Source organism: Kryptolebias marmoratus, linkage group LG16, assembly GCF_001649575.2.
Source record: "Kryptolebias marmoratus isolate JLee-2015 linkage group LG16, ASM164957v2, whole genome shotgun sequence".
Lineage (NCBI taxonomy): Eukaryota > Metazoa > Chordata > Actinopteri > Cyprinodontiformes > Rivulidae > Kryptolebias > Kryptolebias marmoratus.
Window position 1 is genome coordinate 1,635,765 of NC_051445.1, and position 71,092 is coordinate 1,706,856.

The window sequence follows — 71,092 nt, forward strand, 5'->3', positions numbered from 1 at the left end:
AAAATCTGAATAAAGAGTACAAACCTTCACCAAGGCCATAGAGTCATTACAAAACAGTCAGATCCAGATCACCACCAAAATTCAATCAATTGTTACGTGTGACAACTCCAAAAACTGTTGTCTTTATTAAATTGACTTTGTTTCTGTTGGTGAAAACATTTCTTTTTTATTTAGCAGACTAACTGTCTGTGTCGTCGTTTGTTCGCGGTTTGTCGAACTCGTTGACCAGGATTATAAAATATCTGCTGCTGGAGCTGCCTCAGAGCCCCAGCAGACACACATTTACAGTCTGAAGACTTCCTGTAACGCCACCATCAGGACAAACATACAGTTGTTGCTTCTCTTAAAATGCAAGTTTAATCTTGAGACAGATCAGTGCTTGACTTTGGCGAGGTTGTGACTTGCAGAAAATTGTTTTTTCTGGGTTCAAAATAAGTCGGCGACAGTTCCCCAGTGAGTGTTTGTGTTTCCCATGATCTCAGGTGTTCAGCACATTAAACGGCAGGATATTGCCTTGAAGTGGGAGCTTGGTGAAGGAGCGTTTGGCAAAGTCTACCTGGCAGAGTGTGCGAACCTCAGCCCCGACTATGACAAGATGCTGGTTGCCATCAAGGTGAGGAACGCTTTATGGTCCTCCTGCAGCTTATGGGAGTGTTACAGATGTAAACATGTGGAGCTGCAGGGGAGGTGTTCAGTCTAAGGTGTCTGGAAGAAATGCTGCTGGGTCAATGAGGGAGTTTGTTCATCTGGATTGCAGGGATTCTGAAAAAGGGTTTTTAATCTCTGTTAGCCCTAATCAAGCAGCTGAAAACTACACAAAACTTGACTGTTATGGTTGAATGAACACAGATGGCTCTTTGTGTTCTGACATGGTGGCTAAACCATCGCAACGTGGTGTATTATGACAACACTTTCTTTCTTTGAGTCAAAGCCGAAACATCTTATTACAGTTTAAGCAAACACTACCATCATCCCACGGTGAACATGCTGGCTCCTCAGGGTTTGTTTTAGTTTAATGTCTGTTTATTCTTATCTTCCTTTTAATTCAAAGCACACTGAGTGCTGGAAATCCAACAGTATTTTCCCTCTGAAACTAAAAAGGAGGTTTTATGTTGCTGTTCATCGTCTGCAAATTCTCACTTCATGGGAACTACTTCAAAGATTAAAACTGAATGGAGTTAAAAATCTGAACTTAATTCACAAAATGAACTCAGCTCATCAGCTCTAATGTTTTAATCTCAGTTCCAGACTCTGAGAGGTTAATGATCTGTTCTAAAAAAAACATTATTTCTTTAGGCAGAGCATCATCTAGCAAATCTCCTCATTTGCACAAAAATCTCATCACTGTTTTGCAGTTTGGGCTGTTTTTACACGCATGAGAGAAGCTTAAAAGTGGCAAAATGTTGTGAAGTTTTTTTCTCTTTGCCATGTTTTTTTTTAAACTTAACACCAAATCTGACCTCCAGGCTCAAATTGGCATCAGCCTTCTGTTACGTTTAAAGAGACGAGGAGAAGGCATGTCTTTTTATTAGGTCCCTTTCAAAATAACAGCCTAATAATTAAATCCTGCCTTCGTAGGGAATTATTGGTTGTTTTTTCAGTTTACGGCAGCTGTTCACTTTCACAACGACTTGTTTATTCTCCTCGAAGTGAGCTGGGCTCGAGGTTTGTTTGTACAAAACAACTTATCTCTGCACAAAGTAAAACTTTGTTTATTGGCAACATAAAGGCTGTCAGCATGAAAAATACTCATAACTCCAGTTCATAAGTCCACGTCCACCGTGAATCTTTAAATGCGCATTTATAATTGCAGACATGATTAAATCCTGACTATATTTTGAGTTGTCTGTTTTCTTTTTCTCACCAATGCTTCACATGCAGAGCAGAAATATGATATGATGCCACACTGTATGTCTTAAAGCTAAACAAAAATTATTGGCAACACAGAAGCAGCCACATAATTTGTAATTTAAAAAAATTAAAGCTGTGAACAGCAAATAAATAAAACTGTCAGGTCACAGAGTTGAAGTGCAAGACTCAAACTTGTCCATTAGTAAGTACAGCGTCGCCCACTCAGCTCTCCAATAGGTTTAAAAATACACAAGAAAAGTTTCCTTTAACATCTATAGTTTTTCCTGCACTCACACTTTAATCCACCGTCTCTGTGGTTTCAGAGAGCTGTCTTTGTTAAAGGGCTGTCAGCTGATTTAATACACAGCTCGTTACATCGGGTTAATGCAAACCACACAGAAGAAAAAAAAAACAAGATGAGGGAATATAGCCCTGCTTTCATTTATCATCCCATTAATCACACATACTGTATGCTTTTATAACACATCATCACTCATCTGAGCTGAGAACTTCTAAAACCTGTGGAAGGAGATTGGAAATGTTCCATCTGTTGTTTGATTATTTTTAAAATTTAATTTAAAAAATCTTTCAAATTAGACGGAAACTTGAGTCAAATGTTGAAGAGACAGTGTGAAAAAAACAAGCATTATGGTATGAAAACATGACGTTTTATTTTAACTAACTGCAACAAACCAAACTGCCTAAAACCCTGGGATGTTGGTGAGTGATGCATTAAATGGATTCAGCTCCACCTGAGATTTTTCAATCAGTTCCTGCATTTTTGTTAATGAAACAAGTATGGAAGAAGTCATTTTTCCGTTGCATCCCTTGCTTGATTGCAGACTCTAAAGGATGCAAACGAGTCGACCCGGCAGGACTTCCAGCGGGAGGCAGAGCTGCTGACGGTGCTCCAACACCAACACATTGTGCGCTTCTATGGCGTCTGCACAGACGGAGAGCCACTGGCCATGGTGTTCGAGTACATGAGACACGGAGACCTCAATCGTTTCCTTCGGTATGTAGAAGCCTCCAAATTCAATCCTCTCCGTGGTCAGTCTGATCTCCGCTGCACAAACTGTTGATTCTCACACTGCTTAATGTTAGACCTGAAAAGTAAAAGTATTGAATGAAAAGCTGCAGAGGCTGCAACAACACCTTCACAGCAAATGTGTCAGAGTAGGAAAAACACAGCAGGAATGGTTCCCAGCAGAGTGCCGGCTTTCACATCAGGACTCAGGAATACAGCCATCATCCCTCTCCTTATGTACACTGAAGCTGAAATGACTGGTCAAATAAAAATATAACTGACTGAGTGAAAAAAGTAATCAAACCCCCAGTTGTATGTTTTAGCAAAAAAACAGAGATTGAATGTTGCAGAATGTTGTAATGAATACTGAAGGTGAAAAAAACCACGGAAATTATGGGACGGACACCTGAGTCACTTGTTCAGCCAAACATGGGAGATTTCTATTAAACACAACTTGTCATCTTCAGTAATACCCCAAAAATCCCAAAGTGTCTTTGGGACCGGTACATTGATATGTGTTGCATACTTCTGACCAATTAGTGATTGGTCAAAAGTTTACATAACTGCTACATCATACTGAACATGACTGGGTCAGCTCGACTCAAAAAGACTCACTGTTTCCAGGAATTGTCTTAATATTATCAACAACCTCTTCTGACATGTCCTTCCTAAAAACTGTTCTGGAAAGTTCTTAACAAAAACAACGCCTTACACACAAACACAGCCCCTGTTAACCTTTCCTCCTCCACATTTGGTCAACTCTGCATTCTCTTCCACAACACTTTCATTCCTCTGACATCTGGCCAAAATATTCTTCACTTTATTGTCTAAACTTATTGTTTTTTTCCTGTTTTTAAGTAACATGTAAGAACACCATGTGGGTCTCAAAGTGACAAACAGAGGTCCAGATCCAAACCCAATAAGGTTCTATAATTTGATCAATTTCAGTAGAAATTTATATATATTATACGCTTTTTTGTATTTTTATGTTTTTTACTTGCCCACATTTGCAGGAAACCCATTTTAAGCAATGCAACTTTCTACAGTTTATGGTAAATAACTTTACTTTGCACAGTTTTCTACAGTTTGCTGTATTTAAATTCAGGCAGTGCAACATTTCTAGCATTCAGGGTAATTCTAGGTCCAGCCCGCAGTTCCTCCTCGCTTCTCTCTGTATAGACAAGCTGGCAGCCCAGAAAGAAGGAAAAAGTCTGAAAAGACAATATAGTGAGTGAATAAAACCAACATGGCTGATTAAACAAGAAAACCAGAACCAGTGCAGCATCTGATCTGTTTAACTCAACACCTGTTAAAAACTGAGCTTCAGCTTTGAGAAGTTTAAGCACCAAGAAGAACACAAAGTCATTGTTCTCATCATCTTGTTGTCTGTTTTCCTATCGATCGTCACATTATGAACGCTGGCCAACACACATATCCTGTAGAGCTGCATCCACAGCCGTTATTATCAACTAAATTCATTAAACACAGTTTGCAACTTCACTTATATGTATTGTTGTTTTTAAGAGGCCCTGTTAACAGCCAGCACTAATAGATGCTGCTTGAAACGGCTCATAAAGTTCTGGCTTGCAGCACCGCTCAGAGGTGCTGGTTCATGCTCTGCTTTCAGAAACAAAAACTGTTAATAAAACAGATTTTAGAATCTGGATAAAACTTACTAAGACAATAGTTTCACACCATCATATTTGGGTAGAATAAAGCAGTATATTTCCAGGGAATGTCTCAGCATTTTGCTGTTTACTTCAGTTTTTCTGAGGCCTGATTATGAAACGTGTTATTTTAAATAAAAACTTATTGATCAAATGGATGGATGGATGGATGGATGGATGAATGGATGGATGGATGGATGGATGGATGGATGTGCTGTTTCTGTGCTCTAAAGAAACTCAAATTGTGAGTGTTTCTTTTCTTTGTAAACAGGTTCATATTTTATTTGCATGAATTTTTCGAATTATTTTTGGCAAAGACTCCTGGTGGATTTTGAGTAGTTTTCTTGAATAAAGTATAATTACAGCAGCCTTAAAAGCCTGTTGTTCATAGCCTGTCAGTAAAGCTCAAATGTGTTTGTGTGTTGATTTTGACAAAACTCGTAAATAATTGTCAAATGCATCTCATATAAAATGTATTTTCTACGCTTTTGTTGCCCTTTTAAAAGTTAAAGTTTAAAACTTGTAGCTTTATACTTTCTATTATTTCCTTTGTCAACCTATCAGTGTGTCAAACATCAGCCCCATTAATATTTCAAAACCTTCACTTCAGAGTGCTAATGTATGTGTTTTGTGCATTGAGACTTTCCTGCAGCTAATGGCAGGCGCTGCATGGAAGCTGCATGCTGCTGTGGATCCACTTAGGTTTCCTGCAAACTGAACTCTCAGATGGAAGCTGCTTCACTTTAAGGCTAAAACACCTAAAAAAACAACCTTGGAAACCTCAGACCTCTGCATGAAGAAACTACAGCCAGTATCTCACTGAGCTGCGCATGTTGGAGACTAGTTGGTGATAAAAAAAATTGCAAAAATATAATATAAGTTTTTCAGCTGCAGTCACTGAATTCGGAGCGTTTGCAACCAAGTGATCATAGCCTTACACAGCCAATTTTTGAAATTCAAGTCCTATTTTTGTGTGCACAACATTTAAAATTCTGTTCTGGGCGTGCACATTATCTGGTTGCTCACCTCCAGCCACACTGTGTACCCAGCCAGCCACGCATTTAGGATTTAATATACTGGAGTACACTTCAGAAATGAAGATAGGCAGACTTGGACCAGTTTTTTTTATTATTTTTATTTATCATCAGTGTGTTTTTTTTGTCCTGCTTTAAAGGAGAGCTCCTGTGCAGATGTCAAAATATGTCTCTGGTGATCTAAAATTTATGGAAATTAAATTGAGAAGGGCTTGAGAAGCTCACACTATTATGAGACAAAATATCTCAAAACCTTTGTGAGGGTTCTCCAGCTCCTCAAGAGAGTCAATGGACCTTATTCTTATGAATTTTGAACAAATTTTCTTTCATCAGAACCACAGGGTCGTCACAGGTGCCTGCAATTCTTCTCAATTTACAACCAAGTCCCAACGTTTTTGGTATTTGAGTTGTAGTTTTTGTGATTCAGTAGCATTAGAGCTGTGTTTTTTGGCAAATTATATATAAATTTCCAACAAAGTATGGCCTAGATTTCATCAGGAGTTTGTTCAAACGTGTCAGTCGGTGTAAATTTCCATATTTTTGTTGCGATTCTGTCTCCAACCAGTCACCGACAGTTTTAAGTGAAATGCAGCTCTAAGTACTACACCTGTACTTGTCCCGCTGGGTCAAGTCAAAATATCTGCTGTAAAAAAAAGAAACAAAAAAGAGAGGATGGATTGAGGGAGATGGAAATGTATCCAAAACAGGAACAAAAAAAGAAAACATGTTCACGACGTGTCAAGGCAAAGGGCAGTTTCTTTCTTACTGAGATGTGTTCAGATGGATTTTCAAATGATGTTGAAGTTGATGAAAATAAATTTCCTCATTTGAGGTTGTTTGAACTGAAAGCTGAACTAATTTAGGATCTACAGAAGGGGGTCAAGTAGCAAACTATTTAATAAAAAGACTTGTTACTGTGCAACACGGAGGCAAAAAGGCTTTAAAATCAGTTTTTCGGTCAAACCTGCAGAGGGAGTTAAAGCAAACCGAGACTGTGTCGACCTATTGGAGCTCACTTGGCACCTTAGGAACAATCTGAGCGATCTATCAGAGCAGACCCAACTGATGCTGACTGCCAGGTGTCCTCCACGGGAGACAGATTGGGAATGAAAACACTCACTCACACACACACTCGCATGCATGCATGCTCACAGGCTTCTCCTGAAATATATGTTGGTGGAAATCACATTTCCAGAAGACAGAATGAGTGAAATGTCTGAAAGCCCCCACGATGCAGCTGCTTTCCCACCCTGCCACCTGCCTTTAAACTAATACTGATTGTATAAACAACTTCCTTTGTAAAGTGGAGAGAAGAGACATTAGGATGGATGCCACATGGAGACACATCAGCTGTGATTTGCTCATTTAGGCATTTGGATGTCGGAGTGGGTGTTCATGATCCACAGAAACAACAGGGAGTTAATGTGCTCTGCATCTCTGAATTACATTATTGCAAATCAATTGTAGGCGTATTACAAGCCTGTGTTTTCTATTAAGCATTAGTTTTAAATGGCTTTATTGTGGCGTGCTGACCGTGTCTGTATTGCTCTCAGGAGCTTCGTGCTCAGAAGTGTTCAATCTGCAGATTGCTTGCTGAGGTCATTGTCCTTCAGGTGACCCAAGGTTGGTGCCATAATACACTGAAAGGCCAATCTGAGTGTTTTAATAACCCCAGCAACCAATGGAAACTGAGTAATAACAGAGCAGAAGGCTCTCGAAACATGTGCGGTCAAACAACCTTCTACGGTTTCTAATGGCCACGAGATTTCAGCTTCAAGATGCAAACCCAAAGTGGATACATATAACTGAAACTCCACTAACAAGTAAAATATTTTATTAATCATCGGTGATGAGCAGAGAAAGAATTTCTGTTAAACAGTTAAAACCATCCTTCACACGGTTTACTGAGAGGATTAAAAAAAATCTTCATTTCCAGTTTTAGAAGGTAAAACTCTGAGCTCAAATACGATGGAAGTCAATGAGAGTTTTGGTGTTTGCACTCTGCAGTCTGGGTGAAAGAGGACAAAAATAAATGTATAGACTATAAAAAGCATAAAAAATATATAAATAGAGCGTTTGTAAAAGTTTAGACAACTGCACCAAAGCTGGCAAAGTAAAAATATAAGATGTATATTTTCATTTTATATATATATAATTAAAAAATCATTACAGTGCTATGTTTGGTTACTTGTGGAAGTTATATTTTACAATAATAAAAGAATATACCCTTGACTTTTACAATACACAAGTTTACTGAAATCCTTTGAATCCTTTCTGTGGTCTCTTATCTGCTTCGTTGGTGAAAAACAACCAAATACATTTTTTCTTTCCAGTTTATCCTTGGACTATCAGAAGCTTTAGGTTGTGAATGTGAGCTGTAATTACTTTTCAGTCTTTGATGTTACTCTGAAGCATTAATTTACATTACACACACAGCCTGCAGGATGAATGCACCGTACTGTACACCACTGTGACATTTTACTGAAATAAAAAGCATTCAGGTGATACTTCTTCATCCAAATTCTCAATGTTTTAATCTGAATAGTTCTAGTTCAGTTTAATACACTAAATAATGAATTTGAAAACATGATTTTCTCTTCAGTCAGACTAGTTATTGACACACTTTTATCACGTATAGCAGAAACTCATCTCGTACAACGAAAGTTTTTAGTTTCCATTCTATAAAATAACAGCTGCAACAACAAACCTGTTTTTATTCATTTATGATTACTGTTTTAAACAATCATTTTAAATTTTATTTTGACTTCTGAAAATCATGTCAAGACCTTGTATTTAATTTTCTACAGCCTACAATTTGGTTTTGACACCAAATTTAGGAACCAAACGAAAACCTTCGTATCGTCTGTGTGCAGAGCTCACGGACCGGATGCTCGGATTCTGGAGGAGTCAAAGATGCCCCCGATGGGTCAGCTGACTCTGCCTCAGATGCTGCACATCGCCGCCCAGATTGCCTCAGGTATGGTTTACCTGGCGTCGCTGCACTTTGTCCACCGTGACCTGGCGACCCGCAACTGCCTGGTGGGGGAAGGCCTGGTGGTGAAAATCGGAGACTTTGGTATGTCCCGAGACATCTACAGCACAGATTACTATCGGGTAAGTGTCTCTTCTAGAAGTCCTCATCAGATCGTGCTGAGCGCAGCCTGAAACAGAGGTCTTCATCTTCAGGTGGGTGGGCGGACGATGCTGCCGATCCGCTGGATGCCCCCAGAAAGCATCATGTACAGGAAGTTCACTACAGAAAGCGACATCTGGAGCTTCGGGGTGGTTCTCTGGGAAATCTTCACCTACGGCAAACAACCCTGGTACCAGCTGTCCAACAGCGAGGTAATTCTGGTTGCTCCTGCTGTTGATGGTGCAGGAAATAAATCAACACATGCACGTAAAAATGGTACAACCACCATTCTGAATAAGTTGGGACGTTGTGTGCAATGTAGTAAAAACAGAATGCAATAAGTTGTAAATCTCTCAAACCCATATTTGCTTCACAATGGAATATATCAAATGTTTAAACTGAAAAAATTTAACCCTTTATTTAAAAAAAAGTTTTTTTTTTTAATTTTATAGCAGCAACACATCTCCAAAAAAGTTGTTTTTCTTTGTGATTTATCTTTTAACAAGTTTATTGAAAAGTTTATTCCTCAGTCATTTGGGAAATATTTCCACAGAAAAGGGTTCATCCTTGAAATCTTCACAAATTAAATCAAACCTGTCTGAATAGCTGCATACCAATAGATGCATGGGAGAAATATGCTACATTTTAAAAACCAACATCTCTGTTGCAGACTTCTTCAAAACATCAGTCTCACCAAAACAAATTGGCATAAAAAAGGTAGCACTACAGCTTGGTGGAAAAAATTCCTAAACTGATTTTGTTGGTACATTTTGAAAGAAAAGTCTAGAAATTTAGGAAATATTAAAGGCTAGTTGTTGTTTTTTTTATAATTCTGAATAAGGGCAAAAGATTAATAGCACTCCCATGTTTTAGAGTAAAATGTGGTGATAGTTGGCGCAGCGGTTAACATCGCTCTAATTGTTAGCTAGAAGACCAGGCAGGGTGTGTACTTATTGCATTTTGACTTTTGCACAGTTTAAACAAAGAACATTTTGAAAAGCCTAAAAAGTGATGTTTGAATGGTTTAAATGCCACCAAAGAGAGCCGAGTTAAGTTTTATTCATGCTAGGATAACTGACAGATGGATTAAGAATTTACAAACTGAGAGAAGAACTGACTCTTGTTGGAAAAAATAAACACAATTTCTCTGTTTAAACAGATTTTAGACTAAATTTTTCACTTTTTATTAGGAATTTAGAACAAATTGAGGGAAAGTTGAGTTGATTTCAAATACAGGGGAGTTTAAGTGAACTGTTAAAATGTCTCATTTACAAAAACAGTTTTAATTTGGTTAAACTTGCTCTGCATGGGAATAAGAAGTTAAACAATTCTACCTCATTAGTTTGTTTCTTGAACAACATACAACATAGCATCTGTTTACTGATCACTTCCCAGTTTAACTGATTATATGGTTGAGATATCAGTTCTTCCTTTTACTCTAAATCAAAATGTTTTGCTGCCTAATTGTTGAGTCATTTGCATACTTCTTTTGATTTGAATTTAAGTTGCTTTAACTGAACTTTGCAGCACAATTGCTTCAGTCTGAAGTACTTTATTATTTTAGATCATTTTAACTTTCAGAACATGCAGTCTTACATACTCTGCACTCTTAAACTAATCAATAAGTTCATAGTAATTAAGGGCAGTCCAGTCTGGCCTTTTCAGCTTAAGCACCAAGAAGTGGGTCTCCACTGTGACCACAGTGGTGCTATTACAGGCCGTAAGCCTCTCTTCTTTCAAGAGAAGGGTGGATCACTTTTCCTTTGCACTCAATTCTAATCTCATTGGCTTCATTTTTGCCCTAGCCCAATAAGCTGTAACCTCGTTATCCTAATCTGTCTCGCCCAATAAGGGACAGGTGAAATTATCGTGTTGCCTAAATACTGCGTGTCGGAGATAAATCATTCCAAGCTCCTGACGTGGCAGCAGCGGTCGTTCGGCTCTGGGTCGTTCTGGTGTGAAGTGGCTTTGTTGACAGGCCTCTTCTGATCACTTAATCAGACAAAGGTTAACAGCAGTGAAGAGACTGAGTCAGTAAGCATTCAAATAAAGAGAGAAGCCCTCTCTTATCCTCAGCAGTGATTTATTCACTGAACGGTGTGAGGTTGTGAACTGCATCAGTCACTGCAGCCATTAGAGCTGGAGTGTGTTCACATTTTAGCTGCTTTCGTTTGGTCCAGAGGTGGCAGCTAATGGACACAGACAGAAGATCTGGGTATCGTGAAGCTGTTTAAAAGATGTCCAGTGTTGGAGCAAGTCTCATTATTTCTTTCTTCAGAACGTCCGTATGAAAATACTGTCTCACTTATGTTTAGTATTGCTTGTGAATGGAGATAATTTAGTTTTTTTACCCATTAAGCACCATAAAGTAACATATATTCTACTTTTTATATTTAGTGTACTGCTATTCAGTACAAATATTTTATGTACTAACCTATTCCATGAGCTTTGTTTTCAGATTTCTAAAATCCTTATTCATTATTAAAAAAAATCAATTAAAACAAACTAATAAACAAATAAAAACGAAAAGATTACCAATCCGGCTCTTTCTTGGTAAAATATATGATCTTTATCAGTAAACACATGAGGAAACAACCAATGTCTAAAGAAAAGTTAAAAGAAAAAACCTTCAGAAAGTCTGGAGAGTGTTTTAGACATTTTTGAAATGTATGATGAAAGTCTGGCTCTTGGTGGTGTTATAAAAGTCCAGAGGTTCGAGGACAGAAACAGATTTTCAGCCTGGTTGTTCACGTCTTTTCATGCTTTCAAACCCACTTCCAGAACAAAGAGTTTCACATGGATGTTAGGGATTAGGCCACCTCATGACTAATTAATAAAACCTTCACAGCAAAAAGTCTCAGCAATCTCTTACATGGTTGTGGAGGAATGTCGGCCCACTCTTCTTTCCAGCGTTGGTTTCTGCTCAGCTCTCTGAGGTTCTGGTTCTGGTTCTGGACCGTTCTGCTGTGTTTGGGATCATTGTCCTGTTTGTTGGACAGATGGCCTCACATCTGACTCCAGAATCAGCCCAGACCATCAGCCCTCCACCACCGTGCTGACAGCTGCAGTGCATTCTGGGTAAACATCTCCACTTTTGTGTTGTTTTGTTCCAGAAGTCTTGATGTTCCTTCAAATGAAACTTTACAAGCCTAAGTCATGCTGCCATGTTGATTTTAGAGAGAAGAGGCTTTCTCCTGCAATCCCTCCAAACAAGCCGTACTTTTTCATTTTTTTCTGATTGTCCTGACATGACCTTTAACCTTTAACCTGCTAACTGAAGCCTGCAGGGTCTGAGAAGGACCTCAACTTGCAGCTGTGCATAAAACACCACACACGGTTTTCTGCATGGCTTCAACTCCGAATGCAAATCATTTTAGAGACTGTTTCTGACATCTGTCACTCTGATCACTGTGAGCTTTGTGGTTTTACTTTCCTACCACAGATGGTGAGTAAACTAATAAATTCACTGAATCCATACGGAAGAACTGAGCGGATTTCTTTCTGCAGGACTTATGAGGAAATGTCAGCATTCACTCAGACCAGTGAAGAAACAGAAAGCTTCAGGAACTCTTACAAGTGTCTTTTTAATTTCCGATTCTCAGATGGCACAATGGTTTAACAGCAAAAAAGATCTGTGTTCTCTTTTTAAAATCTTAGCTGACTCTTCCCCAAAATGAAAATCAATTTTTGTCGTTCTCTGCCCAACAGGCCATTGAATGCATCACACAGGGACGGGAACTGGAGAGGCCACGCACCTGCCCCAAGGAGGTGTACCTGCTGATGCAGGGCTGCTGGCAGAGGGAGCCCCAGCAGAGGATGGTCATCAAGGACATCCACAACCGACTGCTAGAGCTGGTCAAAAACCCGCCCGTTTATCTGGATATCCTGGGCTAACAGGGAGCACAGATCAGAGGCTCCAGAGGTCGAGTCATCCTAATCAGCTCATAAACAAGTTGCCTTTTTCATTTAAAAGTCTGTTTTTTGTAGGCAAGGTGGGATACATTTGTGATCCAGTGTGCTAATTTTTCAGTTTTTGCTGTTTGGTGAACCGAACAACCAGTTTGAAGTGACCTTTCTGCCCTAATTTTGTCCCATTCCAGCTCGACTCAGAAACGTGTTTACTGCCCCGTGATTCTCTGGAACAAATGTCAAATGTTTACCAAAGTGTTTAAAGTTTATCTGAGGTGGGATCAGCCTGGAGGGACGTGCATGGATGTGTTGAAGTAACAGTAAACGGCTTAACGCAGCTGAGAACCCAGTTTCAGATGATGGCTCGTGTCCACTTCGCAGCTGAGAGTTGTGTCAAAACACGATTAATAATTAATTGTCGGACATCGTTTTACAGACGGAGCTGTGGCAGATTTAGGTTAGTTTTCATATCGAAGGTTTTTAGTCAATGTAAATAAGATAATCACAATAAAAGCTTGTTTTCCATGAGTCAAAGCCAGTGTATCATATGATTATTTTTAAAAACAGAAAAAAATTAACAACTTGTCAAATATTTGCAGAAAACGTGTTTCCAGGAACAACCCCGATTTCCAAAAAAGGTTGGATGTTGTATGAAATGTAAATACAAACAGAATGCAATGATTTCCAAATCTCAAAGTCATATTTGATTTACAAGGAAACATAGTAAACATTTCAAATGCTGAATCCAAGAAACTGTACCATTCACCAAAAAAAGGAATTTTGAATTTTATGATTTTATGATTTTATGACAGCAACACATCTCAAAAAATGACCAGGCACAACAAAAAGCTGTAAAAGTTAGTGGTACGAATAAGAAACAGCTGGAGGAGCATTTTGTAACTAATGAGGTTATTCGGCAACAGGTCAGTGAGAGGAAGAATCTGTCAGAAGTAAAGATGGGCAGAGGTTCACCAGGCTGCAAAAAATTAACTAAAAATATCAGAATAATGTTCCTCAGTGCAAAATTGAAAACCCTTTGAATATCCCATCATCTACAGTTCATATCATCAAAAGATTTCAAAAATCTGTATAAACCTCTGAGGTCAAAGGTCAAGGCTGGTTCTGGTTCTGGTTCTGCTCAGGAACACTGTCTGTAAACACAGCTCACCGTGCCGTCCACAAATGCTGCTTAAAGCTCTATCAGGCAAAGAAGAAGCCAGATGTGAACAGATGTGTCTCCTCTGGACCAAAGAGGAGAACTGTTCTGAGGTCAGCCTGCCTCTCTGATGGTATGGGGGTGCATTAGTCCAGGTTTTAGAGCAACATCTGCTCCCATCCTGGACTGTTGAACAGACAGAATGGGACAACCTCAGGTCCAGATGTTTACAGGCTGATGGAGATGCTGCACAGAGGGAAACATGGACCTGACCAAACTTTTTAAGGATGTTTTGCTGCCAACAAATTCAAAATAACCCTTTTTTATATAAAAAGGTACAATTTCTTAGGGTCAACATTTATTATGTTTACTACGCTCCATTATAAATAAAATATGGGTATACAACACCCCAACTTTTTCAAAATTGGGTTGTATATAAACTTCAGTGTTTACATTTAAGATTGTCAGAGAAAGCAGTGGTTTGACCTGTGGTTTATTCCAGATTAGCCATGTGATTGTAAAAAACTGAAAGCACTGCAGTGAAATCTGGTACGGGAGCAGGCTGGTGGGGAGGTGAAACCCTGAGATGGCTGGAGAGGCAACAGATGGGTTAAAGTGAGACTCCAGGAGGGGGGACAGATGGCACTGAAAGTGAAACTGAAGAAAAAAACAAAAACTCCACCAAATGAGGCATTTTGAGGGTGAAAGATCAGGTGTACAAATCACTGCGACGCCTTGTGTAAATACTGAATGTACATACTCTGTATTAATGTCTAAAATATATACCTTCATGTATTGTTACTCCAGCACTTTGTATACTGTCTGCCTTTAAAAATAAAGTTGATTTAAGAAAAAACAAGTCACTCTGCCTCAGTCGATCCATCATTTCAACGTGCTTCAGAGCGAGCAATGATTTGTGCCCAAGTCTGTATTTAAACTTGAGCATCTTAACAAGCTATTCAAGAGCCTTCTGTTATTTTGACGGACTAATCAGCAACCTGTGTTGTCTCTATGGGATGCTCAGCAGACGGTTATTGAAAAGGAATAATCAAGTTTCATATTGCCTTACCGCCGGGCCTCCAGCAAACAAACACCCTCCAAAAGCCTCTTCCTCACCACCTTCCTTCCCCACCCTCCATCACTCTGTATGCAGAGTGCCTCTGGGGAGTGGTAATGGATTGTGAGTAATGCTATCATCCCTTTCCCCCCACCTTCCCTGGTGTACAGGGGGTGGGGAGAAAAACACTTGGAAGACTCGTGTCTGGCTCATTGTTTCTTCTAGTGTCTTACAAGCAGATTCAGGCCAGATAGGATTAGAACACTCTGTAGTGTTTGTCCCTGGTATCCTTAAGGGCTCCCTTTGTGGTTTCAGAATGAACCTTTTTAATAAGCACTCGAGGCTCCACCCTGGTTGGATGTGGAATATGAGGATAATAAGAGCTGGAAATGAGGCCATTTTTTAAAATGGAAGTCCTATTAAAGCTTTGCAGCAGGAAACTTTCCTTTTCAGTCCTCCACCTCATCTTATAATGTAAGCACACAGGATATTGATTTCTCATGATAATTATTTCTTTTATGATAATGGCAGAGCCGATTCATTGTGGCCTGTGTCTAGTGCTAATAATAAACCACTCTGTGTGCTTTACAGGCCACCTTGTGAGGCTTCACAGTAGGAAAAGAAAGAAACCTAATGAATCAAACTGAATCAGACAAAACTAAGCCTGAGAAAGAAATGCACGAGCTTTTAACACTGCTGCAAGTTCTTATCAGCTTCTAATTAAACCAAATTTTCCTGTCATTTTGTTCTTATCTCAATTTCCTCATGTTTTCGGTCTGGGTATCTGCATTCATTTCAAAGCTGTTTGAAACAAAAAGTTCTGTGGCTCGTCTTCATTTTTGGGTAATAAACACATTTGAGCGCCCAAACATTTCCCTCCCTTCAGTCACCCAACCGCTGGTTCTCCTGCAGATACATTTTTCCACTGTTCAAACACGACCTGCAGCTCATTTCTTGCCAAGTTAAAGCTCATGAGCGGAGAGGAGTTGGAAGATTAGCTCCTGCTTTTAAAGGCCCCCCATGTTGTGCTGCACTGCCCTCTGCTGGCCACTCACAAGCACTGCTCAGGTTCTGCAAAAAACTGGTTTCTTTTATGCAATATTAGCAAATTCTGAACAGCAAAAACCCAAAAAATAAAACTTTACATTATTATTCTTTATCAATTAACCAATCTCTAATAAGTTTTAAGTTTAAATAAATTGTGCCAAAAATTTAGTGTTCCAAATTTATATTTTAACTAGATGCTAAACACCTGAATGCATCACGGAAAAAACAATTTACAGTTTCTATCAGGAGATAAAACATATTTAGCTGCAGTTATATATGTGCTGCATACATGTTGCTGCCTAAATCAGCTAAAATTTCAGATCCAAAAATCCAGTTTGTTTTCAGGAATGTGAAATAAATCACTTTGACAAAAGCTTTAATTTATTACATCATTCTAATAGAACAAAGTAGCAAAATACAAATTATGCACAACAAAAAACAAAAAGGTATTTATACAGCTTAAAATTACTGTATTTTTTTTAAAACAGAGCATTTTAACAAGTTTTGTAAAACGTAAAAAGGCACCTCTTTATTTTTTTTAACTAAACTCTAACATCTCATTTCTCCACCTGATCATATTTGCTTTCTGCTGCACATTATCAAACTTTCTTCAATATTTACTTTTAAAAAAACATCAAAAATAAGTGCCTTCAAATCGAGGTCAAATTTCACACAAACAGTTTTTAAAAGTAACAGTGATCTGGTCTGAAGAATCTGTCAAATGATGATATTTTGGTCAGAATGCAGCTTGGAAGAAATCATATCGTTCTTCGACAGGTCCTGCAAACACATGAGAGCAAATCCAAAAAAAAGAAAGATCAGCAGCACCAAAACAAACCTTGTGGTCTGTGTCCACGGCCCAGAAAGCAGCGCTTCCAGGAATCAACAGGGACAAAGTGAGGAATGCTGTAATGTGATAACTGCAGAGACGCGAAGAATCGATCCACGCTCGGCAGGATGGGAGCTAAAAACCCGCTGAGGGCAGAAACTGCTCCTTTGTCTGGATGATGCCACTTTTATTCTCAGAACATGAACCCTGAAGACAATAATAAGTGCTCTGATAGTGTGTGTGTTTCTATACGTTCATTCTTACTCCAGCGTTTCCACTTCAGCGTCCGACACGGACCTGGAACGAACCTCATTTCCTTCCGATCACATGCGTTTCCCCCTGAATCGCTCCACAGACGGACTTAGTGTGTGAGTGTGTGTTAGCAATGTGTTTTCTGCAGCTCAGGAGCACAAAGAGCGGCTCTTAAACGCTCTTCGTACAGATTTCAACCTTTAGCTACACACAGTAAATGTTACTGAGCTCTAAATTATTTCCTTCTGGTTAGTCAGAATTTTATTCTGTAAGCTCAACAGTTTATGTCTTAAAAAGTTATTTTTGCTCATTTTTACACCTAAAGTTGCTCCTAAAGCAAGTGGAAAAATATAAATATGTTCTTTGTTGTTTGTTGAATTATTAAAAGGAATTAAACAATTTTTCTAAAAGTAAAACAGGAAAACATGTAAGATAATCATCACATTTTTCTAAAACGTGATCTCTTTACCTTGTAAAGTAAAATGGTGGTTAGAAATAACTCAGGAGATGTTTTTTTTTTAAGAGGCCCTGTGTTTTTCTTCAAACTGGGAAAATAAAAGGAGGGTTTTCAGATTGTTTTGCTGGAATCATTCTATAGAATATCCTTTTTTCACCAAATAAATAAAACAATTTGAATAAAATGTGTAAACTAAACATGTACGTTTTGAATAATTGTCTGAAAAATCAATATTTTCCACTTGTTTTAAGGAGTTTCACATAAAGTTTCTCCTAAAACAAGATGGAAAAATGGTTTTTATTTTGGCAAGAATTTTCTGAAATCAACCCTTTTTGCTACAAATATTATACGGATTCTCACATTTTACTTTCTATCAAATCTGACGATAAAAAACATTATGTTAAATATAAATGTGTTCCAGGAATTTGCCAAAGATTTTACATTTTCCACTTGTTTTAAGGCACAATTATGAAAGAAATAATGAGTCTGTTTCTGTGTAAATAGGTCTTGTATAAAACTTAAGATCCCCTCACAACAATAAAAAATTAAAACACTCCTTTATTCTGTTTATGCACCTAAAATAAGCAATAAATATAAAACTATATAAATAGATAACCCAGTTATTCATTTAGTGGTTAATGTAAACAAGAGTCACATGTGACGAGATACATACATGTAAAAAACAAGTTAAGGTTTTTGCTTTATTGTATTTTAACCAAAAACACCATAAATGGTAATAAAACCCCCAAACTATTTTTAAATTCGTCTTTTTTTATGTTTCTTTTTATCCCATCAACAAAATATAGATTTAAAGTGTTTTAAACTTCCCCTGAATCCTCGTAAAGTCAAATTAGGAGCTTTTAGTTTGAGTTTTCTTGCTGGTTGGGATTTTTTGAGTCCGTCGATGTTCAGAACGGATTTTATGAAGAGCAGAACAAGAGAAGAACGTTTGTGGAAGACCTTTGGGGGGCAAGAGGCCACCTTGGCGTTGCCATGGGAACACAACGTAATAAAAGTGGTACCTGTCTTTTAATCACTGCCTCGCTGTAACATTTTCCTCCCCTCCCCTGTTGAGGGCGGATTGTGCGGTTCATAATGAGGCAGGCAATCAGAAAAAAAAAAAAAAAAAAAGAACCGCACGGCTCTGAAAATCAATTCCCGTCAGCGCAGAGTGGAATCAATGGATGGATGTTTAAGAGCCACAGATCCAATCTGCATTATTTTATGTCTGTGCTGCTTTGATTAGCTCAGTTTGGAGGAATATTTCTACTAAATCTGCACCTTTTTACCTTCAGTGTTTCCAGTTTGAGATTTAAACACTTCCTGTTCACCGGGATGACGTGGAGGTCAACAATATCGCATCTGTGTGTCGTGTTACATCAGACAGCTTCCTGCAACCCAGAACCTTCCAGAATGCACACCTGAGAACAAAAATATTTTGTTTCCAGGCCCTCGTGTACAAATGTAAAAAATGCGTCTGGGTCCTCAGCCTCTCAGTAAACACACTGAGCACAAAGAAGAAAAAAAAAAACTGTTAAACCAGCACTACTGTGAGCTGACAGACAGCCAAATCTTTCCTTTGGAAAGTGAATCAGAGGGGTTTTTTTGGGGGGGAAATGTTCCCTTACTGCTCCTTGCACCCGCAGGCTGAGGCGTGCTGCTGGTTGGAGGCGTGGCCAGGTTTCCACAGCAGCGGCGCGCTGAAAATGGCGATGATGCTCAGGTTGAGGAAGAGGCTGACTGCGAGCACCCCGATGGTCCCAAGGAAGGACGGAGTCACGCCGTGGGACAGGAGCCACGTCCTTCGGGACGTCATGTCTGCGATGATGCCCTCCATCTGGAAGTGGGTTCCCACCACGGCGCAGACGTGGAAGAGCTGATGGCTGTGGCCTTAAAGAAGAGAAACAGGAGGATTCAGGGTCGGGAAGGAAAACTCATGTTCCTGCAAATCAAACTCATGGTAATAATAACAGCTTGTCTCCTGCAGAGCGAGAGAAATGCACGAAGAACTCTTCCGTAAATTCTCTGTTATGGAATATGGTTCACCGTTGGATAATATCAAACCATTTCTGTTTTCTTTTCTTTATATCTTTTTTAATCAATAAACAGCAGCTCTTCCTGTGTGCAAAGTTTGAGTCTGTCTGAAGCTGAGCCAGTTTTCTTGGATTGTTCAGTCGGCAGGAGAACCTTTAAAAAAAGAAGCTAAGATAATATAAGAATTAAATTTTACTTCTTCTGAGGAACATTTACTCTAAACTTTTCTTTCATTGCATTTAAAAATGAACAGATCCTTTTTTAGTCTTGTTTAAAACACAGAAACAAGCCTGTTAAATTATGTACAAGAAAAGTCATAGTTTGTTTTTTTTCTTTTCTTTTTATACTTAAATCTTATTTTCATCTTATTATTTTTCCATCTCGGACCTTTCGTGAATACCTCAAAGATCCTCTTGTTTAAACTGAAAGTTCAATCTTAGAAATGAATTTAAAACTTTTAGCCCAGCTAAACCACAGAAGCACAAAATGAGGAACCAGCTGTTCGTTCTGCAGGATTAATAAGATGCAAAAACCAGATTACCTCAAATAATTTCAGTTTGTGTCCTTTTGTTAAACCTGTTACCATGCAGCCAAACATTTCCAGCCCGAGAAGCACATACCGATGTAGTCGAAGCGCCCCGGGGCCAGCCTCTCCGGGAGGTGGGCGGTGAACAGGAAGCAGGTGAGGAAGGCGAAGAGGAGGTGGTAACAGTGACTGGAGAGGGCGTCGCTCTGACTGCAGCTTCCCCAGAAACACAGAAGGACCTGAAGAAGGAAAAAAGAGTCTCAATCATTCTGGAAGAGCACTTTGGATTTAGTTTAGGGGAAAGAAAAAGCTTCTTGCATAACGAACGAATCAGTCCTCCCCGGGATTAGAGGAAATAATTGATGGATTGGATTTGGACAGGATATCAGATTCTGGATTAATGGACCCAAGTCTTGTTAATAATCTCATTAAGGGGTGGGACTAATCAGGTCTGATCACTTACATAAGCAAACAGATTTAAAATAAAAGTTGTAGTGTGAGAAGGACTCACCCTATAAAACAGAGGAACTGTGTCAAATATAAACGGGACGACAAACGCTCCGGTTCGGAGGGCTTTACTTCTCTTCGGAAACTGCAGCTCCACAAATCTGTGCAGATAAAACACAAACAAACAAAAACTTTAACAAGTTCTAACAAGTTTAAAGGAACATTTATTCAGCGGGCCGATGTTTAAACACTTTCCTCACGATATTCTGTTTCTGTCAAGGTTTTCACTTCACATCTCCTCACACAATTTAAAAAACCCACAGAATATACAACAGAACGTGTGTCTCAGTCTGGAACAGTGTGCAGTAACTTTCTGTAGCCCGTAAATCAGACAAAGTTCCACAGAAAGTCGGACTTCAGATGTTTTAACAACAGATTCAGTTTTATCTGCTTTAATCAGAAACCTTTAACTTGGAGGAGAGCTTCTCAAACTTTTCAGCTTCCAAACCAAAAAGCGACATCAACAGAAACCTGGAACCCTGACTGTTTGCTTAAAGTGTGCAAAAGTTTCAATCAGGCCTAAGAAATGAGCACATAATCACCACAACCAACTATCTGAATATTTCTAAAGGCTTGTAGAACAGTTTTACCTCTTGGAACAGCATGAGAAGAAAAAATGCTATTAGCAATCATTTTTAAATTTAATGTTGCATCCACTAACATCTGACCCACCTAAACTTCTACAAATAAACTCTTCTTACTTCAACAAACTTTACACTTCTCAGAGTTCAACATACTGCTGAGCTTTAGAGAAAAAAATTTATGTTTCTGGGAATTCTGGACAAAAATCCTAAAATTCCTCAGAATTTTCTTTTAGTTTATATTCAGATACAACCTTCTTGTTGCACCTTTCAGTTAATGAAACCAGCATTTGTCCAAGAAAATTCCACACAGATTCCTGTTTTTTCTGTTACTTTTACCCAAAAGTTGCTTCAGAAGGACAAATATTTTTGTTTTATAAATAAAGTTAGAGTTCGTCTTGTGCCGCTGTGGAATCACGGAGGGTCGCCACGACTTCCAGAGCTGCTGAAACGAAAAGAATTTAATTCAGCAGAGAATTCAAGAACCACATGACAGCCTTTCTGCTTCCCAGACACTTTTCAATTACAGCCAGAACGCAAGCTCCAGCCAAACAATCAGACATTGTGAGGCCCCCCTCCCCTCCCTCAAAGCAAACAGGAATCACAGTTACATAAATCCATCTCAGCTGTCGTCAGCTTACTTTCCCTGATTATATAAAGCAAACATTTACTTCAAACCTCAACATGACAATATTACAAAGTAACACAGAGGAGCGAGGAGCTTCTTACCTGGAGTAGCAGGACATGCTGGTACAGAACAGACTGTTCCCGATGGCGATGAGAACAAAGTGCTGATGGAGCCAACTGTTCACCCAGCAGTCAGGCATCACATAAAACCCATAACTGATGGCACAACCTGCAGACATACAGCTCTGAGTGAGTCCTCAGCTTCCAACAGGATTATAAGCAACAGTTTCAGTGGTTTTCTTTGGATATTTGCTTCTTTTCCCACTAAGCTATTAGAAGAAAATGTGTCTGACATAATATAAAATGTGTCCTTCAGTGGAGCAAAGAGCAGCATCTGAAAACTGTCTTTAAGAAACAGAAAGAAATCCTGCAAACATATTTATGTTCAATAAATATATACTTTATGTTTACATATATTTAATAAACCAGAGTAGATTGAGATTATTTGCACCTGATCAGATTGACTGTCATTCCTAAATGAAACACTGGGGGGCGTCAAAGTTCAAAATATTATTTAAAATAGATTAAACGTTTTTCTGAATAAATGTAAAAACCTGTATGTGAAAAGATTATCTTGATTCCATGAAAATTAAATTGCACACGTGATCCCCTCATTGAACAACAGTTCAGCTGTTTGCAGTGGTTTATGTTTGCTCGTCTCATGACTACATGTACTGTGTGTCGTTTCACGCCTACTCATGTTCACTAATGTCTATATTCTCCACCTACATATTTAGTAAGTTGTTGGTGTGTTTTGGAAACAGGAGACTGAAGTGCAACTTTGTGAGAGCAGCTCAGCCAAATAACCCCAACTCTGATTCTGATGTTTGTACAGTTTAAATGTTAAAATGCTTCAGTTGCTGCCAAACAGCAAACCTACACTGGTGACAAAAATGTGACCAAAAAACTGAAAACAGTGAGCTAAATAAATAAATATCAGCTCTTTTCTTTGCAGTCTGATTGGTTTCATTAAACTTTTCCAAACTGTTGATGTTCATTTTGTTTAGAAGTTTAGGCCAGAGGATAAAAATGTTCTGATTTACAGTGAAATGCAACAAAACTCTGACACTGAACACTGTTGGGGTTCCAGCACTAAATCAGCAAGGAGCCATGTTTTTTTTCTTCCCAACTGTTTGACGAATGAATGCTAACAAATGACCAAATAAATGTTTTCTGAACATGGACATCAGACAAACAGTTTCTTAACAATAATCTATTCCTCATAACGTAAAACGGGGCTGGTTCTTACCGAGGCTGTAGAGGCTGAGGGCTCCGTAGTCGAAGAAGTAGCAGATGTGGCGGGACTCTGCAGACATGGTGCTGAAGGTGTGAGCACAGCTGGAGGTGAAGGGGTAGATGCAGATGAGCAGCATGTAGACCAGCAGGGGCCAGGTGTAGCTGTCGTTCAGGAAGTTCATCTTGGAGCAGAGAGCGCAGAAACACCACACAAAGTACCTGAAACAGGAAACTTATCGCTCTCAGAACGGATCAGCTCTTTATCCTGTATCAGAATGCTCCTAAATACGTTTACTTTGGTTCCAACAGTGGTGAAATGTATGGGATCAACTTCTAATTTCACATATTCAACTGTAAGTTAAACCTGGTTTGACTTCTGGTCTTTGAAAAGCAAACACCACTAAAAAAAGACTCCTTGGATATATTTTGTGAATAAAATACTAAAAACGAACGGCTTCAGCTCTGATCTGGAACTTATCGGAATGGTTTTAACCCACCATGTGGGCAGGAAGTGCGTCCAGATGTTGATGGTTTCGTTGTTCATCTGGAAGCTGCTGAGGACGCAGTCCAGAGCGGAGCTCCTTGGGTGACGATATCCAGAGATGATGCTGTCCTCCCTGAACACCTGAGGACCAGACGGACAAACAGACAGTCCATCTTAACAGACCGTCCAAAACCAACCAAACAGGACTGTCATCTTTTAGTAAACATTTACAAAGTTGGACTCAATTAAACTCTTGTGACATATAGTCGTTAACTCTGATGAATAATTTGATTTATTTGTATGAAAATGGTATAATCTTGTCCATTTCCCCCCCATGTTGGATGATAACTGTGATGGTCAGGACTTCCTGATAAAATGGATCTAGTTGATTCTTTTCATCCGAAGCGTTAAACCTCACGGTGGGGCCTAGTTGTTCCAGGTTGTTTCTGTCAGTCTCCATGTGAGGCGGTTGGAAAGATATTTGTTTGAAGAAAAAGTGTGTTCGGTGTTCTTATGAGGGCTAATTGGAGCCTGTGTTTAAAAATAAAAAATAAAAAAAAAAAACAGTCAGGTCTGAAGAGGCTTTTGTTCCAGAGCTGAATGTCAGACATTTATTAATTTTAACCAGTGCATAAAAAATCTCTGAGAAGGTCCCAGGGCTTCTTAGAAACGGATTTTCTTGCTTATTGTCCCCCTATATTACTAAGTGATACGACAGAGAAGACGTAGAGTTAAAATCTTGTCTGTTTGGTTTAAAACGTCTCAAAGATCAGAGCTGATTTCTTACAGCAGCAGAAACAGGTTAAAAGGGTAAAAATATGCAGGTAAAATAAAATAATTAATCACTACAGGATTAAAACCACTGATATGTTTTAAGTACATGCCTTTTTAAATCTCCAAAGCACTTTATAAAGAAGAGTAACAAACAACAACAACAAAGAGTTAAATGAATATGAATGACTAGAACAGCCTAACTAACAGTTGTTGTATTTATCAGTAAATTATTCCAGCCATCTGAAGGAGCAGCTGCTCAGATGTGATCCTCTCTGTTGGGTTTAATTCTCAGAACATCCGAGGGCGTCTGGTCCTGTTGACCTTACAGTTTTAGCACTCAACACTAAAGCCATGGCTGGAAACTCGGATGTAAAACTGCTCCAAAAAAAAAAGTCTTTAGGTTAAGGAGATGAAGTCAGTGCAGCCGAGTGGACCCGGGCCAGCACAGATGCTCTGAACTGCAGGGCTCCCACGTCCCCCTCCTGAAGGAGCGGGAAGGTTAACCCCGACATGTCAGCAAATAAACAATAAATGTGTGTTAGGCTGTAAGGAGCAGGAGCTCATAGCTGAGAGGTCAAAAACGTGTTTGTCTTCCTGCAGGAGCTGCTTTTGGACCAAACACTTCGGAGTACTGGACCGATCCCAGAAGGATGATCTGCCTTCAGGGCTAAATTCTCTGCTTGTACTCGAGTTGATTTAACAACTTTAACAACCGTCCCCATCCAGCCTGCGTGAGCTAAAGAAAACAATCAGAGTTCAAATATAAATCGTTCTGAACAAAAATCTCAGTATCTGTAGAAATGACTGAATTATAGCCAAATATTTGGTGGCTCAGCTAAGCCTGAAATGTCTGAAGAGCATAAAATAATCTCTTCTACCAAACAAAATCTAACTGCTGACTGACAGGAAGCACTGCTGCAGGGACAGTCCAAGATCGTCACCTTCAAAGGTCCATAAAAACCAGAACATGAAGCCCTGGGTTCAGTTTCAGTCACAGAGTAAAAACAAATAAACCAGTAATAAAACACCTGAAAGTGCTGCAGGCTCACTTGAAGCACAGTTTCCTGCTGGACTGCATTTCAAACAGACCTTTTGTTCCATCTTTTCTTCTTCGCTTTGAAACATCGTCACATGTTTGGACAGAAAAAGTCCTTCTGTAAACATCACACGTTCAGGATTTAAGAAACTCTCTTTTAAATTTAGCAAACTGAGAAGATTAACAACTAAAGAGAGAATTATGGCTCGCTGCCCGAAGGCAAAAAGGCCTGTTATCAGCTGGGAGGTAGCTTTGGATACTTCTCTATGCTGCGTTAAATAAATAAAAGCAGAACAAAAAAACACTCAGGAGACTAAAGTCAAATCAAGACTAGATTAGGCCCATATTTGTGTTTGTTACATCTGAAAAGATAATGGCTGTTATGACAGAATGTAACTGTAGGAAGACTAAAAAGTGACTTTAATTTTCAATTAAAGGCAGTTTTTTTGTATGACACCTTGTCTCTTTTTTCTAAGCTGTCTTGATCGATTCTGGCAGGTTTCATGCACTTATCCAAAAACTCTTTCTGTCAGAAAGTCCACAGAAGTACCTGAACACCACTTTGTTTGTCACTGCCGGTCCTTCCGTAATGGAAATGCATTTGGAACTTTTGGAATCTGATGTTGGTGAAAGCCCTGAATGTGAAAGCTAAATAACACCTTGTGGAGGTTTCTGCCCCGTCTTACCTTGGGAACCTGATGGATTTCAAAGACCTGGGGCAGTTTGATGCTCAGCATTTCTGTGGGCAGTCTGATGGCGCCCCTCCCTCTCTGACACACCTCCCTGAGCCTGGCGCGCCCGCGGCGACAGAGGACCAACCACACAGGGTAGTCAAACACCAGGAACCTGGTCCCCCGGTTTGGGCTGTCTCGGTCCCATCTCAAGCAGCGCCCCCATCCCTGGGTCCACCCGACACCGGTACTGGTCCCGATGCCCCGCCACACTGGAAACACTGCAGGACACACACACAGACACGAACACACACCGTTAGAGATGAACAGAAGAACAACAAACCCAACTCAGAGTTAACTCTCAGGTCTTTTTCACTGAGTCATCTTAAAAAGGAGATTATTTCATTTGATCCTACATTTTCTATTCCGTTTACAAAATGTTGAATCAAATAATGCAATTATAGTGCATCATTTTTTGAACATTGTTTTCTGAGTTTGTTAAACTGAAGTCCTCTGACGCAGATACACCTGCACGTTTAAACATTTCTCAGGTTTCCATGAGATGAAATGATTCTGAGCTCGTATGACAGAGTCCTGCAGCCTGACATCTTTGTAGACTGCAGCAGAACAATCTTTTATTGTGGCGGCTCTTCAGACGTACACAGACTGTTCCTCTGGAGTTGCCTGGAACCAGATACAAGCATGCAACAACATGTTTATGAGGACCAGAGAGAGAACTCCTCATGTCTGCAAAAGGAAAAAGGATCTGATAACATGTCATCGTTGTTTTATAGCCTTTCTGAAACACGTCAGGGAGGTTTGTTTGCAAAACAAACAAGATGATTACTTTTTACTACAACTTAGTAAGAAGCATTTGCAAAGATTAGCAAGGTTGTAAACAAAAAATATCAAATGAAGTAGATTTGTGCCATCTACAGTAATTGCTTTCAAATCATTGTTGCAGCTGCGAGAAATTTCCCATTTTAATGCAATTTGACCGATCGACACAAAATAGTGTTTTTGATGGTTCCCTCGGAGAACTGTGGTAACGTGGCAAGAAGAGGACAGCTACTGTAGGTGTCAGGCCTGAAAAAACTCAACTAAACTAATAAAAACTCTCCTGCAGCTAAAATGAATTCGCTGAAGAAGCTGAAACTGAGTTATGAAAGTTAAAAGAAGCAGAAAATTAGCTAAAAAGTACCAAAAGGCTAAGTAAAACGCTAGCTAAAAGCTTAAAGTAGCCGAACGTTAGCTAAAATGTTATCCTTACAAACTGCAGTAAAGACCTGAGAGGTGCGGCACTCTTCAGGTGACCATCAACTGGATGGTGATCTGTGGGAAAGTATTCACACACGTCATGATAATATAAATAATTTGTAGAAAATACAAGAATATACCTTCTTCTTCTTGATGTAAATACGCAACCTGACTTCAAATCATCATAACATGTAGAAGAAGCTGGAGGAAAACATGTTTCCTCTTTAGTTTAGCTGTAACAGAAACATTCAGACGGATTTACCAACCGAACATTTACCTGCTTCTTATAATCAGACTAAAGTAACGAATCAGAACCTCCTGAGTGAACCCACTGACCCGTCTGTCTTAGTGTTCTCAGACCTGACGGGATAAATATTTCCTCTGGTCTTTCCTGCCGTTTCTGCTCCCGCCTCACGGGGGTCCCGTCCACCGCCGAGGGCTGGGCTGCTGACTGGACCCCAGCTGCAGAACCGGGCCTGCCTACGCTCACAAAGTCAGCTTTGTGGAGTCTAAAAGCCTGAGAGCACAGGCGCCAAAGGATGGCTGTTACACGCTGCACTGGATGGAAATGAGGCAACTTGCACGCACGCACACACACACACACACTGATGCAAATCCTGCATTCTTTACAGCTGGAAAACACAGCAGCACGCAGACAAAACATTAAATCTTCTGTAACAGTTACAGCTACTAAACATCACTATAAAAATCTGAATATAGATTAAAGAGATCACATTTAGGTTTTGGGTATGTCTCCTAAAACATGCAGTGTGTGTGTGTGTGTGTGTGTGTGTGTGTGTGTGTGTGTGTGTGTGTGTGCTGTTCTTCACAGATAAGGACCAACATACAACAAATACATGATTGTACTAAGAAAGTTAAAAATCTTGTGCAATTCTTTACAGGGATTTACAAACTGAGAGATTTAAAATGAGTTTAATTATTGAAATTACTGAATAAATGAAAGTAAAACAGTTGTGGGATCAGAGCTGAGTCATAGTTTAGATATTCATTGATGTTACTCGGTGAAAAATGCAAATCTTTGAGAGGACTTTATGATTTTCTCTGCACAGTTGCCACTCTGTTGTTTTCCAACGTGCAGCTTTACAGTTCCTTCGTTCTCAACACTGCAATAAAGTAACATTTTAAGTTTTGTAATTGGACATATGGCAAGTTGTTGTTGTTTATTGTGAAATATTAAAGTCAAAGAGTGAATTAGTGAGCAGTACCTGCAGCTGTAGGAGGAAAACTGTCGACTGTTATCAGCCTCTTCAGCTCCCTCTGACTTTATTTTAAACACCTTACAGATATCACAAATATCCGAGCCAGCAGGAGTTAGAACTGTTTATTTGTTTATTTGCATCAACTGACTGAGAAACAAATCCTACGTTTGTGCAGCTGCTGGTAGCCAAAAGCTGGAAATTGTCTGATTCTGGTCACCTGCCAAACAATCCTTAAATATACCCCAGTCTGTATAAACTTTTATCAATGTCCCATCATGCAGTTCTGCAGAAAGTGATCCCAGGCTGCAAACTCAGCTTCATCCTGGTAAATTCTACTTCAGTCTTGCAAACTAACAGAAAATCCAGCGTGAGATCCTTTAGATCTTCCTTCTGTTATCTCTGAACAGTCAGGTTGTTTCCTCTTGTTTTCAGTCTCTGTGCAAAGGTGAGCAAACGGATTTCTGCTCCATATTTCCATACAGCAGTTACATTAAACTTCCTTTTAACACAGTTCAAGAAAGAATCTGTCAGAGACATGGATCTTTATCCATGTGAGGAATGTGAAGATTTGCTCGAGTATTTTAAAAGATTAAAGCTGGCCCTTAATGTTATTAGCTGTTGTTTAATTCTCATGTTTGAAAGCGGGAACATAATGTGCTTTTCTCTTCTGACAGGCGAGACTTTTCACGCTCCAGGTGATCTAAGTCATCTGCAGTTTACTTCCACTTCTTTTACCTGCGACTTTATGTAAACTCGGATTTTACTGAAACATTATTTGCCTTTTTTGTTCTTCCTCTCCAGCCATCTGAGATCCCCCTCCTCTGCTCAGGATCTCATCATGTGACCTCTCTAAATGGACGTCTTTATGGGTCTGAGACTGGCAATGAGGCGAGTATGCAGAGGGCATGCCGCCCCCCCCCCCACACACACACACACACACGTGACCTGCCTGAATGACTGCCTCGACTGGATCTCTGGGTTCAAGTATGGAAATTTCCACTGTTCTGTTCCAACACGTTCAGGCCAACAGATTATTGTGGCCTAAAGTGATTTTGTTGCTCAACTTCACAGACTTGGAGCAAACGCCTCGGCGACACGCTTTGACACACAACCTTCACCTGTCTGAGTGACAGCGTGAAACGTAGCGAGCCCTTTTTTCAACGCGAGGAAAGAAAAACTGAATTTAATTTAATTTAAGGAAACATGTTTGGATTTAAGTAGTGTGTCATCTGTCAGTGCTCAGAGTCTGAGCTCAATAACTGTACAACCGGCTGACTTTGAGCTATTTCTGTGTGCTAATGTTGATTAGCAGCCATCTTGAACTGGTTTTTATAGATGTTCAACCAGTGACTTGAAGAGTTTAATCCACCCACTGCTTCACAAGACATTTTGCTAACAGACAAACAATTAAATGATTACCCACCTCTCATGACATCAGGAGATAATAAATTAATTCAGTCACTGAACTGTTGCTGTCAACTATCTCTAATTTATCAGTTTAAATGGAGGCTGCAACTAGAGGTTTTCTACAGCTGATGATGGTTAAATGCATATTTAATAACCCTTAGAATAATTTTTATGCCTAAAAATAATATAAGGAAGAACATTCTTTCTTAAAAACCAAATAATCTAAACTGTGGGCTATGGTGAGCTGGAAGAATCTTCATTTTCTGATTTGGTATTTGATTAATTATCTGTAATGATGGCTGTTTTTTTTTTTTTTAAAGTGACCAATATCAGCTGATCAGTCTAACTCTGGCTGGAACTGATGATCTGCAAATAAATCCCTGTTAAAAACAACAAGGCAGCCATGTTTAAATGAATGACCTGCCCATCATCAGCTGCATTTCTGACTCTCTGTGGGTCAAACTAAAAGCAACAAACTCAAGGTCATAAACGGGTTTTAGAACTTCTTGGTTATTTTTCCTCAGCCTGACATGCAGGAGTGTTTCCCTCGTGGGACTCCTCCTCCTCGCTCTCCACCTTCCTGTAACTAACTCGACATGTTATGTAACATCAGATCTGTATGCGGGATCAACAACATTATTGCATGTTTTTATGATTTAACGCATATTCCCCCACCTGCTCCGTCACATGGTTGTTTTTAAAAAAGGTCTTTCTGAAAACCTGCGATGATGCAACTGAAGTCCCAGAAAAGAGAGGGAACACGGCGTCAAACATGAACAAGTTTCTGCTGATTGCTCAACATGGATGAAGTCACAGTTTGACAAAGAGACACAAAAATAACAGCAGAAATCCACAATCTTACACTTTGAGTCGGCTGCATTAAGACAGGAACTTAGTTCAACTAGAGCCGCTTTTCTCAGTTTCTGTTTTAATTACTGACCTCTGTAAAGTCTGCTGACTTCAAGTTATTTGGTCAAAAATAATCTCAAACCCTAAGTATGGTCTGTTACTCCCACAGTTTTCACTCAGTATCTGTAAAACTGACTAAATTACAGCAACATTTATGTTTTTCCAAGTCAGCTGACAAAAGTTAATCGGTTGTAGGTTTTCATTTGATGATAAATGTCAGAAAGATTCATTAAAATTCATCCATTGGTTCAGAAGATATTTTGTTAACAGAATAAAGTTAATAAAACTTGTGCAATCTGTTAGTGCTTGGTGTCAGAGTTGGGAATTACTCTCAGCTGTCTGAGTCATAATCATATCTGTAATTACTAAATTAGATTAGCTGTGGCAGCCATCTTGAACTGGGTTAACTCCAAAAGTTAATTAGTTGATAACTTATTACTGTCAGCTCATGAGAAACACTGTCGCCCGCCTCTCTGCAGAAAGCGACACATGTCAGAAAAGACATTTAGTCACAACAGCTGTTAAAATTAATTCTTGTTAAGTCTTATTATTACTGAACAATAAACTGAAGTTTAGTTTGTTTTTAATAGACTTAAATAAATGATGATCCTCAGGATTCTGAGGGTCTTCAGGCTGGAAAACCACAGAAAGACTCTTCATCCGGGTCAGGCCCTCAGGAAAACCACGGAGTCACACGCAGCTCGTTAACTTTCACATGCTTGTGCTTATTTTTATTATTATTGTTTATTTATTTGTTTCCCGTCTTTCCCAGTAACCAGAACTTTCCAGTAACTTCCGGTGCAGCTGTTTAACTTCTCAACACCGAAGCGATGGAGGCAGAATAAATAAATAAATAAATAAATAAAGTTACACTTTCGGCTTTTTTTTTTTTAAATGAGCCGACTCACCGCGACCTTCGGCCATGATGACGCGGAGGCTCCGGGGCTTCTCTCCGGGCTTCTCTCCGGACCGGGGCTTCTCTCCCGGGCTTCTCTCCCGGGCTTCTCTCCGGACCGGGGCTTCTCTCCGGGCTTCTCTCCGGACCGGGGCTTCTCTCCGGGCTTCTCTCCCGGGCTTCTCTCCGGGCTTCTCTCCGGGCTTCTCTCCCGGGCTTCTCTCCGGGCTTCTCTCCGGGCTTCTCTCCCGGGCTTCTCTCCGGGCTTCTCTCCGGGCTTCTCTCCCGGGCTTCTCTCCCGGGCTTCTCTCCGGACCGGGGCTTCTCTCCCGGGATTCTCTCCCGGACTTCTCTCCCGGACTTCTCTCCGGACCGGGGCTTCTGTCCGGTGGCTTCTCTCCCGGGCTTCTGTCCCTCTGGACTCCACTCGGTGAGGCTCTCAGTCCGGCTGGGAGTCCTCCTCTGTCCGTGTCTCTGCTGAGACTGTCTCGCTCCTGATCATCCACAGCTGTTTTTTTCTTCTGTCTCTTCTCCCACGCGAGCCAATAGTAAGTGCTGCTCGGGGCTCACGTGGACCTCTGGAGGCACAACAACACGAGCCACGTGCTCGTGAGTCTGACCGGGCACGCGCTGCTCATCTGTCCTTTTCTTTTCTTTTCTTTTCATAAAAAAAGTTAGGAATATTGTCGAACCTAATAAATAATATGGCCAAATAATAAATTAACAGAAGTTTTGTTTTGTTTATAAATTAAAATTCATCTCTGGGAATCTAGGGTCAGAGCACCGAGGCCCCCACCTTCAGCTGCTGCCCACGACTCTATGCACTGACCCCTATGACCCCTCCTGCAGGTGGGGGGCCCACAGGAAGAAGAACCCATGAAGCTCATTTAGGATGAGTCCAACCGGGCCCCATGGGTAGAGGCCCGATCACCAGGCGCTCTCCGAGGAGCCCATCCTCCAGGCCTGGCTCCAGGGTGAGACTCTGGTAACCCATGTCCGGTTAAGGGACATCAGGTTCATCGCTGTCTTCTGTCCATACGAGTCTTTTTGAACCGCTCTGCGTCTGACCTGTGACCCAGGACCAATCTGCCTTCAGAGGACCTCCTGGTCAGCACAACTCCCAGGACTCCTTCCTCCACCACGATAAGGCAACAGTCCTCAGTCGGAAAAGGGTGGACTGCTCTCTCCGGGTTGGGAATGAGGCGCTGCATCAAGTGTCTCTGGGTCTTGTTCACGAGTGAGAGAAGAATGGAGCGTGAGATCAACAGACGAACCGTTGTGGTGAAGAAGAAGCTGAGCTGCAAGGCAAAACTCTCTGTCGGTCTCCGTTCCTACCCTCACCTACGGTCATGATGGGTTGTGGAGACCCAGGACACGCTGTGACCAACTTTGACACCATGTCTGTATATTTAGCAAGGTTTCAACCCCCCGTAGAGACTCTTTTTCAAAAAAGCAACTAGTGACAAATCTAGCAAATGTTTTTTCTGCTGTTATTTGAAACTTCTGGGAACTATGACACGAAAGCACATCCTGTTGTTACTCTTCTCAACAAGCAGCAGGTTCCCGTCCCAGTCCTCACACAGCGCCCCCAGCTCCTGGAGTCAGAGCGGGAGATGTTCACCACAGCATGAAAGATTTGGCAAAAGTGTTACAGCCAGCTTATCATTAAACTTTTTTTTGCTTTTGAAAAGAAAAAGTGTTTTATTGTTTAGTCTTTTCAGTTTTAAACAAAAGGAGAACAGAAGGAGGACACCATTAACTGAACTAATTACCATTAGGTAGGATTTACAAATATAATGTCTAACAAAATGCAGTCTAACACTAAAACAAACAATTAAGTCAGTATTTAACCAAAACTCTATTGTTCAAAATCTTTGAACAACAAAGATCCAAACTCGAAAGCTTTTAGTCACTAACCAAATTAACAAAACAAAGTTTTCTATAAGTAAAACTTCTGGGCCTGGTGTTCACAGTCAGCACAAAAAGATAGGCCTCAAACCAAACACCTGGCCACAAATAAACCTGGCTATATCAATTAGCGTCAATTAACAAACATTTTAACCAACTACTAACAAGCCAAGTTCTGACGTTTCACAAGACACCCAAACAAAGAGATGAAATCCCAGCTGTGCCCATTGACAGGAGAGCTGGAGTCTAATAGGTGAGCCACTTCTGTGGTTGGAGGACCAGGAGACAATCCGTCCAACCAGAGAACAAAGGGCTGTCCACTGGGAGGAGTCAGGAGAGGACAGCCAATCCCAGGTGTGTAACAGCAAAACAGGGCCAGCAAATCAGAAACCTGCAACTGCAGGCATTATACCGACCAAACAGCCTCAGGTCTTTTTTTTTTACACCTGATGTCCTTCCTGACGCTTGAACCTGCAGCCTTAGAATTCCAAGACCACCGAGCTTCCACTGCCCCCTAAAACCACACTGATAGGAAATAATAATCACGGAAAAACTGGTCCAAATCCATGTTTTCAAAAGTGTTGTCCAATAAATTAAATCAGAAACATATCGGCTGCTGCCAGGTGGGTACGATGTTGGTGGAGGTGGGGAACTAGTTATGTGCACGGCCAGGAACACAGATTTGGAGCCGTGCACTCTGAAATAAGCTGTGATTTTCAAAAACTGACCATGAAAAACAGCCACATGATCACATGGTCACAAACACTCCCCATTAAACAGGACAGAGGACACATCGGCCCACAACCATTTTGAGTTTACACAAAATTTTCATAGTGAGGTTGTGGTGGTTTAATACTGTGGCGGCAATTTTCAATCCTAATTAATTATCTGTCAAATCAGACAGATCATGGTATTATCTACAGGGGACCTTCATGCATTAAGTGTGTTAAGGTGTCTAAATGTCAGCTGTATTTGGCACCACATAGCAAAAGTGCATAAATTCATTAAAATCTGTTCAGGCCTGTTTTGTCTGTACCAACTGGAGTACTCCCTGTTCTGGACTGTAAATGTAAATTTTGACAAGTTGGATTTGTATGAGCTGATTCTATGACGTAACTCATTTTAAAGCACGCATTCTTAAAATAACACTTTCTGCTCTCATCATGTCGGCATGCAGAGCAAAAAATGTGGCCCTAAAACAAGAATCCATCTGATCCAGTTTAGACTGAGAACTATTTGGATCAAGTGGACTCAGTAGGTCACTGCAGACTGAAATAAGTTAACAGATGTGCTTTTAAGAGTGAGGAAAAAAATAAAGAATCCCCTGTAAGAGTACCAACAAATATACCCCTGTCTGTACATTTACAGTTTGTAACGAAACCCTGAGTCCTGCCTCTCAGCCTGCAGCCACAAAGAGTCCCAAACTGGTTTGTTGAGTTCTTACTTATATCCTTTAACCGGTTTAATCTTGGTTTTACTGCTCAGGTTACCATACAATCCAGTGATCTGCATACACTTTGTCTTTTATGGTAAAACACTTCAATAAAGTTGTGTTTTTTGTTTTGTTTTACATTTTTATTCAACATATTGTATTCTCTGAGTTTATAAATCATATTAAAACTAATGTTGGTAATATTAATATTCTGATCTTGGCTAATGTTTAACACATTTGGTCACCGTGTTTTGATTTTGTATTTTATAAATGTTTAATGGAAACTTTCTTAAAGTTAGTATGGACCATATGGGTGCAGTAACTTTAGAAAAATGTCCTCTTCTATCATGTTGTGGACATGTTTGTTTTTAGTGAAGTACTTCATTAGCTCTGGTTTTTTATGGAATCAGAATAACTGGTGCCTAACTCCAGCAGTCAGCACTCCAGAGACGGGCCACACCCTGGACAGGTCACCCGTCCATCCCTGGGTCGGAGACACGTGAGACCAGCAGCTCTGCACACCAATCTCCAGCTAACATGCATGTTTTTAGACTCGGAGAAAACCAGGGAGAACATGCAAACTCCACACAGAGAGGGAGCTGCAGAGACTGGAAACCAGCGGCCATCAGAGTGCAAACCATTAGCTCCACTTCCATGCGGCGTTGCAGTTTTAGATGTTTGCTTATCTCCAGCTCTCATTGGGAGGGGTAAAAAAAGAAACCAAATCTGCATAATTATTATCTCACATCAATGTGTCCTCAAATTAAAAATATACTGCAAAATTCATCAACGGCTGCCAACTACCACGTGTGTTTGTTTACCTACGGAAACAGCTGAAGTGATGGAAAATAGGTAAAAAATGGTGACATCACTGAAAGAGCCGTTTGGGATGGAGAAGTTTGACAATTTTGATGTGTTAAGTAAAGTATTCAGATAGGTTTTCCAAAAAATCTTAGACTAAAGGTGAAAAAATGTTGAAACAGTAAACTTCCTGGTCTAGCAGAAGTCTTGTAAGCTCCATGTGTGTTTGAATGCTGAGCTTCACCACCCTGCTGGATCCCTGATATTTACTCTTCACAGTTGTATTACTCCTCTTTCACGTTTAGCAACAGATTCACTCATATTTCCACTGAAAGGCCAGCCGAACGTAGGTCAGTCACATGACTCAAGCTTCCACGTGGTTTTCTGCGGATTCAGCCACAGGCTTTGTCTACACTGAGAAGTTTCTTCCTGGTAAAAGGCAGCCATTCCCTTCCACTGACCAATGAGCTGCTCAGGATTGTAACAAAGTGAAGATTCAATGCAACCTGCTGGCTTCTACAGAGAACTTTAACTAACTGGGTTTTCATAATGAACTGTATCAAAACAGGAACAGATTGACTAAATTGGATTTATGATTTGAACTTGTTTGGTTTTTTTTTTTTTTGCTGAGTTAGATAACTTTTGTTGTGAATTGACACTACATAAATAAACTGAACTGAACTTGTTAAGATCCATTGGCTCAAATGGATGTAACACAATGAGAAGCAAACAAGTGGAGTTACCAAAAATAGGTTTTATTAGTTAAAAATAAGGAGCAAAGGGAAACTAAACAGCCGAGCTACACCCAGGAAGCCGGCATCCGAAGGAAAAATGAGAGAGGAGGGAGAAAGCCTCGTCTCTTTAGGTGAAGGGTGTGGCCTCTTAAACAGGCCGCTCACACCTGCAGATGGTTGCAGTAATTGCAGGTGAGGCTTCTAACTGAAAGACGGACAAACGAACAACCTCCTGAACTGCAAAACTGTCTAAAAATCAAACCAAATGTGTTCCAAACCTGCTTTAAATGCTAGCTTGTTTGTCTCTTCCTGAGCTGGAAGCCCTTTTAGCCATGTTGCTATCTGAAACATCTGTATTACAACTTCCTCCCCTCCTGTCTCATGACAGGGATGACCTCAGCAACTCAGCAGTTACTGGAAGAACCACAGCTTTCGAAGTCACGATGAAGTTTCCTATTGGTTACAGCGAGCCCAGCTGCCTCTGACTTACTTTTATTTCTCCTTCTGTCACATGATGAGCCTCATGTTGAACCTGTGGGGAGACTCCTTTGTGTGAGTGAGCAGAGAGGACATCCTGTTTGATTCAGTGCAGGATAAACTTCCAGATTCCACCAAAAAGGCTTGTTTGGATTCATCCAAACCCAATGCGTCGTTACATTCAACTCGTATGAAAAACAAAAGTTATTTTTGCTTCCAACACTCCTCCATCGAACTACACAAAAGGGATAAAACCCGGGCTCTTTTTTTGTTTTTACTCTGAAGCATCCTCCTTTAGAGCCACATCATTGGAGAAATAAAAATCTTTCCTGGTAAACCGAGCTTTGTAAACGTTCTCCTGTTGTTCCAGGGTCAAAGTGTGAACCTGTTGGGTTTTTTTCTTTACTTTGGATTAACATGTTTTAGTAACATGTTTAAGATGATTTGTTTGTAATCTTATTACTGCAGAATGCTGAGTTTTACCTGATTGTCTCATTATGTTGCACGAATGTAAGTTTGTTCTGTGCTGATTCAGCTAAACCTGCTAAAATTTCAAAGGGTCTCAGTAAAAACTTCCGATGAAGACTAAAACCTAAAGCATACAAAGAAATCACCTCTCAATATTGTGTTAATTCTGTTGTTTTCAGTTCTGAGATTAATCTGTAATTTAAGCAGTTTTTCTTTGCCTCGTCAATCAAAGATTCTGCTTTGATCAAGTTTAAAATGTTGATAACGGCTGCTGAACATTTTTAGCTATTTCTGACACAAAAAAACATGCATTTAAAAAGAAATCATATCTATTAGTTTTGACTACTAATGGTTGGTTCCATGTGTGTAATAAATACACAACAGATGTAAGAAACTGCAGCTTTGGAGCAGAAAATGACTTTAAAAGAAGAGCTTATTCTAAAATTCTCTCAGACTTTTTAAGATTGTCGACTGATACATGTTTTTAAAATAAATTAGTTTTGAAAAAGAAATCATGCTGGTTGTTATACTGAACTGTTAAACAAAATAAAAACACAAACTATCATACTGCATGTTGTCAAATAACACAAACAAAAAATAATCAGCTTTCAATGTTTTTTTTTCTACAAACTAAATAGAACCTTTAAGAAAAAGTTTCAGTCAATATAAAATAATAATTCATAAAATATAAATATTGTACCTTAAAACTGTTTATTCAGCCTAAAGTGACAGTTCAGATCTTTTAAAGTTGGGTTTTATGGAAAAGTTCTGAACAATTATTATCTTACCTGTTGCTCTTTGGACAACCTCAGTTTGGAGAAGTAGTTTATTTCTGATGAGCTAAAGGCTAGTCTGAGCAGGGCATCGCCAAAAGAATATGTCTAATGTGAATTATTTTGTTCCTGTGAGAGTTGGTGTTTTAAACAGTGTTTACTTTTCCATCCACGCTGGTCTTTTCTACTCTCAGATTGCTTTTTAGTTCTTCAATCTGCTCAAAACTACAGTAATCTCTATTTCTCCAATCTGAGGTTGTTCAAGAAGCTGTCTACAACAGGTAAGATATTATTTATTTATAAGATTTCCACTGGACCAAAAAGATCTGAACTGTCCCTTTAAAGTGAACAGGATCACTGGCAGATATTGTCTGACCTTATGACATCAAATTAATAAAACACACTTTAAGAACTCTTTACAGAGGAAAAATGTTTGCATTCATTGGTGCATATTTAGAAAATGAAGTAGGTTATCTGTTAATAATGGAAACATGGTGAACAGCAGCTTATTTCCACTGACAGCTGAACTCCAACCTCCAACCTGGGGATGGGATGGCGTGTGTGTGTGTGTGTGTGTGTGTGGGGGGGGGGGATTATGGACGCATTAACACTGGCATCACCAGATGAACTGTTGGATCTCTCAGCACTGAGTCTATATTTATATAAGCAGGTTATTTGTTTCAGACAAAGTAGGGAGCAACGCTGAAAGTATCTCTAACTAAAGCTGCTTCAGTCAGGAGCTCAAATAAAGTCCAGCAGCTGGAAATATCTGTTTTAGCTCCTGCAGCTGTTCTGGACACAGGAACAGAGGGTGGAAAGAAATCCCGAACCACGACGCGCAGAGCAAAACACGGACACACGTGGATCCAAATTACGCAATGGCACATCTGTTTTTTTTTTTTGTTTGTTTGTTTTTTTTGGCAAATGCACGTTCGAGTTTCCAAAAAAAGTGAGAGCAGTTTCAGAGGAAAAAGCTTCAGGGCCTCTTTACGGGAAAAGTGGGAGTGGATTCTCTGAACCACCGGACTGTTCTTCGAAAGAGAGAGTCTGGATCAGCTGGTGCAGAACCGAACCCTGAAACTGGATCTGAGCTGTCAGACCCCGGAGCGCAGAGACCAGGACCCAGAAGGATGCAGAACACCAGTTCCAGGGTTCCCCTCCAGACAGCCCCCCTCCCTCTTGTTTTCCTCTCTCTCTGTCTTTCTGCTGGAAATAAAAAGTGGATCCCCAGCAGATCCCACCCTCCAGCCTGACACTTGGATGTGGGGAAGAAAAGAAACCTTGTTTTCCTCGATCGGAGCGCACAGAAACCCCAACATCAGCAGCAAAAAAACCCAACATTAAATGGCTTAAAACTTTAAAAATATAAGGTTTGTGCACACAAATAAAATGATTAACTTACGCATAAACTCCAGACAGGCGAGACACTTCCCCAGCGCCAGGACCGACCTCTGCGTGGACATTTCTCAGACGGAACCCGCGCGCTCTCAGTCAACTCAGGAATCCAAAATGTGCTTTTATAAGTTTAAACCTCTCATCCCGGCCCGACAGCCCGGTTCCGTCCACACCAGAGTCCCGGAGCCCCACAGACAGCAGACAGAGCTGTGCCGTGGGTCACTGAGGTTCCCCAGCCCACTTACCCAGCAGAAAACTGGGCCAACACCAGTGCCAGCCAGCCGCCCTGCGCTGGAGAGGATTGGTTGTTCTGTGTGCTCGGTCAGCGGTGGGCACCGGGCCTGGGACAGGGGGAAGAGAGGGGGGAGAGGGGGGAGGAGGGGAGGAACAAGAGCTGGAGCAAAGAAAAGAACAGAGAGAATGGCTCATGGAGACCCAGTTTGAGAGAAAAGAGGCTCTCAGGAGAATTCACATGAGTTCAGAAGGGTTCCTCACGTTTCCTGAAGGAATGTTAGTGTCTGTGTGGAGCTGCACCTACATTTCACTTGGATTTATAATCCAAAAATCAGTTTAAGTGGCAAACATTTGTTCTAATAAGAACATAATGTTCCTTCATCCAAACATTTTCACAAAACAGCAGCAATTCTCCACAAAGTTAAAGTTTGTTTAGTCTGGTCAGCATGAAGTGAAATTTAAACTGCTTGAATTCAAAATTAGTTTTTAAAAAGGTACAATTTCTTAGTTTCAACATTCTATATGTTTATGTTCCCCTGTGAGTAAAATAAAGGTTTATGAGATTTGCAGATGATTGCATTCTGTTTTTATTTACACTTTGCACAACATCCCAACTCTTTCAGAATTAGGATTTTACATTTTTGTTGAATAAATTTAGTTTTGGAGAAGCTTGGTGGGATGCACATGTTATGATTCCAGTGCCTTAAAGCATCAGAGAAACCACTGCTCTGTTTCAGCCCTGCAGCCACACATGGTTTTTAGGTCCTGTTCCAATTCAGGCAAAGCATGAAAAGTAAAATGATTCTACAAATCAAACCTCACATTCTAAACTTAGTGATCAAACCAGAACTTTAGCTCAGTGATCACAAAGCTGAGTGAAAACAACACAACAGATAAACTCGCCTGTTTTTAGTCGTCAATAGAAACTGGAGTTAAACACTCGGGCAGCCAAAGTGACCCGGCTGTGACTCAGGATGGGTTCAGGTCAAAGCTGCAGAGGGGAAACTGTAAGAACAGGACTGTATTTTACGAATACCTTCCAGAAAATCATCCCGCCGGCTGACTGAACTCACACAAACACTCCCTCCTGTTCAGTCTCTACAGCAAAACCTTCTTTTCATGAGTTTCAACACAGCGATTGGGTGACTGGTAAGTTGTAAGAGGACATAAAAAAAAAACTTTTCTGTTTGACAGGATATAAAACAAAACTCCAGCTGCATCAAGAGCATTTCTGAGCAATCCGAGCAGACTGGGCTTTTCACAGGAAACAGGAACAGACGGGCTGCTGTGGCCAACATACACACATCACACTCCTGTTTGTCTGAGGAAGAACAGAGCCAGTATCTAACAGACATTATGAGGTGCAGTGTTCTTCTTCAGTGACCATAACATGAAATTAGTCCTGTTTTAGTGAGCTCGACCTTTAGAGAAATGGAAAAGATAAGTTTTGTTATCAAAGACTGGCAGATTAGCTGAAGGACGATGTTTTCTCACCTCTAACCTCATTTCTGTTATCTGATGCACAAAGAGCCTGTTTGTTTTAATTATTAAAATGCTCCTATTTGTCTTGGATTCATAACAGGGTAGTAACGAGGACAAAGAGGTCAGCTTCAGTTTCTTTTTATTGTTCAATGCATGGCCACACACATATACTGTTTTTTCTCTGCACTGTGCATGATAGGACAGTCACTATGGAGATGGAGATGGATACATTTTAGGAGTTTACAGAGGTCTGAACACATTCCTCAGGAAAAAGGTCAGCTGATCTCTTTTCTGCAGGCTCACCTTATCCACTAACAACATGAAGCTGAACAGCTTCTTCCTTTCTGCTCACTCCAACCTGAAAAATTGATTCTGGGTTCTTCTAGTCAGTTTGGGTTTGTTCGGTGGTTCAACATAGAATAACAATCCTTCCCTTTCCCGTAAACATTCCTGCACTTATCATTCAGATTCAGCTTACAAAAAGCAAAATAAACAACATCATTTGGGTACAAAAATAAAATCCAAATTAAAAATCTCTCAACAGGGCGACGCCTGTAACGGTTTTCTTTTTCTCAGACAAAAATAGCACAATACATTAGGTCACAGGTCACAAACGTTCACCGCAATTAAAGAAAAACAAATCCAAATTAAATAAAAACAAAAAAAACGTCACATAGGAAAGAACCCGATCCCGGAGAAACAAACATCTGTCTCCCGCAAACCTGCGAGCTGCGAGGCGCCTGGTTCGATCTGATTGATGGAAGCCTCAAGTGTCAGGTAGTCCGAGTGTGTTCTCACCTTCTTAAAGCACAGTCCTACCCGACCCATGACCCTGTTTCTAAAAAGAAGACTGACGGAAAGAGTGAATGGAAATCCAAACCACTGCTCTAAATATCTATATGGATTTATCTGTTTGCGTGTGCAGTATCTCTCAACACATATGTACTCGTTTGCTAACATTTACAGTGTATTCCTGGTTAGAAGTGAACCAGGGGCACTTAATTTGTGTAGCATCATCCCACCGCTTCCTCCCCCGACCACTAAGGGTCACTCTTTATGTTTAGGAACTGAGAGGTGGGAGACCTGCTGTTTCTTGTAGCGTCGTTTTGCCTGCGTTTCTTTTTAATTTTATTTGATTTATTTGTGTCTTTTTACTCCGCTGCATTTTCTTCTTCTGCCCTCTAAGCTTTAACTCCACCATTCTGCTTTCTTTTGAGTTGTTTTGTTGCCTTTGGAGACGCAGATACACACAGAGCAAAAGAGTGGGAGAGATAGAGGGAGCGCGTGTTGTGATCGATCAGCTGTTCGCAGCGTCGACAGCTGCCTCCCCGTTAACCTCTCAGCCGATCTCCTTCCACTGACGGTAAAACTCCACGATGTTTTTCAGCTCCATGCCTGCCAAGCTAGCTGCCTGGATCGCCGACTGGAAGAGAGAAAAACGAGACAAATATCTCAAGTTTTAGTTGTGCAACACCATGAATACAAAAGACCCAAACTTGGAAGAAGTTTAGAAAATGCGGCGTGTTTGAATGTTGAGCTCCTGACAGTCGTCTCACTTGTTCTTTCTTAAAGCAGCAAACTGACTTTTACATTTCCACCTAAACATCTTCTATGCTTGACTGATTCCCCATATTAGTTTACCTACAGACTACAGCCAGCCTGATGTAGGTCAGTCCTGTGACTCAAGCTTCCAGCTGAGGGCTTTGTTTACATTGAGTGCATACCCACATTTCAGAATTGCATGCCAATATCTGGAAGACAAGCTGACATAGTTGTTTTTCAACAAAGAGCCTAACAGAAGAAAGAACCAAATCTAAACCAAAAAGCTAAAAGAAAAGCTCATCAAGCTGCTTTTCTCTGTGGAAAGATGTTCACTTCCTGGTTTCCGGTTCATGTCGGTAACACAACGATTGACCTTCATCGCTGCTGACTGGGAGCAAAGCTCTTCCACCTCCTGGCCCGTTAAGATGGTCACCATGCCGGCTGTGTCCTCGTCTCCGTTGCTCTGGGAGACCGTTAGCTGACGGCAGCTGTCCACCATCTTGTACAAATGCCTGGAATCAAGAAGGATGAGAGCAGGCTAATGAGACGGTGCTTACTTCCAAAACCAAAATTTAGACCAACTGGAACAAAGTGAAGCTCACCAGGCTTCGATATCCTGACGCTTCAGTTTATCCTTTTCAAAACTGCGACCCGACTCCTTCTGGCAGCGAATGTACCTGCAGAGAGAAGAGTTCACTTAGATGTTAACCAAACTGTGACGAAGAACAGAACAGCTGTAATTTACCAGCATTGATGCTCAAAATAAAGCTTTAATAATTTGAACTCATAATAAATAAAATCTCAAATAGTAATCATACAAATTAAAAGTAGTTATCTTCACCACAATAGTTTCAATGTGGAAAACTATTCCAATAAATCATAGACCCAAAGCTGATGTTAATAAAATATTGGTAGATTGATCCCCACCGTCCTAAAGCTGATTTAGAAGAAAAGAGCTGAAATACTAAAGCTAAATGTTATAGCAACAGTAAAGAATGTTGTGATTGAGGTGATGACAGAAGAAAAAGAGAAGGGAGGAAAATGTGGGTTTATGTCGTGTAGCCCTACAATTTTTTATTAAATCGAACCAAAAAATAAATAAAATAGAAAACAAACGTGTATAAAAAGGCTTTGAATCAACTCTTAAATCATATTTAAGTTCTTACAAAACAATTATTTGATATATTAAAGTTCAAATTCTAAGTTTTTCTCTAATTTCTCTGTAAATAACCTGAAACTGAAGCCGGGTGCCTGTTCTTAAAACCAACTAAAACTTAACATTTTATCCTTAACTCTTCCCAGAAAGCCTGATAAAAACACTCACCTGTTGCCTTTACGAAACTCAGACTCCAGGAAACGGATACCGTCTCTGGCTCCAGCATTTTCCTTCTTTAACCTGTCGAGTCCGTCAATCACTGCAGCAGAAAGGAAGGAAACCGTGACTCCCAGTTCTTCTCATTAATTAGAGGCTGGCTTTACACACAGAACAACTTTGTTACTAAAACTGCACCAAATCACTGTTTTCACCACTTCTCCCAGAGACATCAGCCTGGTTCCTATAAATCAGAGCTGTGACATGTTTATTAAACATTTATTGACCAATCTGAAATGAATTAGATTCAGATGACAGATAAATCTGTTGACTTGTCAAAATGCTCATTAGACGACTGCCTCCGTTATCCATTTGTTCCTGATTTACTTGTGTTTGTGTGAAAGCAGTGCACCAACCTGTTCGTGGGATGATGATGATGAAGCAGCCGCTGCCAGCCAACTGCCGGATGAGATTCAGATGCTGGCAGAGGGCGGCGGTGTCTGGTACCAGGTAGGGGGACATGGACGACTGAGCTTTCGGCTGCTGAAGGCTGCCCTCTAGCTGTGACACCTCCAACTGCAGGAGGATAACAAAAACCAGAGACTTTCCAGCTGATTACCTGAGATAGATAATAATCTGACAAACACAGAACCAGTCACATGTAATATAATGGAATAAAAGCATCAACACACAGTGGATCTGAGCTGTATCTCTGCTCTAATTTCAAACAGAAACAATGATTTAGTGACAGAGTAACGATGAAAACCTGCAGTCGAAGTTGGGCCATGTCCCTCATTAATCGATTTCGACGAGCCTCCTCTTCAGCCTGGGAAATTAAAGAGAACCAAAGAAGTGTCAACACACGCAGGTCCGGAATTAGACAATTATTCATACCAACTTCGGTGAACAAAGACACAACTACACTCATGTTTGGAGTCTGAGCGCGGCTCCTCTGGCTCTGCAGGTCACTCACCATCCTGAACTGGGCCTTGGCCTGCTGGACCAGGTTGTCCTGCTCCGTCTGGCTGATGCTGGTAAAGATTCCTGCTTCTGGGTTGAAGTGCAGAACGTTGCCTTGGAGATTTGTTAGGAAGTGGCCGAAACTGCGAATACAACACACTCGAACGACACACTGGGAAAAAAAAAAAGATGAAAAAACAAAACAAGTTTGTGTTTTTTAGTTGTGTAATTTCAAAACGAAACGTTTAGTTTCACCAGTCTTTTAGAAGATTTTTATTTATGCATTTATAAATATCTAAAGTAGACATTTAGTGTATTTGAGTCTGTTATCTTCATTGTGTACTTGTTAGATGGGCAGTCACAGTTATTCACACATTTTATCACTGCAGATGGTGAAGATGATGAATATGTGTTCTCTGTTCCTGCCTTTGCAAAGTACAGTCACTTATCTTATTAAATCTTTAAAATAATCAATTATTTGGGTCCATGAATGAACAAGAAATGAAAATTATTAATTTAGCAAAGCTTAAGTTGTTTGAATTATTTAAAGGAACCGTTTCAAATGTGAAAACAACAAATAAAGCACTGCCTAGCAGATGTAGTTTGCCTTGTTTTCTAGAAACACCTTTTATATTATGCAAAAACAGTAATACATATAATAAAACGAGAAGCTAAGCAGCCAAATAAAGCAGTAACCTGCATTAATTCTGACGTGCTTACCTCCTGCAGGGGACTGAGAGAGGAGCTGCGGCGAGTGAAATCAAGGCGGCGGTGAGCTACATGGAGAGCGGGCAGGTGTCGCAGAGCCACGTCCTCAGGCAGCAGCAGAGTCTGGACCAAACCCGGCTGCTCACACTCGTTTAACATTTCTGTCACCTCTGCATTCAGTCCCAGCTCTGCAACACACACACACACACACACAGCGATAAATAAACTTAGCAGAGTCATAGCACAGTTGTTAGAGTGTAAAAACCGCACAGAGAGAGAACTATTCAGTGTGAGAACTCCGCGTTCGGTTCATGCAGGAGAACAGACAAGGACTAAAAATCCAGACAGCATAAGAAAATCTATCTTAAAACAAGGGATGGGAGGTGATTTTTGTTGACTCAAAGTCCAGTTAAAATGGATAAATCTGAAGGAATACCGCGACTGTCACGGCCATCTTTTATTTTTTCTTCTTTTTTTACTTGGGCACCTGGCAGTGACGCAATAAGTTGTTTCCTAACTGCATTTCCAGTCGGGGTGGAAAAACAACTCGAAGCATCCCAGCTTCTTTCTGTTACTGTAGTTTATTTTGAAAGGATTGTAAAATGGTAACTATGGTCATGGGTGAGCTCAGCTTTACTGACAGAACGTGCAAACCCAGTCCGACTGATTACAGTCTGGCAGGATTAGCAGCCGGACACACCTTTGTTTCATTCAGCTGTAGGACTTAGTAACTTTTAAAGAAACTAAGTAAAGTAACTTTTCATTCAACACTGAGAACCTGATAATGGTTTTAGAAACAGACAACAGTCCTACATCAAGCAGCAGCTGAGATTAGTGCTCATTAAGATGCTTTCTCTGCTTTTTAAACAGTTTGTTGTGCTACATTAATTAGCCCTGCATCAGAAAAAAGACTAAATGAGCACATGTTGTGGAGAAGCATGAATCGCTGCAAGTTGTTCTGAAGTTTGTAGAGATGGCTGGTCGGTTAGAGGATTAGATGGTCTGGTGGAACTGAGGTGCCGAATATTTGAAGAGAAATCAAATAATTACCGGACAAATGGAATAGTGATTTCGCTTAAAATGCACATCCCAACTCGAAACTTCCCAAAAAGCCCAACTGCTGCTGTTACAAACAAATCTGTAAGATTTTTAACTCACCAGCCTCGAGCATCTTGCTGCCATCTGGGAGCAGATTCAGCAGGACAGACAGACGGTTCCACAAGCTCTGAGAACTCTGAGGATAAAAACTCACCACAGTTAAAACGATCTCCAACAAAGTCACTGTCTGATGCACAGCTTATGGGGATTATATCACCTCACCTGTGCACACATGAGGATAATATCTGTGTTAGTCCTCAGCCAATCAATAAAGACCTTCACCACCTGCATCAGTCCCTGATTGGTCAGGATCTCCAGCCTTTCGAGGAGAGTTTTTTCACTGTGTGCAGACTGAGCGCTGTGTTGACTTCCTTCTGAGTCAGAGTCCAAGTCTGATGGAGAAAAAAAACAGCTCATGTACAGAAGTATGAGTTGAAAGAAACTGAACTTAAAATTATCAGTTTAAAAAAGGAAGAGAGACAACAAACAGACAAGAAAACCCAGGTTCCATGTCATGTTGAGCCTACATACCATTCTCATTGGTTCCATTGGCAGTACCAGGGTTCAGCTCACACTGTAAAACCCCAGGAGGAGGTGGAGTCTCCTGGGAGGGGGGCGCAGAGGTGTCCGTGGGGGTGGGAATACCCGATGAAGATGAGGCTTGGGGTCTCAGAAGCAGGTTGCTGAACGTCGGAGCCAGACGAAAGCAGCGTTTTGCCTGGAAGAGCTGAGAGGACATAGCCTGCAGGTTGCTGCTGATGCTGGAGTCGCTCGGCATGAGGGGCCCGTTGGTGGCCGGGGGGGTCTCGCCATCCCGCTCTCCTCCTCCATCCTTGGGGTGCTCTTCATCTTCCTCTTCTTCCGGGTTCTCCGGGGCCTGACCCACCACATTCTCAGAGTTTTCTGCGTCCTCCATGTCTTCCAGGTCTGAGCGAGACTCTTGGCTGTTCATGTCGGAGTCTGTCTCCACATCGAATGCTGTTCCTCCTTCCTCCTCCTCCTCTTCCTCTGAACCACTTCCCCAGCTGCCTTCCTCCCCTAAGGGGTCTCTCTTAGTCTCCTTCTTGACAGATGAAGGATTGAGCGATTCTTCCACGGTGGTTCCACCTGTTGAATCCGCACGCTCCATCCCGTCCACATCATCATCCTCATCTTCTTCGCTCTCAAACCCTTCGCTCAGATCGCTTTCGTCCTCCCCTCGGCCACTTTTGTGAGCACAGCGGCGGCGGCGGAGACGAGAGAGGCGAGTGTACTTCTTCTTCTGCCTCTGTTTCTCCTCGCCCATCTTCTGCGGATCTTCCTCACTGCTTTGCTTCTTGCCGCCAACGCGCTCACACCCATCTTCATCCTTGTCCTCCTCATCCTCTTGTTCCAGAGAGCCGTTCTGAAGAGGCTTCTCATCAGAACGAACCACCGGTTGAGCTGACAAATCCCGAATCTCCAGATCATCTACGAGAAGAAACATTTTCATTTTAATTCCATTCAAGTTGTGTACAATGTGTCACACATTTCATGAAACAAATAAACCATCTCACATTAATTATTTTCTCTTCATGAAACAGTGATTAAATGCTTTGACTTTAATCTGCTCTCAACAAACAGCTGTGAGAGAAACTTCACTTATGGTTCTAAATTTCCCAAAAGATGTTCTTTTTAAAAACACAAACAGATGCTCAAATCCTCAAAAACATTTCAGCACAGAGGAAAAAAAAGAGACTAAATTACTGGTGTGGATTTGTGAGATTATTGTAATTCAAGAAGTGACTTTCCACTGTGTTTGTGTGCAGTTTTTGCATTACTTTAAAAAGAATTTCGTTCTTCTCTGACCTGCAGCATCAGTGTGAAGCGGAGGCACTTGGCTCTCTCCTTCCTCCAGTTCAGCCTGCAGCCGGATGTTCACGTGGTTCACAAGGTGGGAGAACAGGGCCAGAGTAAAAGCTATGGATGCACTGTACTGCTTTGAACCTAAAGAAATCACACATTTGTTGTTACAACAGCTAGACTTTGTGTTATATAGTATTCAAATCATGTGTGTCAAAGCAGGGAAACAACTAAAACATGCAGGATAGTGTTCCTCCAGGACCAGGGTTGGGAATCACTGGGATAAAAGACCGAAAGGAAACACCAACCTCCCCTCTTAAGGCTGTGCACCACCATCAGACACGTGACGACCATCTTGAAGATGAGGTTATCGGGCAGAACAGGACAGGAGCTGTCTGTGTGCTGCTGCTGCTCCTCCTCTTCCTCGCTGGGGCAGTGGTGAGCACCTCCATGTGTTGGAGGTGGAAGGTAAAAGAGCACAAGGTTGAAGTCCTCCAGCACCGACTGGCAGAGCGACGTCAGCTCCGTCTCCATCAAACTTCACAGGCAGAGAAAACAAAACAACAAAACTGAAGAATGTACAGAAAACAATTTAATTAGGGCTGCACAACATTAGGAAGACATGTTTTTGTGATATTATGAACAGTAAAACCTGTTTTCACTGCAAAAGTAAAAAAAATTCCAAAAAGGGTGTTTGTTACTGACTTTTTAAGCCATTTTGATTTTATCTGGCTGGAGAAAGTCCAAAACCCTTTTTTGCTCATTTATTACATGAAATGTTGACAAAGAGTGGACTTATGTTGTTTAACAGAGGGATAAGCTGCAGCATTTACCTGTTCTTGGGCTGCAGCAGGCTCTGGAGGTACATGAAGCTCACCAGGAGGCGCTTTATGTCTTTGGATCTGCACAAAATGAAGAAAAAAAACAGATTTTAGAGTAAACACAACTTTGACTAAGACTTAACAAAAATAATGTATTTTTTGTGCTTCTATGTGGAAACAAACCGGTAGAACGATCCTAAAAGAACATTAAATCTTATCTTTTGTACCTAATGAAGAAAGGCATAAAAACAGAACAAACTGTGTAAATAATCAAAATAAACATCCTTGTTCTCGTTCCAGGTGGCAAAAGAAAAAGTTAATTTGATCTGGTCCAAACTTGAGGGGGTACAAAGCGTTTCCTCCCAAAAAGCTGCTTTTTAGCACCTTTTTAATTGAAATAAATTAAATTGCTCTGAACTGTGAGAAAATTGAAAGCAAAATAGTTTTACTTCAGATTCTTTACAGACCATAAACAAGAGAATAAAAATAATACCATTAACACCTTTTGGTCTAAAAGGACTTGTTGCTCAGATCTTTTGACTCCTCCTCACCTTTGTCGAGACGGAGACAGCTTCTTCATTTCCTGCTTCTTCACCTGGTGGTACATCTTTGCAGCTTTGTCGAACAGGCGCTTCAGGTTGCCATAGGCCCCCTCAAACGGAGTATCTGATTGGATGCTAAGCAAAGATTTATTTATTTATTTAATCTCATGCGAACTGGTAACCTTGTAACAGTTAACAGGTGCATGTTAACGTCTCTTACCAACGTAAGTAGTAGTAGGTTGCTTCAACATTGTAGAATTTGCTCCCAGCCAGCGTCCCCAGCTGGTTAAAAGGCATTCCTGTTGGAAAAAATAATTGCACAAATAAGTTAAGATTTATTATTGATGGAAATTGTCTGTGTTAGGCTGAGCTCATCATCTTTTCAGTCTTCTTAAATTATTTATGAATATGAAAGCAAAAGCAGGAAAATAATAAACCTGATTCCCAAAAAGTAAAACAACAACATAAAAACACATAAAGACTCATTTATTTCCCCAAACATCCTACCCAGAAACAACAACTGCAGAACCAATTCATCCATTCACAACAGTTCCTTAAAAACAACCCGCTTCATTCATTTGGTTTGGATCGTTATGACGTAACACAGAAAAGGTGCAGCTGAGTTTTATAAAGACATTCCTTTATGGTCACTCACCGACATGAGGCATCACAGACAGGGCTTGATGGTAAAACCTCTCTGCCAGCTGCTCGGTCTCAACTCCAGCAAGTTCATTCTGGTACCGAGCTAAAGACGAAAAACACATTTTAAACACCAGAAAACAAATAAATAAATATGAATAATTATTTTTTAAAACTACATATTGTCTCAGAATGTTACTTTTAGACATTGTGAACAAATTACAGCAAATATTTCTACACAACTGACTAAAGCTCAAATAGAAAACACAATTTATGTGCGTTAAATAATTCATCGGTTGAAATATTAACGTGTTCTTATCTTAGAAGTCCAAACCAACAACACAGTCTGTTCTCAGTTATTCCATAAAACTACGCCAAATTTTTCCCACGCTGAATACCGCTCACAAGCTGTCTCACACCTCTACAAGCCTGGTAGGAAGATGGATTAATTACATATTCTAATAACGTATTATTACCCAGATCTCCAAGGTAGACCAGACAGCGATGACAGGCCATCTGTGCCCACTCCATCTCCTTGGGGGAGGCCGACATGGGTTTCTTTCGGCCTGTGGGGAACAATTTCACAATTAGATTTCAAACATTTAGCAGATCCATTTATCCAAAAAATATTTATTATTAAAAATCTGATTCCACCAAACATTCAGTAAATGTCAAACTGAATAATGCCTTGATGACAGTTTTTCCACAAGAAAGGAAAAAAAATCTAAATGGTGCAAAAAAAGGTATATATATATATATACACACACACACACACACATATACATATATGATATATTAAGAACTAGGAGCAGAAAAAGCCGTCTAACAGCCAGACTGCAGCATGCTAACTAAAGGTAGCCTCAAACAAATGTAGATATAATGAATCCAGAAATTATATTTTGAAAAGTAACAAGCAGAGACTTCAAAAATGGGATAAATCAGTCAGTTCATGAAGAACTAAAGCGATAAGTCAACTCCAGATCCAGTCAGAAAAAAAGTGATGTGGAATATTCTTACAGGATTGATTGGAGGTTTAGATGCTTTTAGGTGCACTTTAAAACTTAATACCTCCAGATTAAGACAGGAAAAAAATATATATAAACATTTTTTGACTGGCTGCTTCTTCCAATCACTTCCTGAGCAGCTCGATTGCAGCAGCTCTTCATCAGAACATGAGCGTTAACAGAATGTACAAACTAAAGTAGATATTAAATACGAGATAAGACTTGAGGAATATCGGACCAATCAGAAATGTTTGCTGCAGTAAAGCCAACCCCTGAAAGCACCAGGGGTTAGTCAAAAACATCTGCACCTTTGCTGCAGTGCCATGTTTGTAATTGGTGTCAGAAAACAACAAAAACCCTGTGCTGCAGCACATGCCTGACCATAAAAATAAAGTTACAAAAAACATTTTAATCAGGTGATGAAATTTCACTTTTTCAAGGAATTTATCTGAACTTTTTCAACTCAGAGACAACTAATCCTAGGCCTACTTTACTGCAATTAACTGTTTTATTTCCCCGCTGAGGCACCATTTAAAGTAGGATAGCTTCAAGAAGCGTTAGAAGACAGTGTCTGTGTGTGAGAATCTGTGTTTTCACAGCTAACCGATGAGCGGATCTGTGACGTGGGTCCAGTCGATGCAGTCCTGCAGCTCCAGCTGGTAATGGGACTGGATGTAGAGCAGCAGGTGTTGGTAAAAACCCACACCAGCGATGAGGTGCGTTCTGTAGGCACACTCCAGAGCGCTGCGACTGTGGATGTGCTGCGAAACACACAGAAATCAAGACTTTAAAAAAACATCGAGGGCAAAACCAGATAATAAATGTACAACATAGTGAGGAAGATTATTCTGGCTTTCATTATTATACATTAGAAAGGTACAGTATGTTCTTACATGGGCAAGTATTTTTTAACTGGCATAAAAATCAGAAACTCAAAAACCATGAAAGTAGAAAAGAATAGAAAACTTTATAATAAATTGGTCATTTTGACAGATTATGAGCAGATAACTGTTAGAGAAAACCAATCTTAAAATATACACGTGATCAAAACAGCAGTTGCTAATTTCAACTTCAGCGCTGAGATATCATTACAAGCTGATAATTCTTTCTGTTTTGTTTCTGATATTAATCCATTCATGACAGAAAAATATGTTCTATAGCCACTAAATGAGTCCCAGCTCATCAGCTAATTATCTGTTCAATTAGATGCTAGTTTACAGTGCAGTTTTTAGAGGTTCAGTGATGATTCACTTGCTCATTTTTTCATGTTTTTTCTCACGACAGCAAAGTACTAAACGTGTTATTTTAAGAGTCTCACTTCTAGTGTGATCACCAACTATTTCCTACGTGTATTGTTGTTGTCGCTGGGATGGCAGAATCAACCTTTAAGCAGGAACCTCAGAGACAGATTTTATGGCACATCCACAGAGACATTTTCCAGTTGGAGGTCTTGTTGTTGTTTTTCTTACCTTCTTGTTCGTCTTGATGACCTGGATGACCTCATAGTAAACCTTCCTCCAGAGCAGCTCCTCAGCCTTACGGCCGTAGTCGACAGGATGAAGAAACATCAATTTCACACAAAGCTCCCTCAGCCTAAAAACACACACACACAAAAGATGCACATGTGCACACCTTTAGGATCTACTGGTTTGACAGGTGAACCAGTGAGTCAGTTTTAAATGAAGGGTGGCACCATGAGGCACCTGTACCTCTTTAAAATCTCAGCTTCAACATGATCAGCATCATTTCTAGTCTTAAAGCTACAATGAGTTGTTCTGGCATCCAGTTAATCATTCAGATTTATACTGGATAAAACTTCCTAAAAGTAAGAATTTAATGCTTTTTGAGCTCATCCAGTTTACTTGTGTATATATATTTAAATTCATGTTAACTAACTTGCAAATTGCAGCTTCCATAAAAAAGGACTTGAAGACCATTTAAATTTAAAGCTGCTGACTCAACTGATTTTAATTATGAAACAAAAACAATAGGATTAAACAGTTTTGCTGTTGAGCAGTTCTTATTCTAGTTTGGGTTTAATGCTCTCATTTTGTTTCGTTTTATAAACCCAGCAAAGCCCGTTTGTTTCCAGAATCCTAAATAAAGGTCTAAACCCACAAATGAAATGAGTTCAAACCAAACAATAAAGAGAGGCTGGCTGCGATCAGCTCGCTCTGTGGTACATCCCTCAGGTGAGACCAGGAAATCCAAAATCACACCGTGCAGGATGTAAGAATCTTAGACCGGGTCAGACCAGAGGTTTTCCAGATTTCAGGCTGAAAGGACTGAAGTGAAAGGCCTGTCTCCTGAGACAGCTGGCCGTACTTGTTGCGCAGGCTGATGTTCTCCGGCTTGAAGACCTCTCTGTAAGATGATTTGCTGCCGATGATGACATCCAGCTTGTGCACAGACTCCACCACAGCCCTGGGCAGAAAACAGGACAGTGACAATGAGGAACGCCAGTCTGTAACGTTACGATTGTGTACGTTTTGTAGGCTGACAGGTCGAAAAAAACTAAAAAAAACTTTTTTTTTAGTTTCACTTCTCTGTAACAAAAACAGAAATTACAAATGACATTGATTAAGATACTCTTCAGAAAAAACCTAGTCCTACATATCCAAACATATCTGTTGTTAGAGTTAGAAACATGCAGGGACTTTACACTTAATGTTAATAACCTAGTTTGGAGGGGTCTTTAGAACCACGGTTTAATAACGTTTAATTAGCACCTCCGGTTAGCTCGGGACAAACGGCCTCGTCAGGTTACCTGTAAAGCCGCTTGATGAGAAGGACTTTCGCCTCTGGTTCGCTGTCCTGCCCCGGTCCGCTCATATTAGCGACCAGAGAGACGTTGGATCACACGTCCCGGTGTCAGGTCACCGTTTCATCCGAACCTCCGGACATACAGTTGTCACGGCTACTCGGGTTCGTTCCCCCGGTAGTGACAACCGTGTTGTTAGCCAGCTAGCACTAGCTATCCAGATAACGTTAGCGTTCCTCCCGCTCCCTCTGTTCTCTTTCGTTTCTTGTGTCCTTTGGCAAAGCCCACGCCACCCATCCGTTCTGGAAACTGGGTAGAAAGGGCTTCCGGGTGATATGCACCGTTCCCGGTCAGCTAAAACGCTCTAAAATGCCTCTTGTGTTGTTCTCCGTTCCGGCCATTATTCCTATCAGGCGCTGACCGCCTGAGTATCGCGAGATTACAGACGCAAACTGACGAGATTTGCAGCAGGGTTGCCAGATCGAACAAAACTTGCGCAAAGCAGCACCCAAATGAACGAGAAAACAGCTATCTCTCATCATTCCAGCTAAAAATATTCAACGTTATCAGTTAAATACTTACAATTTTGTATCAAAACCTTTTTAAATCAAAGGTTTGTTAAATAGTGATCCTCTAATGTTAAACATAGAAAGATACTGGTTATAACAACAATTTCATCTATAGCCAACAGGGGAAAATAATCGTTTATATAATTTTGTATTTTGTAAATAGAAAAGAAAATTGAGTTTTAAAATGCAATAGTAACAAAAACCTTGATGGTTACACTTTTACATAAAAAATGTATTTTATATGTAAAAATAACCATTTGAACACATTTTTAAACTGTACTGAATTGTGCTATCAAAGTGTTGCTAAACATTTTCCTTTCTGGCTTCACCATTTACTGGTAGTTTTTATTTATCATTAAACTTGTTGTATTAAATTCTGTTCGACTATCTCAGGTTCAAACTGGACCATCTTTGCATCCAGTAAATTTGTGAAGTTTAAAGTTTTCCTTGATTTGGGTCACGGCTTATCATTAAGGGGTGATGGTGGGTCCTGAAACTGAGAACCACTGATCTAAATCATATAAAAAGAAATTAAGAAAATATTTGCTTATAAAACCACTTCTTTCTGCATCCCTGTTTGACATCAGTGTTGTAATTCCCTTACTTGTCAATAGAGGCCAACAGAGATCATTTATCATTTTACATGACTGTAGAGCCATAAGGACTCAACTCTCTGGATGCTGGAAAACTGATAAAATCTTGGTTTGATGATGATGAAAAGAGGGAAACCACTGAGGCAGTATAAGATGGGGTGATAAAAAGTATTTTATATGTGCAAATCTATATAATTATTTGCTTTTTTGTTTTAATATCTGTAAAAAAAGTCAATAATAAAATGACTTCCTGGTAAAATCATACAATAAGAGTTTAGTACAGATATGTTAATTTCACTGCACTGACATTTTTTGTGTGACTGGCAAAGATCAGGCGTGGACTGAGACTGGATTTGGGTTTATTGCTCTTCCTCTGTGTGTCTTCAACCCCCCCAGGAACTACAGGTAATCACCTGGAGGAGAACAAATGCAATTATAAGCCTTCTATATTCAGTTTAATCCCATGTTTCAGACGCGTCCTGCCTTCATCACCCTCGGCACCTTGACAGGAGGACGGTTTGGAGAAACAATCAGCTCGGATCACCAAAAAGCAAAACCAAAGTCCTCTGACGCAGCTATAAAGACTCACCTGAGACATAATCGTAGATCCTGATGAGAATGATCTTAAAATGACATCATTCATTTTAATTTGTGTTTAAAGCAGAACTTGGTATCATGACTAAATAAAAACTCTCCTGTTTGTTGAATATAAAACAATCTGCTAAATCATTCTGGTCCCACCTTGTGCATCTACCATGACTTTTAAGACGTGATAGTTGTCATGGCTAAAAGCCTTCAGATGCTTTATGCCCTTTTCTACATGGGAGGCAGAGCTGAAGCACAGCAGAGAGGGAGGAGGAGGAAGATGAGCTGTTTTGATTCAAACTTCTCAAGTTTTGCATCAAGATAAAGAAGTACTTGTTGACAAATGGATACAAACCAAACACTTATGTGGAAATTGTTTGACAGCTTAATAGACAATTAAACTAACTTTTAGGTGTAATCATTCTTTATAGAAAGAAGTGATCATATACTGCATCTGTGCAAGAAAGTAACTTTTTTCTCTGAATTTAAGCTGCAGGACGCCTGTCATTTCTGGTTTTGCCATCAAATGCAATAAGAGTGAATTAAAAACATTAATGTTGCTCTTTTAGGTTGGATTTTAACAGAATTTCAATCAGGGCAATAGACCGTCTTTATAGATTTACTGCCACCCCCCCAGCGGGTCAGTCTCATTCTGTATGCATAATCTATCTGTTAGCAAAATATCTTGTGAACCAAATGAAACTCAGAAACTAATCTTTGTGAGTTCATCAACTGATTAAACTTTGGAGTCAAACCGATTGCAGCTAATCGGCCTTTGCAAACACAAAAATTGCTAAACGTCAGCCAATTTAAAAGATATCGAGCTAAAGTTTGGTGTTTTCGTAGCTGAACGTCATTCGTGACACATACTTCAAGTGTTAAAGGATCATACAAGCTCTTTGTTTAAAACTTTAAGGTTATATGCACTCTTTCAAGAAATACTAGTTTAAATTATGAACACCAATTTAAGTGAGGGGAGGACAAACTTTACTGAGCTCAGCAGTAATTCTGCTGTTCTCATTAATATCAACTGTTTAATAAGAAACCAGAGAATTTAATTCCCTTACCTCCCATACGGCAGCAGCGATTTTTCCAAAAGCCTATATATGACAACAGCTTTAAAAAACTGCTGAATGTGCAATCCCAAGATAATCAATAGCCCCCCTCCCCATCTTTTTTGGCCTCCTTCTGGCAACTTTTTGGAGGCGCTCCTAATCTGAGTATTCAAAATGTTACAAACTTTCTCATCAGGTTTGAAATTGTCTTGCAAAAAAACCAAAACAACAACAACAAAATATCTTGGGTAAAAAACATGGCAAATGATTTGTCTTTTAAGAAAATCAGGGTTTTAATTTTGGTCCTTTGTGAAAATGAGTTGGAGCCCCTTCAAAGGTCTGAGGAGACTCCTGAGAAATCAAAGAGGAAACAGGCCAGACAGTCGAGGTTATTTTTATCAAAATATTGTTCGATTATAGTCCCGTCTCGTTCTAATGGACCCAGTAACTTTATTTTTTATATCAGAACATCATCAACACCTGACATTTTTACAATTCATATAAAAACTCATTTTAATTCCTCGACATTTACTCCAGACTGAGTATTGCCATCTTTATTTTGACCATGTTTAACTGGATTTTATTGTGCTCTTCGTATTCTTTTATTATTTCAATGTGTATATATTTTTACGTGTACAGCACTTTGGTCAACACTTGTTAAATGTGCTTATAAATAAATTTGACTTGAAAAATATCTTGTCTCGTCCCCGTTTTGTGTAATAAATGTGTCGTTACACCCGTCAAAATGATTGAAAACATTAAAAAAAACAGACACACAAGTTAAGAATTCAATAATTTTTTAATTTATTAATTTATTTACGTAATTCTATCTCCTCTGTCACCCACCCGAAAAATATAAATTTCGGTGTATTCAAAAACAAAACAAAACAAAAAAATGGCATCTTCATCAACTGCATCATAAGAATTAGTCAACAAAATCAAAGAGGCAATAATTATTATCATTATTACAATAATAATTAATCAATTATCAGAATATCCACATTCATAACAATCCATATACAACTGCAAAAACACTCTTCAACACCACTCTTCCATTAATATACACAAAATCCCCAAATCTGTTCTGTCAAAACAACAATTAGAGGAGTTTTGGGGAAAAGGGAGGGAAGGATGGGGGTTGAGGGGGATATGGCTTGTAAAAGGGGGTATGAAGATGTGTGACCAGCAGAGCGACTGGATCTGTGGTTAATAAGAGTATAAGAGGGAGGCACACTTATTTAGTTAGGACCTATACAAAAAACAAGCATTGTTGAGTAATAACAGTATACTTCTATGGAAGGATTTGTCTGCATAAAAACGGTTCGACGACTCCATGAGAGGCAGAATTTGGGGAGTCAAAATTTCAAAGAACATATATATATAAGGGTTGTCAGAATAAATATATAACTCTGAATGACAACCATTGGTAAACATAAATCTTAGGAACCAAAAGTAAAACGCAAGAACTCAAAACAGGTTGAGAACCTGCGAGGAAATGAAGGTTTCTGGAGAAAACAAAGAAAGGTTTCAGTGTACGCTATAATATGTACAAACATTGCTTGGTCACCCAAATCTCTTTAGAAAAGCTTTTGAGTTGGTCAGAAAATGAGTGCAAGCTTAAGATTAAGTGAGTCTTATTTGAGAGCCTCAAGAAAAGCAGCTGTAAAGTGACAGACGTTGCTGATATTCTAAGTCTGCACAGAAAGTGCTTCTGATAGCTGTCAGTGTGTAAAAACCTCTCCGTGCCTCAGTATTGGTGATTTTAGAAGACCTATTCATAGAAAGAGAGAGAAACATTAGAGGAAAAATAACTGTACACTCTGCATGTACAAACAAACTGTGTATATACACAGACATACCATATATACACATTTATCCAGTATATACACATAGATTTAGCCAGAACACACACATATATACAAACACATTCACTCGTTTCAGCAGGACCTCTAACATATCTCTCTCTCTGTACTCATTTCAGTCACAAATGGCAGGGATTTCAGGTCGGATTGGTGTCAGCGGAGTCCATCTTTAGAAATAAATGAGGTGTTTTACAGCAATTGGACTGCAGAAATATGGTCACACTGAAACCACAAAACCAGCATCCCCCTGCTCCGTTAAAACTCTACACACATTTAGTCAGAGTGAAGCAAATGTTCTCATCCAGCGACTTCTGCATCGTCCGTAAATGGAGAGCTCCATGGCGACGGTTGGAGGAGAAACACCTGCCAACCTCTTCTGTATCTTTGTGATTATTTTTGAATAATTAAGAGGAAACGGGTTTGGCTGGTCACAGCAACGTGCAAACTGTCGTGGGGAGGGGGGAGTAGGTGAAACACAAGCTTGTCCCTCAGTCCTTCAGGGCAACGCTTTCCTCCACAAGATTGTCTTAATATGAAAACTGTTTATATAAAATGGATTACTCCATCAGATAGAGTTATCTATCTTCATCAAGAAATAAATATCTTCTCCAGGAGATGTCTGACGAAGAGGTTTTTTTTAAATACTACTGTAAGAATAATCCATATTATCATAGAAATATAAATAACAATGTTCTGTCCAGTTTTTTTTTGTCAAAGTCTTCATTGAAACAAGAGTTTTTGTTCTTCAGCAGTCTTTGATTTAGGCTGTGCATATTTAGTTTCCTTCAAAATCAAAGTCTGAAAAGGATCCCAATGGAAGAGCTAAAAACTACAAATCAAAAAAATGAGGAAAAAGTTTTAAAAGTGTTAAAATATGTGATGATAATCCTAGAGTGTGAATAAAAAAGGAACCAAAAAGTCATTTAAAATTTGTAACAAGAGACTAAGAGAGGGAAATAAATGCTTTAAAACTAAATCTGCTTTGACTGAAATATTAAAAGAAGTCAAGCACCTTTGAATCCACTTTACAGCCCTCTCTCTTATTTCTGTCCTTGGCCTTTGTGTTCCTCCATCCTGCTGATCAGTCAGACTGCATAGCTGTTCTTTGCATGCTCGGCAGGCTAACAAACACCAAAAACATGTCCAGCCCACCTTGAAAAGGTCAAATGTTGATCCAACAATGAAGCGTCAAACACATTTTCTAAAAAAAAAAAAAATCCTTTTTGCAAATCAGAGAGAGAGAGGGCCCAAGTAAAGTGTTAAAAACAACAATAAAGCCCAGCGTTTCCTTACATGGTCCGCCGGGGGATTGCACCATCCTTTGAGAAGAGAGAATGGGACCAACGCCCCACGTTCTCCCTTTGTCAGCCAATCGCGTCACGAGAGAGGGCTCGGGACATTTGGCCATGCCACCCTGAAGACTGCCGATGGTGCATCAGCCAATTAGGTTCCACATTGTCCTCCATGAAGCTTTGAGAGTGGCTAAAGGGGGAGAAAACAGGGAGACAGAGAGAGAGAAGAAACGAGGGAGGGTGCTTGATCAGGTGCTGTTAAAGCATAGCTATTGAGCAAGTCTCTCCAAAGCTGGACTCATCTTGTTTTTTTTCTTTTTTTTGTGTTCAGCTCTGAGGCAACTGCTTGTTTACCTGAGTCACTGAGGTATTTTTACAGCAATGTTAATTTCCCCACTAAAAATTGTGTCACGGATCAGACCCCTTTAAATCCAACATTCATCTTCATAAGAAAGAAAAAGTAGCCCTACGGGACGTCTAAACAGACGGCTTGTCCCCGTGTCGAGACTAACGTTTGGTGGTTCGACAGTTAAACATTCACCGGTACAATAGATCTAATATTTAATCTCCTACTGGCCGATTTGACCTTTCACCTCACAAAATAAAAGAACTCAAACTGCACATGTAAACAAGTGGTTGTGTGTAAAGCAGACAAAAACAAATTCACACAAATCTTACAGCAGACACAAAATGAAGGACTGTGAATGTGTGTTACAAACATTTCAAAGACTTTCACATTTGACACACATGAAACTGAAGATTTAATCCCAAAAACACATCAAATATTTCTAATTTTGTTACAGTAAACATCTTCTTATTCGATTTTAATGCCATTGTTTCACTTACTTTTAAAGCAATAAATCTGAAAATAGGAAAACCAGACAAAAGCACACTCTAATAGCTAATTCTTTAAATAGTGGGGGTGTAAGAGAGGCATTATGAGGTGCTTTTGGTTGGTGTAAAGCTTGTCTAGATATATATTCATTCCAGGCACTTGAAGCTAAATAAGTGTAATTTTTTCTAAATGGTCTGGTTACACATGGAAAGCTTTTATTAGTTACATTCCACAAAAATAGTACATATCCACAGTAATTAACCTAATTTGTTTTAATTTGCTCTTAAATAATTTTTTGTGTGTGAAAAATCTGAGCAAATATGTCGCTGAAAGTAAGTTAATTTGGTGTTTGTTGTGAGGTGGAAATAAATAACCTGTGCAAAAGTTGCTCCTTCTATTTTGAGCCAGGAAGCTGCTTTTATTAGACCAGAGACTGAATGAGTGCAGCTCTAAAGAGAACAAAGACGGAGACATGGAAACCCCAGCAACTCCATTAGACATAAGAACACAGCAAGACGCACAAAAAACAAAGACAGAGACATATCCTGAAGGGGCTGGGGTGGGGGAGTGTCCAGTCAAAGACAAACTGCAGGAAGAGAAGAGACAGTGAATCATGAATCATGACAGAAGCAGTGACATGGCAGACGTACAGACAGCTCACTTGGGGAAAAAATGGCACCATTTGTTTCTGTTTAGCACCAGTTTATCACATATCAGTTCTGAGATTGAGAAGAGAAAAACTGCACGAGCTCAAAACAAGTAGTCCCTTAGACTGAAAGAAACCAACAGAAAGTTCCCAGAAATGTCTCCCGCCACTCAAACACCAAACCTCTGTTTTCAGCGCACAGAATGTTTCTGATTCTAACAAAGCTAACGGTGGTGCCTATGTGTTACCTCGATTGTTAAACCCTGTTGAAAAACTCTCAAAGGCACTAGGTAAAAGCCAGAATATGTGGCCACATCTCCACCATGACAGATTTGCAGCCTGGCATGTTTCGGGATGTCGATGCACCCACATCCACGGGATCCCGCGGCCACTTTAAGCCTGTTTACAGCTCAGATGCTTCCTTGGTAATGGCTACTATGAAGTCTTTGGGGTGTAAGAGTGTTTGATCCTTATGTCACGAAGACAGGCAATGGATTCACACAGCAGGTGTTCATATATGAAATAAGGTATCAATATCTTGTCCTGCAAGACTGATACCATCAGAAGCTTCATGTGAGCATCAGGAAAGCAGGTGTCCATTAAAGAGCCCTTTGTGTTTGTGTTATGCACTATACAGTGTAATTATTATTCCTCTCCCACACAGTGTTCTTCTCTCTCTTGTTCCTGTCATAAGGACTTATAAAGAAAAAAACGATGGGAATTGTTTTATTTTTGTGTCATCTCTCTCTCTCTGATTTGGCTTGTGTTTGACCTACTCCCCCTTCATTCTTCTACACGTGTGTCGTTGCTGTTGCTGTGGTCTCAGTTGCCTGTGAAGTTGCCATTTGGTTGCCATGGAGCTCTTCATTCTGACTAAGATGCTGATGAGGAGTGGGTAAGGAGGGAAGGTCTACAGTTTGGGGGAGGACTCCATTGTGGGGTGATGTGTCGGAGGAAATGCCAGAGGAAGATATTCTGTGGGCTTGATTGTTGGTTACCGCTCCTTGTCCTCCTCCTCCTCCCCCTCCACCTTCAGTTTTCACACCGGGGTCTGCAGAACCCAGGGGGGAAAGCTGGTCCTCCTAGCGAGATAGAGAAAGAGGGGAGGGGGAAAGAGGAGTGGGAGCAGGGAGAAATGGTCGTAGGAGAGAGGCCATTCAATGAACGATGGGAAGGATGTGCGGAATCGTAAAAAGGATATGTCCAATCGTGACATGTTGAAGAAAAGCAAAGAATAGTGAGGTAAAAATGAAGAAAAAAGGTGGAAACATACCGAAGATACGTGATTTCAAGTGGGAAAACATCAATATTGAAAATGAGAGGAGAAAAAGTGGAATGAGCACAAGTAAAAGTGATGAAAAGAGCAAAAACCATAAAAAAATGAATTAAAAAAACACGAAGAGGGATTGGAAGAGGAGACACAGAGAGAGGAGAGAAAGAGTCAAATGAGTTACGAGGTTGATGAACACCAACAGAAATGGCAGCATAGAAAAGGGACACAGAGAAAGAGATGAGGGGGAATCAAAATTCTGGAAGGTCAAAGGATCCTGATCCTTTCAGGACAAGAACCTCGGAGTGTTTGTCATGTGACTGGTGTCAGGCAGAGACAGGAAGTCAAGTTTCTTAACCTTTGAGGACAAATAATACCTGGATTTTATCTCAGTGTGCTTACATGAATGTAAAATACAAAGAAGAAAACTCCATGATAAACATCTTAACTCTTCCTCTACAGTACTATAGTGACTATACATGCAACAGACTTTAAGCCACATAGAGGTCAGCATCAAATTTAAAAAGCAAGTAAGCGTTAAAAACATAAACTAGTCACAATTACCAAACAAAGATTTCTCAACCCAAACATACAAGGCTGGAACCTCTGATTAGTAAACAAGACCTTTGGTTTAATTAGGAAAAAAGAAACAAAAACCTTACATTCAAGTATTCTGCTTTTTTATATATTAAAGTCCCCATGAAATCAAATTTTATAGGATCAGGTGACAGGATCAGGATGAAGTAAGACAGATAAAAAAAGATGTAAAAAACAGCTTCATTGTTCTTTTGGTTTCTAAAACACAAAACAATATTTGGCCTGAGCAAAACGGACTTCTGCATCATCGTTTCTCAAAAGAAACAAATTTGATCTGGAGTCTGCAAGGATACGACAAAAAAAAACTATTTAAGAATATATCCACTTTTGAAAGCATTGGATAATTAATATTCATCTTCTGTGTGGACATTTAGGGCTGTAGCCTCAGAAGCAGTTCTGATTCTCTACAATTTACAAAAACTAAATTGAGTAGCGTTTGAGACAGATTCAAGACAGGTTTGAGAGAGCAGTAAAAAATGCTGTGACTGTTTTAAGAAAAAAACTTTTTGAACATGTTTAAAATTTAGGAAACAAGACTGCGAGCCTCTACGACTCCGGTGATGTTGGAGAATCTGTTCACCAACTCGTCTCCAGCAGTCGCAGCGCAGTCAGAAACTCACTCAGACGCTTTGAAAACAAACAAATTATCCAAATGTGGACTGACTGCAGCACGTTATCATAAAAAGTGTTCATCACTAAACGTTTTCATGCGTTTATTTACTGACACATTCATCTGAAAGGCAGATGATCCTTTTAGACCCCTCTGTTCTGCAGTAGTTCAGTCTCGTTTTGTCAAAGTTTCGGTGAAATAAAAAGATTGCTGTCAGGATCTGCAAAAGAAAAGCAGCAGGGTTTATATTCAGGCATGACGCGGACACATTCAGTGTCCACCTGAGGAACGACAAGCAGTACGTGTCTGTAAAGGGCCGACAGTTTATTTGAGTAAACGCTTTTCTCGTGAACATTTCATGGGAACTTTAAGGTCCATCTGCACTGGGTTATTGCTGCCAACAGAGCAGCATGACGGCTCTTTTTATAAATGTGCTTAATGAAATCTCATATATGAAGCATTTTAAAAACTAGAATTCAACATTTTACCATCAGGGTGCTGGTGGAAACATCCTGAAATTAAATATGATGAATTTGTTTGAAGGTCTAAATATAATTACGGACATGTGCAGTAATTTACCTCAGGTTTGTTATTTATCAAACCTGGAACATGTGAATGGATGACTACTTTTTTTACACACAGGAGACATGAGTTTTTGTAAAATGAGTGGAATGAAGTGCTGCAGAGGGGAGAGGCAGGAAAAAGGAGGAATATTTTGCATCGAGTTGGGATAATGAATCAAAAGCAAATTATTAATGGATAAATTTGCAGCTGAAGGCTCTGATCACTGTGAGTGGAAGGGATTTCCATTTTACTTAAAAATGAAAAAACAAGAAAGCCATAAAATCTGCTCCCAAATGCTAATGTGAACTAGTGGGCCTTTTCTCTTCTCAATCAGAACCAAAATGAAAACACTTGCAGCTGCTAACTGGTGCTACGAACAACTAAAAAAAAAAATAAAAAAAATTAGGTCACGAGGTGTTACAGGATGCCAGAAACACGACCCCACTGACACTTGTTTCATTACTCCCAAACAGAACCAACAGTGCTGTTTAATACCCATGTGTGGACCACAACACATGTCTATTAAACGGAGAAATCAAGCAGGTGAACCAACACATGGCAAGATGTTTACTGACATCCTCTTTAACTTACCGAGTTTGCTGTGCTCTTTGTGGCTGCAGTGTTTGACTACCTGCTGCATCCGATTAGTTCGGTGTGGGGTCGTTTTTTAATGTTAATGAAATTTGCAGTTTTGGAGACAGAAACACATAACACTGAGTGGAGCGCTGAAATGTTTGGGTGTATATAATGATACAGAAAGAATACTGTGCACATAAAATCTTACCCTTTATGTCCAAATACTCCAGCTTGGATGGTGAATGTTTAAAGCAACAAAAACCTGCTGTAGGTGAGGGCTTCATCACTTTGTATATATGACATTAAGACACTAAAAACAATTACTTTCTAACTTAAATTTTCAGTTAAAGACGATTTTGACAAAAACAAAACCCATCATGAGTGTTGGACATCATCTGACACACAATAACAGCTGGTTTTACACTGAACAAAAACACGACACAATCACATAAATATCCGAACACAAACTCACTGAGAGACACAGGAAACACACAAAAACATGTGCACGGTAATCAGTGTTCTTCAGGGAAGGATTGGGACAGATACGGAGATTTCACATAATTCCTGTTGTTGTGCTTGTGGGAGGAATGAAAACCTGAAGCTGATATGTTTACAAAAGCATGAGGTTAAAAAAAATAACATGTTCGGGAAAAAAAGTCAAACAAAAGAGATTTGACATGAGCAATTTAATGACTTACAGACAGATTTGCCAACAAGAGTGGAAACATTTCAACATTTCATATTTGGGCCTGGTTTTTCAAGCTTTACCAAAAGACAAAGAACTGAAAACCAAACCCAAAATAGGAATGTTAATGTCTCATATCTGGATCACAAATCTGACCTGAGGTCTGTGGAGCCATGAAACGAATGCTTGTGTGTATTTTTTCCCTTCTTTGCTATAGTTTGTCAGGAGATAGTCATTTTGTTTTTTAAACAAAAGAAAAATAGGTTTTTTATTAGTGTTACTCTATTGATTAGTTGTTTATTCTTTATAAAAAACAAACCAATATTTATATATAGATATAGATAATCTGCACACATGCAAAAGTAACACAAGATTTTTATTTTTATTTTCTGACTAAATGATAAAACAGTCATTGGATTGTCTTTTAACATTAAACAGTTGATTAATAAATCTGGTTTAAAGTATAGATTTATAAATGCTAACGTGTACAAGTCATAAAGCAGAAGGATTAAAGGCATGACGTCTTCATGTTTAAAGGGAATGCAATAAAAAAGTCTGAATTATCTGTGAATATTGTTAGCAGACGTCTGTGGATTACCGTTTAGGATGTGTGGGATTAAAAATAATCTGTAGACATTTAAAATGTTACACTGAAAGATTATGAAGCAGGATGAAATGACTGATGCAGAAGTTCTTTACATCTTTACATCTAATCTGCTTTTTTGTTGTTGTAAAAGAAAAACTTTTAGGTGGACTGTCATTAAAGGTCTGTCACTGAATATTTCCAGGGTTACAAAAAAAAAAACTATTTTAAAGTGTTGAAAAGGCAACAACAGAAACAGAAACAGCCAAAGATTATCTATATCTCTCACCAAATATACTTTAAAGAATAAATAATAAAAAAAAGACTTGTTTTCAGGCAAACATGTTCATAACAATAAACTTTTTAATTGCTCTGACAGGATGTCCTTGATTTATGGTGACTTCCCCTCAGATAAAATCTGATTAGTTTAATAATTAAAAGTCAGCAGCAGGTTTGTTTCTACACACAGACATCCACTATAAAAAGTCAGAAAAGTTAAACTATAGTTATGTTTTAAAGAACAGATTTCTTACAGCAGACAGGCTCTTCTTCTGGATGCACTTCCTGGTGTTTAGTTGTTTTGTTTTCTCTTTAGTGACACCTACAGGTCAGGAAAAGAACTGCAGCATCAAACTGAAAATGTGATCAACTAATCTAGAAAAAAGGCTAATTTATGATTTATTAATTTAAATACATTTTGCTGAGTTATGAAACAAGTAATAAATACATCTGCTGCTGGTAACTTTATTTAATTTGCACTAAGCCTTATGTCTTGTGTCAGGCTGCAAAGTGTTTAGTGATTTTGAAACAAGACCTGTTTGTGAGCGGCCATTTTTTATTAGGTAATAATTAATTAGTCTCAAACACTGACAGAGGGCCATTCCTTTGTTTTGCTGTATTATATTGTGTTAAATCAAACTTATATTGAATTGTCTTGCATTGTGATTAAAGGCTGTATTGCATCGTATCGGTTTTTGCTGCCCAGGTTTCTTAAATAAATTAGATGGTGTGTATTAAGACAGTATCATGACGGCCACAGACCAAAGATGCACAACCCTATTCCCTGTGTTTAGGCAAATAAGTCAGCCTGACCTTGGATCTGCTGAAAGGAACATTAAGCTCAAAGGAAAAAAAACTGGATTTATTTTGATTTATCTTCTTTTTGTGTGTTTTAGTCTTTTCTCTACCCCTGTTACATTTTTTAGTATAAGAGTATTTGGTTAAAGGCATTATGTAACATGATTTATGACTTCAGAGGCTGTTTGTAGCTCACATTTTAATATTTGATTTGTTTTTGTTGTCAATCTAAAAAAAGAGAACTACTCCTCAGATCCATCAGTAACCTCTGAACAAATATTCTGTGACAGGCCTCTCTTTGTTTTCCTGCTAAGATGAGTGTGGCTGTCGGTGTGTTGGCCTGCGATGCTGTAACGGACAGGGATGCACACAGAGAACAGAGGAGAAAAGGCAGCAGTGATGGATGGAGAGTGAGGGTTTGCCGGTTAGGTTATTACCTGGATACTCGGGGTGGGACAGGTGCAAGTCGGGGCTGCACTAGGATGGACTGACGCCTCCCCTAAGAGAAATCACCGTATCTCATCAACATAGGAGGAGAGGAGAGGAGAGGAGAGGACGACTACAAGTAGGAGGCAAAATAAGGAGGGAAAACTTGTGCGCAAAAAAGGGAAGGATTCAGGAGGAAGGTGAGGTCTGAAGAGAAAACAAAAACAGCCACCCAAACAGTACAAACACAATGCACAACATAAAGTGAACGGAAAACGAGAACATAAATATACATATAAAATCCTTCCTGAGACACATTTACATACAAGTCCTTAAATCAAACAACAAACAGACAACTTTGTCAGATATCCAACAGTCCAAAAGCCTTAAAGCAGCGTGCCATGCAGCCTTTCAGTAGCACAAGTCATGCATATACAGTAAAAAACAAAAAAAAGTCTTAAATCGTGCATCTGTAAACATCTGGGTGTAAAAACAGCTGATTAGTTCCCCTCACTGCTCTGCAACATTTCCTGCTTCAGAAAAGGTAAAAACAAAATAAAAGTGTGAAGAACGTGCTTTGATCAAACATGCAGCTATCAACTGGATTACGTGAACACAGCTGGAAAACCCAGAACCATGTGAACACATCTTCGAATTCACAAACATTTAAAACTAAATGTTATTTTAATACTCGACCACGTCACAGAAAGTTGCAACAGACAGAGCAGAAGAAAGAATTTGATCTGTAATGAATAAATGTGATAATGAATGATTAATTTATAAATTTACTTCACATCAGATACTCTGTACTGATGATGGTGGCGACAAACTATCAACCCAGCAATGAGATGGTTAAAATAAAGATGTACATTGAAAACTGCTAACACCTCCCCCCACCCCACCCATAAAAACCCAGCAGCTCAGTGATGTGTAATTTACTCTAATTATTTAATTATTACCCAATCTGACTTTTTTTTACTCAATGAAGCCATTTTAACAAATTCTGATTTTGTATGTTGAATCTAATTTGTGTCACATCTTATAAAGCTTGTTTCTTTGTTTTATATATTTAATTTTTTTAAAATCAATTCATACAAATCAGGCAAACAGCTGGTGCTTCCAGGCCTCTCGTTCTTGTTGAGGAGGAGAAATATAAAGCTTGCATTTGATCGGACAAAGACTTTTATTCCAAAGATTTGATCAAAATTCTCATTTTATTAACTGTTAAAAAAATCTACTGTCAATGTTCCTCCCAATAAATAAATAAAAAAATGATTTAGACTAAATATTTAACATCTGCAATGTAATACTACTATTTAAATTCACACAACTAAGTATGAAGCTTGGATCAAATTTTCTCAGCATTTTAACCCAGCACCAGTTTATTGATTAACTGACCTTAGCTGTTAGTTTATGTGTGTCACATGAATATTTAACTGTAGTTTACAAATATAATCTCATACTGAGACTGTAAGTCCATCATCAATTCACAGCACAGAGAAGGCATCATCCAGCCATCCCTTTTCTTTAGCTGCTTTTTCCTCTCCGGGTCACGGGGGAGCCGGTGTCGGTCACTGTGTGAGACACGGAGGACACCCTGGACAGGTCTCCAGTCCATCACAGGGCCACATAGAGGCAAACCAGACACACAAATATTCACGCTCTCACTCACACCTAGGGACAAATTAGAGTTACCAATTAATTTAGCAAACGTGTTTTTGGTTTGATACCAGGAGAAAACCCACACGTGCATGGGGAGAACATGTAAACTCCACACAGAAAGGCTGGGAGGCAAACTTGTGACTTGTGCTAAGCACCCCCTTTACGTGGGTTTTGGAGCACCAGAACTGGGCCTGACTCTTGGTGGTGCAGTGTGGTCCTCTCTGGCCTCACAGGGTTGGTTTCTCTCCACCTTAAGAGAAAGCATCAGTAGGTTTTTTTTTCCATAGACCTTAAACTTTCATATGTGGACGCAGTCACGGACTCTGTTCACTGATGATGGCTTTCAGACTTTCTGAGCTCATGCAGTGAAATCCGTCTCCGAGTCATGCGGGTTTTGTACTACAGAACTGCCTGAAGGCCTAAAGATCATCAATATTGCACGTTTTTAGCCTTCTCTCGTGAACACAAAGGTTTTGTTCCATTTTCTAGATTTTTTACTGATGCTTTTGCAAAAAAGGCACCTTTTTATAGTTCCTCTAACTACTGGAGGCATCTTTCCTTTTGTGCACACACAGCTGGAAGTCAGATTAATTGAAACACATAAATTATTTTTTTAACTCCTATGTTGGAGGCAAAGCTACCCCTCTAAAACATGAACTGTGTCTCTTTTAAACTAACCTGTAGACTTTAATCCTGTACATTATTTGGTATGTATTTTGGTCTTTACTACTGGTTGTATGTAATGACTGTATTAAAGGTGATTCTACTCATACTTGTTGGCCTCTTTAACTCTAGTATTCATCCCAACATTGTATTGCTCTGTCTTTGTTATGTTCCTTTGCCTTCAGATTACAATATTCGGGATGAGAGAGCGGGAATTTGAAGTTGGTGTATATTTAATATAATAAAAAAAATTGAATCTTGACTCTGCTGGTGTCTAAGTAGCTGTATGATGATTGCTTGAATGTAAAACACAACAGAAGAAATTTTCTTTCCATACAAGATGAAATAGAGGAAAAAAAAAAAATTGGTTTAAAGTTTCTAAAGTCA

General features: G+C 39.7%; 4 protein-coding genes across 17 annotated transcripts in view; 1 reads left to right on the top strand and 3 right to left on the bottom strand.

The window, feature by feature from the left end:
• ntrk1 (neurotrophic tyrosine kinase, receptor, type 1) overlaps positions 1-13,483 on the top strand; it is a 36,690-nt gene extending 23,207 nt beyond the window's left edge. The window contains exons 13-17 of the mRNA XM_017433319.2: positions 483-613; positions 2,694-2,866; positions 8,453-8,693; positions 8,766-8,924; positions 12,421-13,483. Of these exons, the coding sequence (XP_017288808.1) occupies positions 483-613; positions 2,694-2,866; positions 8,453-8,693; positions 8,766-8,924; positions 12,421-12,606 (890 nt within the window). The 3' untranslated portion in view covers positions 12,607-13,483. The remainder of the gene's footprint in view (positions 1-482; positions 614-2,693; positions 2,867-8,452; positions 8,694-8,765; positions 8,925-12,420) is intronic.
• A 2,880-nt stretch (positions 13,484-16,363) lies between these two features.
• paqr6 (progestin and adipoQ receptor family member VI) lies at positions 16,364-39,959 on the bottom strand. Of its 3 annotated transcripts, XM_017433321.3 has the most exons (9): positions 31,918-32,140; positions 31,657-31,732; positions 25,971-26,236; positions 23,488-23,615; positions 23,004-23,209; positions 21,797-21,923; positions 20,491-20,587; positions 20,074-20,218; positions 16,364-19,309 (listed from the first exon to the last, which is right to left on the bottom strand). In XM_017433321.3, the coding sequence occupies exons 2-9, from the start codon at positions 31,670-31,672 to the stop codon at positions 19,044-19,046; spliced, it is 1,251 nt and encodes a 416-aa protein (XP_017288810.1). In that variant the 5' UTR covers positions 31,673-31,732; positions 31,918-32,140; the 3' UTR covers positions 16,364-19,043. The 3 variants fall into 3 exon arrangements, with proteins under 3 accessions (XP_017288810.1, XP_017288809.1, XP_037836112.1); XM_017433320.3 differs by lacking the exons at positions 31,657-31,732; positions 31,918-32,140 and adding an exon at positions 39,639-39,959; XM_037980184.1 differs by lacking the exon at positions 31,918-32,140 and having other exon boundaries at positions 31,657-31,830.
• A 1,510-nt stretch (positions 39,960-41,469) lies between these two features.
• smg5 (SMG5 nonsense mediated mRNA decay factor) lies at positions 41,470-54,987 on the bottom strand. Of its 2 annotated transcripts, XM_017433332.3 has the most exons (22): positions 54,562-54,987; positions 54,120-54,218; positions 53,264-53,387; positions 52,399-52,555; positions 51,267-51,356; positions 50,807-50,896; positions 50,372-50,450; positions 50,161-50,286; positions 49,622-49,690; positions 49,097-49,326; positions 48,795-48,932; positions 47,499-48,416; positions 47,190-47,359; positions 47,028-47,103; positions 45,882-46,057; positions 45,175-45,333; positions 44,968-45,027; positions 44,618-44,777; positions 44,214-44,304; positions 43,492-43,566; positions 43,263-43,401; positions 41,470-42,770 (listed from the first exon to the last, which is right to left on the bottom strand). In XM_017433332.3, the coding sequence occupies exons 1-22, from the start codon at positions 54,624-54,626 to the stop codon at positions 42,687-42,689; spliced, it is 3,375 nt and encodes a 1,124-aa protein (XP_017288821.1). In that variant the 5' UTR covers positions 54,627-54,987; the 3' UTR covers positions 41,470-42,686. The 2 variants fall into 2 exon arrangements, with proteins under 2 accessions (XP_017288821.1, XP_037836237.1); XM_037980309.1 differs by having other exon boundaries at positions 41,470-43,401.
• A 3,150-nt stretch (positions 54,988-58,137) lies between these two features.
• Positions 58,138-71,092, bottom strand: part of syngap1b (synaptic Ras GTPase activating protein 1b) — a 147,151-nt gene continuing 134,196 nt past the window's right edge. For 8 of the 11 annotated variants that reach the window (XM_037980231.1, XM_037980223.1, XM_017433305.3 and 5 more), the window contains 2 exons: positions 68,392-68,453; positions 58,138-60,701 (listed from right to left, as the gene is read on the bottom strand). In XM_037980231.1, coding sequence (XP_037836159.1) covers positions 60,584-60,701; positions 68,392-68,453 — 180 coding nt within the window. In that variant the 3' untranslated portion in view covers positions 58,138-60,583. Of the gene's footprint in view, positions 60,702-62,897; positions 63,075-65,624; positions 65,668-65,817; positions 65,840-68,391; positions 68,454-71,092 lie in introns of those variants that run through there. The other 3 variants (XM_037980225.1, XM_037980224.1, XM_037980226.1) reach the window with 3 other exon arrangements.

Excerpts from the sequence above, each read along its gene's own strand:
- paqr6 (XM_017433320.3), bottom strand. The coding sequence starts at position 39,699 with ATGTCCACGCAGAGGTCGGTCCTGGCGCTGGGGAAGTGTCTCGCCTGT. Across the intron at positions 26,237-39,638 it reads CGCCTGTCTGGAGTTTATGC|TGTTTCCAGTGTGGCGGGGC; the intron begins GTAAGTTAATCA and ends TGTGTCCTGCAG. Across the intron at positions 19,310-20,073 it reads GGGGCGCTTCGACTACATCG|GCCACAGCCATCAGCTCTTC; the intron begins GTATGTGCTTCT and ends CTCTTCTTTAAG.
- smg5 (XM_037980309.1), bottom strand. The coding sequence starts at position 54,626 with ATGAGCGGACCGGGGCAGGACAGCGAACCAGAGGCGAAAGTCCTTCTC. Across the intron at positions 46,058-47,027 it reads CAGCAAGATGCTCGAGGCTG|AGCTGGGACTGAATGCAGAG; the intron begins GTGAGTTAAAAA and ends TGTGTGTTGCAG. Across the intron at positions 43,567-44,213 it reads GAGTTTCGTAAAGGCAACAG|GTACATTCGCTGCCAGAAGG; the intron begins GTGAGTGTTTTT and ends TTCTCTCTGCAG.